The 67,092-nt window shown below is 45.9% G+C and overlaps 10 protein-coding genes across 13 annotated transcripts; 5 read left to right on the top strand and 5 right to left on the bottom strand.

Moving 5' to 3' along the window:
- Positions 1 to 8,018: 8,018 nt before the first annotated feature.
- LOC115769122 (N-alpha-acetyltransferase 16, NatA auxiliary subunit) lies at positions 8,019 to 13,144 on the bottom strand. 2 transcript variants are annotated; one of them, XM_030713827.1, is made up of 8 exons: positions 13,080 to 13,144; positions 12,883 to 13,004; positions 12,396 to 12,537; positions 11,419 to 11,907; positions 10,570 to 11,357; positions 9,791 to 10,218; positions 9,046 to 9,701; positions 8,019 to 8,975 (listed from the first exon to the last, which is right to left on the bottom strand). In XM_030713827.1, the coding sequence occupies exons 3-8, from the start codon at positions 12,450 to 12,452 to the stop codon at positions 8,691 to 8,693; spliced, it is 2,703 nt and encodes a 900-aa protein (XP_030569687.1). In that variant the 5' UTR covers positions 12,453 to 12,537; positions 12,883 to 13,004; positions 13,080 to 13,144; the 3' UTR covers positions 8,019 to 8,690. The 2 variants fall into 2 exon arrangements, with proteins under 2 accessions (XP_030569687.1, XP_030569688.1); XM_030713828.1 differs by lacking the exon at positions 13,080 to 13,144 and having other exon boundaries at positions 12,396 to 12,523; positions 12,883 to 12,997.
- Positions 13,145 to 13,282: 138 nt separating this feature from the next.
- On the top strand, positions 13,283 to 13,863 carry LOC115769124 (28S ribosomal protein S14, mitochondrial). Its single transcript, XM_030713829.1, has 2 exons — positions 13,283 to 13,362; positions 13,425 to 13,863. The coding sequence occupies exons 1-2, from the start codon at positions 13,300 to 13,302 to the stop codon at positions 13,746 to 13,748; spliced, it is 387 nt and encodes a 128-aa protein (XP_030569689.1). The 5' UTR covers positions 13,283 to 13,299; the 3' UTR covers positions 13,749 to 13,863.
- A 61-nt stretch (positions 13,864 to 13,924) lies between these two features.
- Positions 13,925 to 18,036, top strand: LOC115769121 (probable ATP-dependent RNA helicase DHX34). The gene is made up of 7 exons (XM_030713825.1): positions 13,925 to 14,485; positions 14,542 to 15,081; positions 15,149 to 15,519; positions 15,580 to 15,777; positions 15,840 to 16,768; positions 17,100 to 17,332; positions 17,399 to 18,036. Exons 1-7 carry the CDS (start codon positions 13,951 to 13,953, stop codon positions 18,022 to 18,024), a joined length of 3,432 nt encoding a protein of 1,143 aa, XP_030569685.1. The 5' UTR covers positions 13,925 to 13,950; the 3' UTR covers positions 18,025 to 18,036.
- A 3-nt stretch (positions 18,037 to 18,039) lies between these two features.
- LOC115769120 (5'-3' exoribonuclease 1) lies at positions 18,040 to 29,859 on the bottom strand. The gene is made up of 12 exons (XM_030713824.1): positions 29,547 to 29,859; positions 28,368 to 29,468; positions 26,837 to 27,145; positions 25,641 to 26,105; positions 25,305 to 25,573; positions 24,408 to 24,727; positions 23,278 to 24,171; positions 22,502 to 23,199; positions 21,407 to 22,039; positions 20,259 to 20,387; positions 19,703 to 19,768; positions 18,040 to 19,631 (listed from the first exon to the last, which is right to left on the bottom strand). Exons 1-12 carry the CDS (start codon positions 29,619 to 29,621, stop codon positions 19,560 to 19,562), a joined length of 5,031 nt encoding a protein of 1,676 aa, XP_030569684.1. The 5' UTR covers positions 29,622 to 29,859; the 3' UTR covers positions 18,040 to 19,559.
- A 405-nt stretch (positions 29,860 to 30,264) lies between these two features.
- LOC115769131 (NADH dehydrogenase [ubiquinone] iron-sulfur protein 4, mitochondrial) lies at positions 30,265 to 31,147 on the top strand. The gene is made up of 3 exons (XM_030713837.1): positions 30,265 to 30,418; positions 30,490 to 30,789; positions 30,861 to 31,147. Exons 1-3 carry the CDS (start codon positions 30,369 to 30,371, stop codon positions 31,039 to 31,041), a joined length of 531 nt encoding a protein of 176 aa, XP_030569697.1. The 5' UTR covers positions 30,265 to 30,368; the 3' UTR covers positions 31,042 to 31,147.
- LOC115769130 (arginine/serine-rich coiled-coil protein 2) lies at positions 31,127 to 31,958 on the bottom strand. Of its 2 annotated transcripts, none has more exons than XM_030713836.1 (2): positions 31,820 to 31,958; positions 31,127 to 31,758 (listed from the first exon to the last, which is right to left on the bottom strand). In XM_030713836.1, exons 1-2 carry the CDS (start codon positions 31,934 to 31,936, stop codon positions 31,144 to 31,146), a joined length of 732 nt encoding a protein of 243 aa, XP_030569696.1. In that variant the 5' UTR covers positions 31,937 to 31,958; the 3' UTR covers positions 31,127 to 31,143. The 2 variants fall into 2 exon arrangements, with proteins under 2 accessions (XP_030569696.1, XP_030569695.1); XM_030713835.1 differs by having other exon boundaries at positions 31,127 to 31,761.
- A 196-nt stretch (positions 31,959 to 32,154) lies between these two features.
- On the bottom strand, positions 32,155 to 32,551 carry LOC115769132 (protein kish). Its single transcript, XM_030713839.1, has 3 exons — positions 32,532 to 32,551; positions 32,359 to 32,468; positions 32,155 to 32,297 (listed from the first exon to the last, which is right to left on the bottom strand). Exons 1-3 carry the CDS (start codon positions 32,532 to 32,534, stop codon positions 32,192 to 32,194), a joined length of 219 nt encoding a protein of 72 aa, XP_030569699.1. The 5' UTR covers positions 32,535 to 32,551; the 3' UTR covers positions 32,155 to 32,191.
- Positions 32,552 to 33,481: 930 nt separating this feature from the next.
- On the top strand, positions 33,482 to 58,488 carry LOC115769126. Its single transcript, XM_030713832.1, has 6 exons — positions 33,482 to 33,607; positions 48,366 to 48,687; positions 48,765 to 48,841; positions 51,412 to 51,616; positions 52,771 to 53,222; positions 53,337 to 58,488. Exons 2-6 carry the CDS (start codon positions 48,503 to 48,505, stop codon positions 58,235 to 58,237), a joined length of 5,820 nt encoding a protein of 1,939 aa, XP_030569692.1. The 5' UTR covers positions 33,482 to 33,607; positions 48,366 to 48,502; the 3' UTR covers positions 58,238 to 58,488.
- Positions 37,397 to 47,578, top strand: LOC115769128 (6-phosphofructo-2-kinase/fructose-2,6-bisphosphatase 1). The gene is made up of 2 exons (XM_030713834.1): positions 37,397 to 37,888; positions 44,171 to 47,578. The coding sequence occupies exons 1-2, from the start codon at positions 37,792 to 37,794 to the stop codon at positions 46,255 to 46,257; spliced, it is 2,184 nt and encodes a 727-aa protein (XP_030569694.1). The 5' UTR covers positions 37,397 to 37,791; the 3' UTR covers positions 46,258 to 47,578.
- Positions 58,489 to 63,582: 5,094 nt separating the features above from the next.
- On the bottom strand, positions 63,583 to 66,143 carry LOC115769125 (probable isocitrate dehydrogenase [NAD] subunit alpha, mitochondrial). Of its 2 annotated transcripts, XM_030713830.1 has the most exons (6): positions 66,010 to 66,143; positions 65,594 to 65,674; positions 64,854 to 65,021; positions 64,253 to 64,647; positions 64,053 to 64,188; positions 63,583 to 63,996 (listed from the first exon to the last, which is right to left on the bottom strand). In XM_030713830.1, the coding sequence occupies exons 1-6, from the start codon at positions 66,034 to 66,036 to the stop codon at positions 63,658 to 63,660; spliced, it is 1,146 nt and encodes a 381-aa protein (XP_030569690.1). In that variant the 5' UTR covers positions 66,037 to 66,143; the 3' UTR covers positions 63,583 to 63,657. The 2 variants fall into 2 exon arrangements, with proteins under 2 accessions (XP_030569690.1, XP_030569691.1); XM_030713831.1 differs by lacking the exon at positions 65,594 to 65,674 and having other exon boundaries at positions 66,010 to 66,142.
- Between the last annotated feature and the right edge of the window lie 949 nt (positions 66,144 to 67,092).

The following is a 67,092-nucleotide window of genomic DNA, read 5'->3' on the forward strand; positions in this document are numbered from 1 at the left end:
TGTTGAAGCCAAAGCTATGGCTGTCAACTTTGACATAAGCCCAAGGGCTTCATTGCTTTCACATTGGAAACGGATGAGGAATCGTTTTTCAGAAACCGCATCTGAGACCAGCGCATTGTTTCTACTTGTTCCTAGTTTTTGTCCTTGATTCCGATTAGCTTGACATTATAGCAGAGCCAAAGATGCCCTTTGCCGGTTAGAGGGTATTCGTCCAATCAATTTGCGTCAACAAATTTGATTCACCAATAATCTCGACACTTGGCAAACTACTCGGATCAAGTCAGAAAACTTTTAATAGCTGGCCCCCGACGCGTTTAATCAAGTTTGAGAGTTTAATGGGTAACAGCTATTAGAGTAAACCCCATTCCCCCTTAACCACACCAGACCAAATCATACTCTAGCCCCGAACCTTGAGCCAGTCGCTCGATATGCCTCATTAGATGCAACTTAAAGGACAAAATGTAAAACTTATATTGAAATCAACTTTTCGACAAGCTTTGCCAGAATGTTACCGTTACCATATGATTCTGTGCAACTGTGTGTCTGTGTGTGTGTGTGTCTCTTTCTGTGTGTGTGTGTGTGCGAGTGGAAAGGTCGCACGCCTAAAAGCATGCTTCGTCCTTTATGACAACATGTTGCCCCAAAACTTTTACATTTCGCCTTAAAGACGCAAACTTTAAGCACAACACAAAGAAGCGCAATAGCAAAAATAATAGTCGGGCATGCCCGACTAGCAGATACCCCTTCTAGCTGACTTCTGTACAGCACCCATTCGATCTATAGGAATACATTCTTGACCAACTCGTTTATTAACAGCGCGATCTTTATGAAAGTTGTATGCCAAAGCGCAAGACTGTAACCGTGGAAAATCAAGGGATCAAGTGACTTAAGTATCTCTGAACTAGACGAGAACCACGCCTCTTTTAATCTGCGAACAATGCGTCACAATCGATATTGTCGAGAAATACCTATAACACATATTATATAATATGAAAAACATATGAGATATAATATTATATAATATATTAGACTATCTACTGAGATATAATAATATATTATATAATATAGGGATATCTGGGAAGAAAGGGCAAGGAACCGCCGCCTTTGGACTGCTGCCCGACTAGAGTATGCCCAGAACCTTCTTCTAGGAGGAGGAAGTCGAAAGATAATTGATTTCTACAAACTATTATAGAGGGTGACTCTAGCTATTGAAACCAAAGCGATTTGTTTAAGAAACAACATTTCGATATCGATATTTATCGATTGCTTGGAAACGGGGCAAGTTATCGATTATCGGTAAGAAACTCGACTCGGAATATAATTATTCCATGGAGTCGGAGATGCTTGCTTTGGCCCGTTACATACTTATGCACAGAAACAGTATACCCTTTATACTCACTCTCAGTGGGTACAGGGTATGCAAAAAAAAGCAGTGCTCAAAAATAACAAGAAAAAGCAGCAACACGCTGGCAGCACTGGCAGCAGCAGCAGCAGCAGATGATGATGGGCAACAAAGGCGAACTGAAAGAGAGCTCAAGTAGCAGCAGCAGCCGGAGGCTGGGGTGCTGGGGGGTTGGGCGGGCAGTGGGTGTGGCGCGTCGCAACTTTATCTACAAATTGGACAGTTTGACAGCTCAAAGACTTTTTCATAAACTAGCGTAACTTTTCGTGTTGCGCTCCCAAAATGAAAACGAACAACAACAACAACAACAACAACAGCTAGAACGAACGGCAGTAGCAAGAGTTGCCAGAGTTGCCAGAGTTTTTATAGTGCACATTTCATAGATTTACAACTTTATTGCGAAACATAACAACAACAACAACAACAACTGCAGTTGCTTCTGCAACAAGCAAATCTATTTGCCAGCATCGTCTGGCATTTTCGTGCAGCGCCAGTTGCCGCATTTAAGCTGCAAAACGGGTTCGAACCCAGCCAGTTCAAAGCTGAGCTTTCATGATAATACCCTGTAGAAAAAACAAAGGGTTAATTGTTTTCATGTCCAACGGACGAGTCTTGAGCGAAGATTTCTTTTTCAAGCCGTTCTAAATCGTGTCCCTCTATTAAGCGGCCACGCCTCTTGAGCAGGACAACCATTTACTCGACGCTCGCCGTCCGCCCAAAAGAGTTTTCACTGTAGTTTCCGGCACATCTGGCTGATCTAGTTTCTTTCAAATAAACGACAGAGTTTTCCATTAAGCGAAGCAAGCGAGCATCCTTTTTAATGGGTATCTTCTGGTCGGGCCGTGTAAGCTGGCGCACTTCGACTTGTTAATTAATATGCCTCGGAGAGGATGGCTTCATTTTTGCTTTGTGACATGGCGCCAACAATGTTTTTAATGCCATCCAGTCCGGGTCTCAGGTGGCGCGAACAGCTTTCAACCTAAAGCAAATATTGTCCGACCCCCGAGGAGGCAACAATGATAAAAATGTGCCACTGGCCAAGCAACATCTTAACTTTCATTGAATTTATTGCACTTTTAATTAAACTATTTGTTTTGCCAACGGAGATGAACAAAGATTCGAGCCAACTTCCAAATTCGATGAGCTATTTGCAAGATCAGCTTCGCAAGGTGAGGTGAGGCAGGACTTTGAACCAAAATAAATAAATAGGAATTACAAAAATAATTAACTAAATAATCGTAAAAAACGAGAACGAAAGAAAAGGCAAAAAGGGAGAAGAACAAAAAATATACATCAATAATAGAAATAATTATATATATTAATATCTAAAATATGACTAAATAAATATTTTAAAAGAAAAAACCATTTAAAAAAAAACAAATAATTAAATAGATATTACAAAAATTAATATAAAAAAAAGGGATAATAGAAATAACTAAATATATAAATATCTAAAAAATGACTAAAAAAATATTTGTAAGGAAAAAACTGTATAAGAATATATAAATATATATTAACAAAATAAATACTTAAGCAAAAATGGATTAAATAAAATTAATAATAAATTCAAAAATATTTAAATAGATATTCTAAAAATTAATATAATAAAATACAATACATAAATGCTGATAAAATAAACAATTAAATAATAAATGAGAAATATATTTTGAAAATGATAATATTAAGAAAATTTGACTGAATAATAAAATAAATAAATAAATAGCCTTGAATCAAGTTCCAAGCCATGCCCATATATAATTTGCTTTTTGTTCTTTTCATTTAGTTTCGTTTTAAAGAGTGAAATGCAGTCGAATGGCGCCGTCAATTAGGCAAAATTATGGAAAATTGCCGCACTGGCAGCTAAGTAGACAGAGGCTAAGTGCCAGCCAGGCTGGCTTGGCGGCGGGGTTGGAGGGGTAGCTGAACTGGCGGGGAGGGGGGTTGGGCTAGGCTGGGGCCGGGTTTGGGTCCAGTTGAACGAGCTGCTTCAACTTTGCTTGGTCGGTCAGACGGCCACTCATTGCACTTTATGCGTTAAAAATAAATTCTCAAGTGCTTTTGTGTGCCGGCGGGCGTCGACTTTGACTGCGACTGCGACGGCGACTGCGACTGCGACGTCAACGGCGGCCCCTTTTGGGTATGCAACACTTTTTTCCCTTGTAACTTCTCTGCTGCCAGCGCGTGTGTGGCTGTGGGTGTGAGTGTGTTTTGTGTGTTGAATGGCACTTGCATACATGCAGCTGCTCTTTGGCTTTTGACACACACACACACACACACACACACGCACACTCACTCGCATTAACACTTGTGTGTGCAGACGCGCCACTTGAGTTGTTGTTTAAAAATGATTAAAAGCTCGAAAGGCAAAAAAACAACCGCAAGCAGTACAAAACAAAAAAACGGCCGTGCCGCAACTCATCTCAATGATAAACGCGCTGCATACCCTGAATACCCATTCGTTTGGTTATTTTCAGAAAGCAACTGGCTTTTCTGTATCTTATGGATACGTCAGCATCTCACTGCATTTGTAAGTTTGAAATATTTTCTTATCTCACAGATACTTTTGATCTTACGGGCACATGTGAATGCTATTCTAGCTTGTAGATACTTTTGAGTGCCACTTTTACCTTAAATCTTGCACATCATTTTATTTCTCAGATACTTAAGTATCTCATAGATACGGCATATTTTTCAGATGCTTTTGTCTCTTAAAGATGCTTGTATATCACGCAAATAATTATTTATCTTACAGGCATAATTGTATCTTTCGGATACTATCAAAAGGTTTTTTATGCTACAGATACTTTTGGAACTTGATTGATTTGTATCTTATAGATACTTTCGTAACCAACGCTTGAGCTGCCCGCATATGCTCTGTGTTTGTTGCGAAAATTTTCAAGCGCTCAAAGCCGATAAAGCTTTGGCCGGAGACAGAGCTGGAGCCGGAGTCGGACTTGGAGCTGGAGAATGCAGCTAGTGGAAACTGACTCTGTCGCAGTCACCGCAGGCGAGTGGCACTTGCCGCTTGTCGCGCAGACAACCGACTATATAATTTACAAGCCATGCAGCAATTGCACCGTGATCTGAATATGATTTGCAACGTGTACTTCCCATACTTCACACTTGAACTACACATAAATAAAGGCATAAAAAAAGGCATATATATAGGCATAACTGTAATCATAAATATTGGAATAAATATAGGCACATATATAGGCATAAATATAGGCACATATATAGGCATAAATATAAGCATAAATATAGGCCCATATATAGGCATAAATATAAGCAGAAATATTAGATTGAATATAGATACATATATAGGCATAAATATAGCCCCATTATAGGCCCATATATGGGCATAAATGTAAGCAGAAATATAGGCATAAATATAGCCCCATTATAGGCACATATATAGGCATAAATATAGGCCCATATATAGGCTTAAATATAGGCATAAATGTAAGCAGAAATATAGCATAAATATATTCCCATATATAGGCATAAATATAAGCATAAATATAGGCATAAATATAGGCACATATATAGGCATAAATATATAGATAAATTTATATAAATATAAATACAGTTGCGTTTCTCATTTCGCATTTCGACCCATGCGAATGCATTGCGCACCACGGTGCGCATGCAGTTCCCCTCGAACATTCTCGCATTATATTTGGTATTTTTGTTTCATATTTTGGGCACGTGTGCGAATCGTTTAGTGTTTCATATATTTTAAATGCTTTTCTTGTGCAGCTGCTCCTTGTGCCACCCTCGACCTTAACCCCCTCCCCCTCCACCGTCACCCTGCGCAGGCTTTTAAATTTACATATATATTTAAATAAGCAGCAGGAACATTAAAGTCATTTACAATTAAAATCTAGGCTGCATAGTCAACAGATATGCGTGCTTTCTTACACAAGATATACATATATATGTATACAAGATCCTATCAAAATCGGACCAGCATATCATATATATGCCATAGGAACGATCGGTGCAAAGTTAAGTTCTTGATTAGGAAACTTTTTTTGCGTATCAAGATATATTGCCCAATTCTTGTCAAGATCGCACTACTATATATGGCTCTATGGAAAGAATAGGTCGAGAAATTAGTTTGTAGTTTATTTAATAGTGGTATTTAAATGCGGAGCACGGTTGAAGGAATGTTTTATGTTTAACGTGCGATTGGCTTAAATCTCAATTTCAAAGATCTTGAAGAGCATTTCTTTGAAATGTGCCACAGGCAAGATCGGGATAAACCCGCTTATTATCCCACATAGACATAGATCGAAGTTTCCCACTCTCATAACTCAAAACTGCAGCAAAAATATGTAAAAAATGCAAATTTGAAACTTAAACTCGTTGATAATATTGCGCAAATATGGGGTAATTGGGACTTGTGCTTCGAGGCACAAGATCATCCATCTCATTGTATAGATTCAACTCGCTCTTCGTTTGAGGGGAATACGCAAGCTTCCGGCGGCGGCAACAGGCTGCTGCAGACCAGCGCCCGATTGGCCAGACGCTCATCCTCCAGATCCAAAGCGCCGATGGCGGTGCCAAAGACATGCAGCTGCAGCGGCAGCGCTCTTCCCTGGCTCCATGGCTGCGAGCAGAGCTCGTGAATGCCGAACAGCAGCGATTTGCTCACCCGCGGACAATTCTCCAGATGAAGAACACGCAGCCGGCGGCAGGCGTGCACCGCCTGCAGCATAGCAGCATCCGTAATCGCATCGATGCCGCCCAGCTGATCCTTGAGCTGCGTTTGCCGCTCGCAAACGGGCACCAGATACTCGCCGAGCAGCCCAGTGCAACCGTTCAGTATGAGCGTCTCCAGGCACTTGGATAGCTAGCACATATGCGAGCCGGTTAGCTTCGGATTGTTGAACAAATCGAGCAGGCGCAGCTGGAGCAGATGGCTAATCGCCGGCAGGCTGACATTGCACAGGCAGGCACAGCTCGCGCAGCTGGAGCGTGCCCGCCAGCAGACGGCCCAGATTGTAGGACATTAGCTTGAACTTCATCAGACGCAACGTGTCCAGCTGGACGCAGTGCTTGCCCAGAAAACGGCACAAGCGTTGGCAATGACCAGACGGTATGATGCCCTCGATGCGCCTGATCGCGCCGCCGGCCAGCTGGAAGAAGTCGCGCATCTCCCAGCCGCTCAAAAAGGCGACGAAGACCTTAAACTGAATGCCCGCCAATTGCTCGAAGAGATTGCGAAATCTGCGATGGGTGCGCACCAGACGCAACTGATCCGTGGACAGCAGCTGCCGCATTATGCGCTCCAGGCAATAATCATCCAGATCGAGCAGGTGCATGCCATCAGTTGAGCTTGGCTAGTGCCCCGTCGATTCGTTCTCTTCATAGTCCCGGTTCGCTGTCGGCGCCCTGGACGAACACCTCGCTGCCATTGATCATGTGCATGCCGCGGCGCAGGACATTTGCCGGGCCAAGGCGGATGTGGTACAGCCACGCCCCAACGTATACTCATCGCTGAGCTCCAGTTCCAGGACCCGGCCGTGCCGCTCAAGAGGCTCCATCAAATCCTGGGGGTGGCTGTGCCAAAAGATATTATAGCAAGAGACCTTGTGGATGAGCACATGGTCCTCGGCATAGGCGAACGCATCCTTGTAGTAGTAATACAGCACATTATTGGCAAATAATCTCGATGGGGGCTGGCACATTATCTATTCCTGATTTGTCTTGTCTCACAGCCTCCTCTGTCCAAATTTCTGGTCGAACATGGGAATAATGGAAAAAATCAGACTGGCATAGGAAATTTGAGGGCCAATCCTCTCCGCAAGAAGTTGAAGATTCTACAATCCTTGATCCAGAACGTATGCATTTGCCGAAAACTGTGGAGCTGGCTTTGTGTTTGTGATTTTCACGCATTTTCCGATCTTGGCCGTAGTTTTCAATTCGCATATTCCTTTATTTCACGAACGATTTGAGATCGTTTGGACTTAGCTTGGATTCAACCGAATTCCAAACTATTTTTTAAGCTCTAGCGAGCCTTGAGCTCAGCTGAAAACAAATGTAGTCTGCAATTTCTCTTGGATAGAACGGGCGTTTATAATTTTGAACATAAACATGTTGAAAGTATATAACAAATTGAAAACCTGATTCACCAGCCAAATCCCTCAAGTCACGATGTCGATTCAAGCGATAATAATAATAAGACGACAAATGAGTTTTTGTTTGGCAAAATATTCTGTTTTCCCAAGATATTTTCAGCAAACTCTCGGCATTTTACAAGCTTCATCATGCTCACATATCTGCAAAAGGCAAATGTCTACAAGGGTATTAAAACTTCGGCGTGCCGAAGATATTCTTACTATCTTCTTTCACTTCTTCTGCTCTTTTTCTTTTCTTCTGGTTTTATACATATCGAGTTTTCGTTTCTTTTTTCTTTTTTAGTTACCGTTATTACATTAGTTGGATTCATTTTTGAATATATAATTATAAATTGTTATATGTATATACAATGTGCTCGTATTAATATATATATTTATATATATTTAAAAAAAAAAAAATGTAAAAAAAAAATTATAGGAAAAACGGGCAAAATATTTTTGTTTATAAAATGTAAAAAGTTCTATAACAGATTTGTTTAGTTGGTTTTTTTTTTCTCTCATTTCTTTTTTATTTAAGCTTTTGCGTTGCCTTCCTGCGTCTGCTTCTTTAACTATACATATATAAGTATGTATGTATGTGTGTGTATGTGTGTGTGTGTATGGGTGTGTGTGTGTGTATGGGTGTGTGTGTATGTGTGTGTGTGTATGTGTGTGTGTTTGTCGCTATCTCTGTCATATGCAGCATAATGCCGACTCTCTTGCACAAACAATTTCTACGCGGCATTTGTGTGTGTGTGTGTGTTTGTATGTGTGTGTATTTGTGTGTGTGTGTGTGTGTGTGTGTGTGTATGATTGATTTATTGCTTGATTGATTGATTGCCATAAAAAACCAAATGAAGCTTCTCAGAAGACACCCCCAAAAGGGAATCCGAACGATTCTACCAGCTCTGTTCTTGCATCTCTTTCTATTTCTCTTTCTCTCCTCTTCGCTTCGCTTGTTGTTGTTAATAGTAATTTATTTTATTGTTATTATTATTGTTGTTGTTGTTGTTGTTCTTGTTGAAGTTCTTTATAGAGCTAAGCATATTGCTATTCTTCTTCTTGTTGGTGTTGTAAGGTTTGTTGCAGTTGTTGTTGTTATTATTATTGTTGTTGTAGTTGTTGTTGTTGTTGTTGGTGTAGCAGTCTTTTATGCCTGATTGCTTCTAAGATGCTGCTGCTGCCGCTGCCGCTGCCGCAGCAACAGTCGACGCTGGCGGCGACGCCGACGTCTCATTCGAATCTAAATGATTCAGCTGCTGCTGCTCCTGTTCGGCGCGCAGCTTGGCTGCCTCCTTCTCCTGCAGCTGTGCCTCAAGCTCCTCGATATTGCGAAAGATGCGCGCATATTGGAAACGCTGCTGACACATCAGCTTATATTCATCCGCCTCCTTCTCGCTGTCGCCGAACACATCACCGTCCCGCAACGCCGTATAGATCTTGATCGCCTCCTGCAAGAGATATATATTATACACTTTATAATTATATTTATATATATCTATATATACTGAGGCGACGCACCTCCAGTCGCAGCTTGCTCAGGTTGAAGCTGGTGACGAGCTTAATGGCCGCATCCTTTTTGCTGGCATCCAGCTCGTAGAGACCGCGTGCGCCCTCGTATAAATGCAGTATGGAAGAAGCATGATGCTTGGCAATGAATTCATCGTTCAGTTGCTGGGGCGTCTTGGTGCCTATCAGTTCTTTGGTGGCCTTGTCCAGCACCTTTTGCACATGCACATTAAATGGCTGCTGCTTTTGGGCGATGGCCAGGGCTTTCATGAAGCGTATTATACAGCTATGTAGCACCGGATGCGCCGGATTTAAGGCACGGGCACGCCTTATCGATTGCAGCATTAACAATAGCTTATTCTTTCGATTGTAAACCTCGAAGGCCAGTAAATGCGTATCGATGCGCTCTTTGGCTAATTGCTGTAGCGGCTTTAGAAAATCAATTGCCTTCTCCAGCGGCTCATCGGTGCGCTCCAGTTTCTCCGGTATTAGCTCATCCAGCTGTGGGGCATCGGGATCGGTTTCCTGATTTGCCTGCTGTTTCGATTTCTGATGCTGTTCACGTTTCACCTGAGCCTGCGCCGCCTGTGCGCTCTCCAATTCGGCTTTCTTCTTGGCCTTGCGCTGTTTACTGCGCAGCTTCTTCAGCTCCGATGGCGGCAGGTTCTCTGCAAATTACATTATGGTTATCAATTTACACATATATATATATATAACATATTATTTGATTGCGCGTGTGTTCAGGACAACAACCCACCGATATCGATTTCCTCAATGGTCGTCTCCGATTTGAGAGGCTTGTCATATAGGCGTATGTAGACCTCAATGGCGCACTTGGCCGCCTTAAAGTAGAACGGATGACGGCGCAGCACATCCTCGAGACGCAACAGGCCCACGTAGGCGCGCAGCGTCATCTTGCGCATGCAATAGGTATGAAAATCGAACTGATCCTCAATGATCTCGGCAAAATGACGATCCACCTCGTGGCACTTTTTGAGCGCTTCGCCCCAACGGCCCATCCGTTGAAAGGCCATTGCGCATTCCGTTTGGAACCACATGCACTGCATCTCATTCAGATTGTCCATGGCCGAGACGCCCTCCCGGGTAAACTTGGCGCATATCTCCTCCGCCTCAATCACCATATTTGCGCGCAGCATGTACTTGGCGCACTTTGAGTTGATGTAGCTGCAAATAGATATGGCAAATATGCCGTATTACATTATATATATGGGGCAAAATTTCTATGCGAAGTCCAAGTTGAGTCCAAAGTTTTTGCTCATTTTCTTAAACATTTAAATTCGCAAACGTGGAAAATTTAAAGCTAGCTTCAACTCTCAACTAATATATTAAACTAATATACTAAAAAACTACGATTAAAGGAACCTTTGACACACATTGCACATCCATGCAGGAGGAAGAAAGTCCTTGGAAATAAGTTTGCAGTCGAAACTTGATCCTTGGAATCTTTCGACTCTCAGTTGCATGAAGTGTCAGTTTGTCAGTTTTATAGATGGGATATAGAATTTGTTGCCATACCGATCTGCCGTATCCATGCTTTGCGCCTCCTCGAGCCAAACGTAGGCCTCCACCGGATCGCCGGCATGCTTGAAAATACGTCCCTTCGTAATGAGCAGCTCGATGAGCGTTGGCGTATGATCAATGGCCACATTGATGTACTCGAGGGCCCGATCTGTGTCGCGCATATAATCATAATGCTGGGCCAGAAAGAGTGCGGTCCAGACAAGCGCCGAGGCCGGCTCGACGGGCACACCCGCGTCCGCATCCTCGCGTGAAAAATGGCCGGAACGCGTCAGATTCTCAAAATACTGCAGCGTCAAGGCCTCAATAATGGCCGCCTTCTCCGGTTCCTGATGCAGTGAACGCACATTGACAAACAGCGGCGGTATGCCCTTGCGCAGGCCACGTCGCAGATACTCATCGGCCACCTGGCGAAACTCATCGCCGCTGGCAATGTCTAGGGGCAGGCGACGCGGACAGAGGGCGCGCGGATATTTTGTCTGAAATTCACGATAAACGGCCACAATATCACTGGGCGCGGACACACGACGTGCGGCCATATACTGCTCATAGTAAAGCACATTCTCCGGATTGCGGCGTATCAGCGACTCAAAAATTGGTATCGCCTTCTCCTCCAGCTTCAGTTTAATATACAAATCGCCAAGCGTTTCGCGCACGGCCAGCTTATCGACAATCTGCGGCTCATACTTGTTCAGATGGTCGAGCGCCTGCTGTAGATGCATCGATTCGATGAGTATCTGATTCTGGTACAGGAGCAGCTCCGAATGGCGATAATCGTGGGCCTCCTAAAACCAAAAAAGGGCATGGTAATAAGCATAGGTGCTAGCTATAGGGGAATTGACTTACAATTGACGTCTGCGACTGGCTGAAGGTCTCCAGAATGTTGTTGGCCATCTCGTAGTCGCCCAGCAGGTGATAGCTCATGGCGAAACCAATCCAGGAAGCGTGCTGCGAGGGTCGCAACGTGAACAAATGATGGCGCGTCTCCTTGTAGCCCTCCAGATCGCGCATCTGGATTTGCAACAGCGACAGATCCTTTAATATCTGCAAATTGTCCTTCTCCCATTTGAGCGCATTGCGATAACACTTGATTGCCTCATCGTACTTTTTGTCGCTGCGCTGCAGCAGTCCGTAAACATGCCAACAGACATGGGAGCGCAGATCGTTGCGTAGCCCCAAGCGCACATACTTGTAGGCCTCCTCGCGGCGGCCGAGGCCGTTTAGCGTTAGGCCCTTCATGGCCAATGTTTCGCCATGTTCCGTGAACTTGGGATTTGAGAGTATCTGCTTGGCCAGTTTCAGGCCGTTTTTGTACTGCTTCATTTCGTAGCATTTCTATATATATATATATAATAATCAGACCAAAAAGCATTTATGTAAATAATCATTTAAGTGGTTGCAAGCGAACTAACGCCAGCTAATCAGCATTTAAAGCCCGCCCGCCGGCCTGCCGCACTCCGCCGCAGACAAACCAACTTTGAGGTTATGCGACGAGCGTAGCCAAAACAATGTTAAACAGCTGCAATTTCGCATCGGCAACACTGTTTGGTGTAAGCTGCTGCTGCCAAGCACTACATATTACCAATTCTAATTGGAATCATAACCAGAGTTGCTGTTGTTGTTGTTTTTCTGTAATGCCAAAAATAGGCGCAACGAAAAAGCACATGATAACTTGTATGTGTGTGTGCGTGCGTGCGTGCGTGTGTGTGTGTGTGCGCATATGACAGCAGCAGTTGGAAATGTAGCCGGCGATTTGGCCGTGTATATATGCGCATGGCTTAATACATATCTATATAAATACATATGTATATGTATTGGCTTACCAGTAATTTGCGGAAGAGTGCAGCCTCCTTGGGCGGCAGTGGATCGCTGGAAGGCATCTTCGACGTTTGCTGCTGCTGCTTCTTCTTCAGCTGCTACTTTTGCACCGGATTGAAAATGCTTCCGTTTGCTATTCGGGGGAATCTATTATTGTTGAAATGTAGTTACTACAGGCGTGTGTATATAATTTGTGGCCCAGGCACACGCACAAAAAAAAATAACACACACACACGGCGTTAAAAATATATATAATTTATATGGGTAAAATACACCGCGAGCACGAGCAAAATTTCGTCTTGACGGTGAGACAGCAAACATCAACGCAATATACACATGCAGCACGTGTGTGCGCATCGATTTGAATGGCAATTGAAACGATTCGATTTATTAAGTTGCACTAGTTATATTCGCCAACGCCGTGTTGAAGCCGCACGTGTGCAGCTGCGTGTGCGTGTGTCTGTTATGCCGACAAACAAGAAAAATACTTACATTTCAAATAGTCTTATAATCAGTATTGGGTTTTTATTGGTTTGTGTCAGTCTACATAGGCACAAGAATCACAGCTGTGCCACCCTCCAGAGGCAAGAAGAAGCAGCAATAGTGGGCCAGCACTTGTTATATAAAACGTTTGAATTATTACTTAAAATGAATGTAATGCGTTCGTATAGTACTGTCAGTCTACATACTTAAAGCATAAACGTTGCCACACACATTCTTTTGCTACATTCAATTCCAGACTACACTAAAATTCATATTAAATATGCTCACCCCAAACTGACATTCACACGATTACACGAAAATCAGCTGTCACGGCGATATATAGGTTGAAAAATATCGAAACATCGCTACATAAACTATCGATAAGAGCAACTTCTAAGCAACTTGGTGGTCAGCTTGGTCAAAAAAATGAACTCCTTGGCCAGGCTTGGAAGCTACGTTTGCCAAAGTGTGCAAATCGCCGGCTGCGGCGTAAGTCTTATATAAAATCATAGCAATTGCACATTACAGTTATAACAACGTTATCTCCGCAGTTGCAGCAAGTGCGCACAAAATATGCCGACTGGCGGATGATACGCGATGTCAAGCGGCGCAAATGCGTCAGCGAGCATGCCAAGGAGCGTTTGCGGGTAAATTCGCTGCGAAAGAACGATATACTGCCAATTGAGCTGCGCGAGGTTGCCGATGCCGAGATAGCCGCATTCCCCAGAGATTCCTCATTGGTGCGTGTGAGAGAACGTTGCGCACTTACGTCACGGCCGCGCGGCGTTGTCCACAAATATCGACTCAGCCGCATTGTGTGGCGCCATTTGGCGGACTACAATAAGCTGTCGGGTGTGCAGCGTGCCATGTGGTAGAATAAGTGTGTACTTTCATTTAGCCCTGTTAAAACCAATACAATAATAAACCAAGTGTAATTGAATAGGCTGGCACAGCTGATTCTCAAAAAATATCGTCTATCGATAACGATAACTCGTTTGTTTACCTCTACCGTTTGTTTACCAGCGCCTAGACAGTTTAGAAATGGGCAGCAAGGCGGACAGGAAGCGGCACAGTTCCATGCGCCAGCCAATCAATTTGGTGAACTTCAGTTTTTTGGAGCACAGGGCGACGCTCAGCGACCAGCTGCTTACCAAGAGCCGGCATCAGCTCAGTCTTGTGGAGAACGAATCGGATTTTTGGCAGTTTGTTAACAAATATGAGTCCATGCTGCGCCAACTGGGTCAGCCGGTGCTGCCGACGCTGATCAGCGAATCGGAGCATCTGCAGCCGCTGCCGTATCACAAAAGCAAGCATCTGGCGCTGCAGCTGGACGAACAGGCGCTGCGCCACGACACGAGAGCCGACAACGAGGAGCTGCAGGCGCAATTCCAGCAACTCGTGCTCATCTATCTAGATTTTAAGCAAAAGGAGAAATTCAATCGCATCAAAAAACTGCGCCAAGCCCAACGTGCGCTGCCCATTGCACGATTCAAGGAGGATCTGCGCAGCTCCCTCCAAGCGACACGTGTGCTCATCGTGGCCGGCGACACCGGCTGCGGCAAGTCCACGCAGGTGCCGCAATATCTGTACGAGTTCGGCTATCGCAGCATAGGCAAGTCCAGCCCCAAGTAATTGATACCATTTCATTTAATCCTCCAATTCCCACAGCCTGCACGCAGCCGCGACGCTTGGCCTGCGTGTCGCTATCGAAGCGCGTGGCCCACGAGCTGCTCGATGATTATGGCAACAAGGTGGGATTTCAGATACGCTTCGAGCGCAACCGGACACAGAATACGCACATCTTGTTCATCACGGAGGGCTTGCTGCTGCGCCAGCTGGCTGTCGCCGCCAACTTGGAGCAGTACGACGTGCTCATACTGGACGAGATACACGAACGCAATCTCTTTGGCGACTTTCTGTTGGGCGTCACCAAGTGTCTGCTGCGCGCCAAGCCGGAGCTGAAGCTGATACTCATGTCGGCGACCATCAATGTGGAGCTCTTCCATGGCTACTTCAAGGATGAGGGCGCACGACTGCTCCAAGTGCCCGGCCGTTTGTTTCCCATCAAGCTGCGCTATATGCCGCCGCCGGCGCTGGAGCTGAAGGCAGGCCAAGCGACGGCGGGCAGCAGCAAACGTTCGCAGAGCGCACGCCTCGATCCGGCGCCCTTTATCCAGGTGCTTAGCCTCATCGATCAACAGTATCCCAGTGCGTTGACCAGCAGCACAATAAATCACAAATAATCTCTTAAAAAGTATTTCCAAATCTCTTGCAGTTACGGAGCGCGGCGATGTGCTGATCTTTGTCAGCGGCGTCAACGAGATCGACAGCATTTGTGAGGCCATCCGAGAATATGCCAAGGAGCAGGCACAGTGGCTGGTCCTGCCGCTGCACAGCGGCTTGGCCCTCGCCGAGCAGGACAAGGTATTCGATTATGCGCCCGACGGCATGCGCAAGTGCATCGTCTCGACTAACATAGCGGAAACATCGCTAACTGTCGACGGCGTACGCTTCGTCATCGACTCCGGCAAGGTCAAGGAGATGAGCTACGATGCCAGCTGCAAGGGACAGCGTCTCAAGGAGTTCTGGGTCTCCAAATCATCCGCCGAGCAGCGCAAAGGGCGTGCCGGCCGCACGGGCCCCGGGGTGCGTTCCATCAATGCCATTAAGCATATCCTTGACTCACACAAGCTCTTCCATGTGCAGGTGTGCTTCAGGCTGTTCACGCAGCAGCAGTTCGATGCCTTCGAGCCGTATCCCATGCCGGAGATCTATCGTGTGCCGCTGGACACGATGCTGCTGCAGATGGTCTCGATGGGCCTGCCCGATGTGCGCGCCTTTCCCTTCATCGAACCGCCCGAAACGGAGCGCATCGAGCAGACCATTCTGGCGCTCAAGCAGCACGTAAGTCGGACACTCGAGCTACGAGCAAAACCCAAAGCTAGACACAAATCCTCTTATTGCAGTGCGCGCTCAGCGTTGATGAGAAGATAACCCCGCTGGGCAGCTCGCTGGCCAATTTGCCCGTGGAGCTGCCCATTGGCAAGATGCTGCTGATGGGCTGTGTCTTTCCGGAGGTCGAACAGCTGCTCACCCTGGCCGCCATGCTCAGCGTACAGAATCCATTGACCACGCGCGCCCACACGGATCAGCGCTGCGAACGTGAGCGCCAGCCGCTGGAGTCCGAGCAAGGGGATCTATTCACGCTGCTGCGCGCCTATCGCGAGTGGCTGCAGCTGAAGATGGCGCGCGAGAACACGCGCAAATGGTGTCATCGCCTGGGCATCGAGGAGCAGCGCTTCTACGAGGTCTGCAAGCTGCGCCAGCAATTCCAGCGCATACTCGAGAGCTGCCGCATGGCGCCGCCCAGTGACGCCGGCGCGCTCAATCGTACCGAGCGTGCCCGCCGCCATGGTGAGCTGCGTCAGCTGAAGGCGCTCAAGCGGCGCCAGCGCCTGGAGCAGCCGCGCCAGCGCAAGCTGCTCAAGCGCCAGCACGGCGCTGCGGATACGCAGCAGGAGGAGGACGATGATGCACCGGACACTGAAGATATGCGCGACGTTGACTTTCGGCTGCGTCACGATGGACGCCAATTGGCGTTGCTCGCTCGTTCCGCTCAGCTGGAGCGGCATCGGGATGTGTTGCTGCTCAAGCTGTTGCTTGTCAGCGGCTTCTATCCGCAGCTGGCCATTGCCGATGAGTTCAACTATTGCAAGGGCGGCGGCCAGCAGTTCTTTCACACGCAGCTCAAGCCGTTTCTCTCGCTCCATCCCAATGCGCATTTCGCAAAGTCCTATGAGCTGCTCAAGCTCAGCGACAGCGAACTCCATGCCAAGCCAGACTACTACACGCCCAAGCAGCCGCTTAGCGAGCGCCATCAGGTGCTCTGTTATCAGTGAGCACTCGACAATTGTATTCAACTAAAGCCCTGCATCGAGTCGAACGCATCGCATTTCGGATACTCAAACAATTATTTCGTTTGAATCGAAATTTATTCGTCTCGAGCTGTTTGATTTGCAGATAAAACATGCTTGTCGAGCTCGAACATGTTCTTGATTAAGTGCAAGTCGAACTCGAACATGTCGCCGACTCGAACACGACTTAGCTCGAGTCTGTCGGTTGTCGGTTAGCTCGAATGAGTATCCGAGTTTGATGCTGATGAATTCGCCGATGCAGGGCTGCATGTTGAATACACCAGCTTATGGCCAAGTTGTTGATCCTTGCAGGTCCCTGCTGGAGACGGCCAAGCCATATTTAATGAACTGCATACGGCTGCCGGCGGCGCAGACGCTGCTGCTCTTTGGCTATGCCATCGATACCAATTGGGGCATCTCGCGCATCGTTTGCGACGGCTGGCTGGCCCTGGACTTTCCTCAGCCGGGCAGCGGACTGCTGCTGCTCAGTCGCGCCATCGAGCTGAGACGACGCTGGAGCAGCCGGCTCTATGACAAGCTAAATGGTGCGTATGCCCTCGTCCTCTCAGTCTCTCAAGTGTTGCTCAACATCCTTTTAACTCATCCCGCAGAGCTCAACAGCAACGAGAAGGCAACGTCGTGTGCCCCGCCAAAAGCCGCTGGCCATGATCACGACGACACGCTCTGGTCGGATCTTCTCGACTTCATGGGTCTGGATGTGGTCTATGGCATTAAGCGATTGCTGCCTGCCGATCAGAAGACACTTTATACCCGCTGCCCGCCGCCGGCGCGTATGATGCTGCTGCCAGCGAATCCCTTTGTCCAGGACTATCCGTTAAGCGTGAACAGCGAGAAGGGCGGCCTCAACATATCCGAGCATGTCGTCTATGGCTGTCTGGCGGAGCTGCCCTGGACGCTGGCCATGGAGACGGCGCTGCAGACGCAGCTCTGGCGCTGTGCCCACTGTGATTTCCAGCTGGAGCAGTTCGATGTGCCCGATCAGCTGTTGCATCGCCTGCAGTGCAAGGCACAGTCCGATGGCAAGCGACGACAACGACGCCAAACGTCACCCGATCCGAAGGCAATAGTTCCAGCAAGCAGCAGCAGCAGCAGAAGCAATGGCTGCGACTATCACTGCGAGTCCTGTGGCCGCCATCTGAGGCTCTCCCAGATCGATATACTGCGTCATCGACGTACCTGTGTCAAGCACAAGGAGCTTCCAACAAAAGCAATTTAAGCTACAATTTGGTTGTTAAATATAAGCAATAAGCATGCCCAATAGAATAGGCCATCAGTGTACGCCTCAGCTTAGACATAAACCCGCACTGCACTTATGCAAATTACAGTGCAAGCCCACAAATGTGGCACGCTTCGCTTCCGTATTTGTTGCTCATTTGCGGAGAATTGAACATAATTTTTTTTGGCGATTTAACAATTATTATAAGCCATATTTGAAATGCAATCAAATAGAACACAACTGCGCAACACAAAGCAATAGTTATTGTGACTAGGAATTATTTAATTAATAATTAATTAATTAATATTTAGACGTTTAACATTCGCGCCCTCGCTTTGTCTTCCTGACGCACTTTTTGATATATATATATGGTACTATCTACGATCCAATATATAATTGCAAATTTATGTAATATGCATAACAAAATGAATAAATTGTATTTTATACCCAAAGCTAACAACTGTCTGGAATAACTTCGGTGCTTAGAGTCCGATCTGCTTTGCTCTTAAAAATGAGTTCGTTTCGTTTCGGTGGAAATGGGGAAAAGGTTTACAAATGTGAAACATTCTCAATTTGTGTATACTCTAGACATGAACATGACAGACAACAAATTTGGCGTATGAAATAGGCAATAAAATTGAATTCATAAATGCAAATTTTATTTCCAGAGATATTTTCACTTTTCCTGCTTCTTGATACTTTGATGGATTTCTTTTCGTTCTTCGTGCTTTTCTTTAAGATTTCTTCTTATCTCTCTCTCCTTATGTATTTATCGCTCGATCTCTTTTCGTTTCATGAGAGAGTTTGCCTTTATTATTAACATATATTTATCATATACTTGTCTTTTAAGAAAATATTATTAAAACTCGGCAACTTTTGTTTTTCTTGAAGAAACATCACGATATCTAACTGTCTCTCTCTCTCTCTAGCTTCGTCTATTTTTGGGGGATTTTCTTCTTACATTTTTATTGCATTCATAACAAACTTGTTTTTCATGATTAAGTTTTGTTAAATTTTTTTGCTTGTTTCACATTTCATGTTCAATTGTATTCTTAATGTGTGTGTGTGTGTGTGTGGTTTATGCTTAAGAGTCTAAAGAATTAAAAAGTTATATACACAAGTAGTATATAAATAAGCCTAGCATATATGTATACACATATATATATATAAACATTTATATACATATGCATATATATATATATTAGTATACAGTTAGCGCTCTATATAGTACTTATGTCTATTTATATCTACGCCTAGAACAGTCTAGAAATCGGTAGTAGATGCCGCCCTCCATATGCGGAACAGATACAAAATGATAAAGTAATATCGGTAGAGAATAATAATAAAAATAATTGTCTAAAAGCAATTTCAGAGTTTCCCTCAAAACGCGGGCGCAAATATGAATAGGCGAATAAATGTGCGAATGGAATGAATAGAATCGTAAAAGAAAAACAAACAAAAAAAAAAAAAACAAACAACAAAACGAAATAAAAATGTTCGATCGTAGATTCTTCATTTAGTCTTTCTAGTTCCATTTAGGGCATGATGTACTCCAAGTCGAATTTGGCGCCGATGCGCGGCACTCGCGGCTTCCTGGTCACCTTTGGCTGTGCGAGAGCGAGAGAAGAATTGTCAATTAGGCTGGGCTGATCAAAGGAATTGGATTCATTGGGCTTACCTTGATAACAGCCGCTTCCTCAGTTTTGACAGCGGCAACGCTTGTGCTGGCCTCTGAATCTGGGGGCTAAAAGCGAGAGAGAGAGACAAAGAGAGTGTGAGAATTATGTTTAAAAAAAACTTCACCTTTTCCACACATAGCTTTTTACATAGATATTTTCAGTCGAACGAGAGAAAAACAGAGAGCGCATTTTCTTCAAATTCACTTACACTTTTTTCACCCATTTCCCACTTAGAATGCATTTTCCACAAACGGTTTCAAATCGATCGGTTGAACAATAAAATATAGGTTTTCCACACTCTTTTCAAGCTGAATGTGAATCAAATTGATAAAACTCGGAGTCTAGCACAATAAAGCTGCACACAGCCTTTTTTCACCAATCTTCCACTCTTGTGGGTGGATTACGTGTTATGCTCACGTACATCATAAAAGGTAGCTACTGTACAGAGCTTAAGCTGCCCAGTTCGAAGGTTTCGGGCCTGTACTTTGATCACCAATCAGTCAGTCAATCAGTCAGTCAGTCAATCAATCAGCACAATATGGAAGAGTTATTTACCGTTATCTTAAGCGTTCTCATTAGCTCAGAGCTAGCCTCATCTCCTGCATTTTGTGCCGTCGCTGAGCCGCTCGCCTCCTGGGGTTGGACTTCGTTGGCAGCGCTGCTGTTGCCCGTTTCCAGTTTTTCCTGGTAAAGAGAACAGAAATTAGTTCACACATTTAAGCATTCCCCCAATAAAATCAAGATTCAATGTTTGTCAATCAGTCAGTTAGTCAATCAGCCAGTCAGTCAGCTAGTCAATCATGCAGACAGTCAGTGTGACATCGGTCAATCAGTTAATAAATGAGCTCATGAGTGTGTTGATTGATTGACGCAAGCCAGTTGGCTAGTCAATCATCAGTCAGTTAGCTAGTCAATCATTTAGTCAATCAATAAGTTTTCCAAATTAATAATGGCTTGACGTATACCTGTCAATCAGTTAGTCAGCTACTCAATTATTTAGTCAGTTATTTAGTCAATCAATCAGTCAGTTTATCAGTCAGCCAATTAGTCAATCCGTTAATGAGTGTGTTAATTGATTGACTGGCTAGCAGCCGGTCAATCCGTCAGCCAACTTGTCAATCATTTAGTCAGTTCGCTAGTCAATCAATTAGTCAGTTATTTCGTCAATCGATCAGTCAGTAACTTAATGTGAGTGTTGATTGATTGACGCATACCAGTCAGTCAGTCGGTCAGCCAGTCAATCAGTCAGCCAACTAGTCAATCATTTAGACATTCAATCGTTCAGTCAAACAATCAGTCGGTTACTTAATGAGTGTGTTGATTGATTGACGCACACCAGTCAGTCCGACGGTTAGCTAGTCAATCAGCCAGTCTGCCCATCAGTTCGCCAATCAGTCTGTCAGGGAATCAGATAGTCAATCAGGCTAGTCACTCTGTCAATTGAGTTGAGCAGTCAATCAGTCAGTCAGCTAGTCAATGAGTCAGCCAACTAGTTAACCATTTACACAGTCAATCATGAGAATCAGACAGTCAATCAGTTAGTAAATAGGTTAGTCAGTGTGTCGACTAGGTTGAGCAGTCAATCAGTCAGTAGGTCAATCAGTCAGTAGGTCAATCAGTCAGTAGGTCAATCAGTCAGTAGGTCAATCAATCAGACTAAATACGACTAAATATCTAACTAAATGGCTGCTCATAAATTTTACCATTTGCTGGGCGTTACGCTGCGACTTCTTGGGACGATAGGCCTGGATGGGCACAAAGTCCTGGATCGATGTGTACGAGCGACGCGGATTGGTATTGCCGTAGTAGTTGCCATCGGACGGCCGATTGTTGCTGCTGCTGCTATTGTTGTTGTTGTTGTTGTTGTTGTTGTTGCTGTTGCTGTTGTTGTTGTAATTGTTGTTATTATTGATGGGATAATAGTTGCTCGAGCTGCTGTTGTAGAGCTGATAGCTATTGTTGTAGCCGCCGCTGAGACTCGACGGCATAAACGTGGCAGCCTGTAGCAGCTGAGGCGTTAGCCTAATCGGGCGCACAGTTGTCGCTGAGGCAAGTTGTTGTTGTTGTTGTTGCTGTTGTTGCTGCTGTTGTTGCTGTTGCTGCATCTGGTGCTGTGCCTGTGGACGTTGCAGCAACTGTCTCATAAGGCTCTCAGCTGATGATGCCTGCTGTGCTGCTGCTGGCGCTTCTGGAAACTCGTCGACATTCGGCTGCCTGCTGCTGCTCAGCAGCGGTCTCTGATCCCATTGCTGCTTGGAGATCAGCAGCTCCGATTGCAGCTTCGCCTGCTGCTGCTGTGCCTCGCGCTGCCAGAAGAGCGGCGGCTGCGGCAATTTCTGCAAAATACAAAAATAACGAGCATTAGTTTAAACGAAACGAACTTTTCCGATATGTCCATGCCACTCATACAAAGAACATAATACTCAAACGAACTATTGCTATGGCAACTATATAATATGATGCTTCGATCCGGCGTATTTCAATACAAAGACGCAACACTCATTCGGATAACTTTGAGACTTGGAGACACGACAGACTGAGATATATACAGAGAGAGAGAGAGAGAGACAGTTCCTAATTATGCCCATTAAAAATGAATAAAAGGGGCATAATGTATTTATGATAATGTATGTAACATGCAGAAGTAAGCATCTCCGACTCCATAGTCTCCATATATTCTCGAACGGCATCAACAGCCAAGTCTCGCAATCTATAAGAGCTAGAGACTTGTAAATTTGGAATGTAGCTGCGCGTAGTTTTATGTGTACATTTAGAAGAATTTGTTGGCAAGCGCTTACAGGCATTTGACTGGGCAGCGGCGCTTGGGGCAGCTGCTGCGACGTGGACGGAACGTTGGCCAACGACTGCGATTGTGATTGTAGCTGAAAATGCGACTGCGACGGCAGATTCGTTGGGAATGCTGCTGACATTTGCTGTGACGTCGACGGCTGCAACGACGACGACGACGACGGCGGCGGCTTCAGGCCCAGCAGTAGCTTGAGCGCCTGCGTTTGATCATGCGGCGTCGCTGGCGCGGCGGCCTGGTTACGCTGGACATGTTCCAGCTGCTTGACTGGCGCCTGGCCCGGCGGCGTTGAACGTGCACCTGCCGCCGCCGCCGCCGACGACGACGTTGACGACGACAGCGGCGCCTGCGTGGACATTGTGCGCCAGTTTTGCACCACCGGCGACTCCTTCTTGGCGACGGCCATCGACGAGCGTGCCGCCGCGCCAGATGTGGACGGCTGTGTGCCGGCAGCAGAGCCTGGCGACGCATCGCTGGCGCCGGGCAAATAGAACTCATCGGCAATGTGCGTATTCATGGTGATCGCATTATATTTGCTGCTGGCGGCAGTGATAAAACGACCGCCGGGCTGCTGCTGTTCGCGCCAATCCCGACGCATTGCATCCGTGCGCGCCTTCAGCTGATACGACGGCGGCTGCTGAGCAGCGGGCACCGCTTGCGCCGGCGGCGGCTGCTGCTTCTCGTTGGCGTCTACAAAGAGTAGAGACAGAGAGAGAGAGAGAGTTGCAGAGGATTAAGGATTAAATTGTGAGCAGGACTCGCACTCACCGCTCGCATTAATGATGACCAGCGCGCTCTCGGGCACCTTGTAGACACGCTCGTCGGCAATGCCATGGATGTCGCCGCAGTTGGCCACACACCTGTCGAAGAGCAGCTCACAGAAGGTCTCCACGGAGTTGAGACACTCGAGGCGCACCGGATTCGGATCGCTAACGGGATGTATGCCAATTACCGTGCCGGTTATGCCCACGGGCACCATGTAAATGGTGCGTACGACAACGACACGATCGAAGAGACGCACTGCACCGGGCGTCCTGTAGACATCGGGCAGCGTTACGTTCGGTTTGATCAACAAATGTGGCTTCACCTGCAGCTTGACGTTCTTGACCGGCAGCAGACGCAGCTCATCGGCAGCGGCCAGGAGCAGCTCAACGGTCTCCTTGCAGACAGTACGCGAACCGCACGTAATGCGATCCACTTTCATGTGCGGCTGCTGGCGCACCCAATTGGCAACATCCTCGATATGATGCTGACCGATGGCGTCCGGAAAGATGTCCTCCTCGTAGATAAACTCGCCGCGATCGCTGCTGCTGCTGAAGTAGTCCACAATCGCCGGATAGCGATCACAATAGCTGTTCATTAGGTCAATGGCCAGGCTCGAGTAGAACCATTGATTGTTCAGGCGGCGACAGTAGCCGGCCCGTTCCTCGTTCAGGCGCGGATACTTCAGCTGCAGTCCAATATTGTGCTTGGACACGTTCTCCATGCGTTCACGTCGCGGTCCCAGTACTACCCAAACGGTGCCCGTCAGCCGGCCCAGACACTTGCTGGTTATATCCAATTCGCGGCACACCTTATACGAGTTCATGTAGTCCCGATCCCGCTGCTCCTGCAGCTGGCGTGCGGCCAACAGCTGCGGCTCCGGCCCGACGCGCAAATTAACTGCAAAGGAAAGAACAAGATATAGTTAGATCAGGCTCAGCTTACGAGAAATGCCAGAGCAGAAGTAGCCGGGTCTAGGGTCTAGAGAGACGAACGGACGGACGGAGTCAGGCAGACGCCTGGAGCTTCGTCCTGCTGCCTCTTTAGACATGCTCAATAAATGCAGAGGGCATAGACATGATGGGAATTCGGAATAGGGGCGGCTATTTTCTGCAGTCCAAGTCCGGAGCACATACCCTGTACACGGCCACAGCTGTAGACAAGCATGGGATCCAGTACGGTGCCCTCGCTGCCCGCGTAGGGTTCGCCGATAAAGAAAACGGTGCTGCCGACGGGAAATAGCTGTTCGATTTTCCGGAACTGCACATGCAAATTGTCGCGCACTGTGATGTCGGAGACAACGCCCTGTGCCGGATATGGGGTGACCGAGCTGTTCCACGAATCCTGCATAAATATGCTGCCACGCTGTCCAAATTCCACAGAGCTGCCGGCATAGGTGCGTATATAGACGAGCACATAGTAGTTGGCAAACTTGATGCCCATGCGGCTGGTAAAGCTGCGCAAATAAAAACAAACATTAGATATGGAAATTATGTGTTTAAGAGCCCTGCATCGGATCGCTTAACTCATTTGCAATAATAGAGGATACTCAATCAATTAAACCAAATTAACGACAGATTTGAAGCTTCGAACAAAGCACGAATCAAATGAACGTTGGATCAAACTCGAAGGTGTTCGTACAAACGAAGTTCGAGCTGTTCGAGTCAGCAACATGTTCGAGCTCAACCTGTACGAGTCAGCAACATGTTCGAGCTACACTTGCACGAAATGAAGAACACGTTCGAGCTCGACTTGTACGAAATTAGGAACATGTTCGAGCTTGACCTGGGCGAAATCTAGAACACGTTCGAGTTCGACCAGAACGTAATCAAGAACATGTTCGAGCTCGTATTGTACGAAATCAAGAACATGTTCAAGCTCGACTTGCATAAGTTCGAGCTAAACGGACCTTATTTGTTTGATTAAAGCGATTTGTCTTTCGAGTGGTTCGACTGAATTGTTGAAATAACCGAAAAGTCGTTCGCTTCGTTCGATGCAAGGCTCATTTATAAATCGATGGCTCGATACTCAACTGTTCCTCGAGCGCTTTGCAGTCGGATTCGAAATATCGCGATTCGTTCGCACGCACGCCGTCCTTGTCGACGATTTGATCGCGTGTCGCCACGCTCTCCACCTTGGCCTTGATCAGATGCGGCCAGCCGATGTGCACCACCTGCCCGAGATACTGCGAAGCCACCGAAGTGAGCGTGTCCTGCTGTTGTCGCCGCTTCGGCAGCAACACCATGCTCTGATTGCGGCTCGCCTGCTCGAACACCTTGACCCGATCGTAGCGCAGATCAAACTGAAAGCGAGAAAGATGCAAATGTTAGCTAGCCAAAATCTTCTCTATAAGATTACGCTTTACTCACATTAAACTCCAAGTGCTTCATGGTCGGAAAGCCGGGAAAGAAGACGTGACGCGCTGCATTCGGCAGCTCCACGCACACAGTGCGCGGCGTATTGATCGCAATCTCGTGCGCCCAGCGCGCCAACTCCGTGCAGAAGACGTGCTGCAGCGATTTGAGCGGCGCCAGCGCCTTCATCGGTCCCTGCGACTGGGCACTGTAATCGTATTGGAACATCGGCCCGTGGCGATTCCTATCGCGCTCCTCGCTGTTGAGCAGCGGCTCACACGCAGACATGGCCCTCAGCAGGCGATCCTCCTCGATGAAGGGTATCAGCACAACTGCCTCCCAGTCGTGCTTTTTGCCATTCAGATCGCTCTCGAATTCCGTCGGATAGAACTCGGCCAGCGGACTGTTCGGGTTGAGCATCAGATCGTGATATGCCGCCGGCAATAGGCTCACGCTTGCCGCTGGCAGCACCGCAAGCAGCTGTAAATCGGTTCAACAATCAGAATTTATATATATATATATATTACGTAATCCGCCTGGCTAAACAAATGGAGAGGCATCTGTCGGGAGGCAACATTTCAAGTGTATATTTTGCACATCCTGACTGATACCAAAAAACCGATAAGTATCGATCTATCGATAACAGCTGCTTCTGATTCGCTTCAAAATCGATTAGTATCGATTTCTTTTTCATATATTTGGGCATTCTATCAAATTTATAAACGCGTCTTAAGTTGATTTTCTTTTAAAGATTGCGCGCAATTTCTTTTAGATCGATAAATATCGATTTTCAAAACATTATCTGTAAATCAATATAGTTTGATTTTCAAACACTTCCTCTGAAAATCGATAAATATCGATTTTTATACACTTCCCTTGCCTTGAAATCGATCAAAATTGATATGCATACATTTCCCTTGACGTGAAATCGATAAATATTGATTATCATTACCCCACCCTTGCCTAAAAATCGATAAATATCGAATATCGATAGTTCAAAATGGTTTTCCTAGATTGGGTAACTATGTGAGACAGACTAACGTGCGATTCAATTGCAGCATTACCCGAAAAATCGATTAATATCGAAATCGCAAGTCAGATGGAATGGAGAGTCTAAGCCTGATTTCGCTCGCCACGAATAAGCCATAAAACGTGGTAGTTATTCGGATATGAATGAATCTTCTGGACGGATTTCGATAGATTATATTTACCTGCTGGAAGGGCAAAAATGGTTTGCCCAGCTTAAAATTGATGCGAATGTCCTTGATGTTGGTCAGATCGCTGATGAAGGGCGCATAGTGATAGGGATAATACCAATCCCAGGACTGAACGCCGCGATAATAATAGTCGAGCACCCACTGCATCGCGGTCACATAATGATAGCCCAGCTCGCCAATCAGATCGCTGTGCATCTCGTTCTTGAACTTGTTCCGATAATAGTTACGCTTGTAGTTCTGGAATTCGGAACGCAATGACGTTTGCTCGTCCCCAAAATCCTCATCGCTGTCGCCCTCATAAAGCTGCGGGAGAAGTGACAAAGAAATGAAGAAGTTAAGAGTTAAATAAAGAAATATACATAAACCCAAATAAGTCTCTTATATTGGGAAAGATAGATTTCAAGTAATTGTTCTGTGAGAAGCAAAGTAACTTTCATGCAACCGTTTTCCGCCCATTTACCACTGTTGCGGGTGAAATTGCCCAAATCGATTTAGATCCATGGAAACTTTGACCCCCATTTCCACCAAGGAGGCATGGATATTCAACGCTCGAACAAAATTCTTTGAAAATGAGTTTGAGCCCGATCGAATGTTAAACAAAGAAGTTTCATACAAATGTTTTTCACGTTTTTTCCACACATGCGGGTGGAATTCATTACACAAGGTAACAAGAGTGCAAATTTCAGCTACCTAGCTATGAAGGTTTGCGCTGTGCATTGATCATCAATCAGTCAGTCAGTCAATCAGTCAATCAGTCCGTCAGTCAGTCAATCATATAAGAACTTGCCTATTGCTTAAATTTGATTAGAATATCGTGAAAAAAATTAAGTTTTTAATTAAAGAATTTAATTTTCGTTTGAAAACTTTCATAAGATATTGTAGTCTGATATGATATATATGTATGTACATATATGATATATAGTTGCCCGATCGGCTCGACTTTAGCATGCATACATATTTACTGCCTGGAGCAAGAAGAAGAAACGAAGAAGACAGTTATCAGCTGTTTTGTTGATACTGTTCAGGAATACATATATACATATATATAATGGGGTTTACTCTGCGACAATTTAAGATCCAGTTAAGCGCATCATTTGTGCTGCCAAACAGTTATATTTTATGTATGCATGTACATACATATGTATGCATGTATGTATGCATGCATGTGAGGCGCATATTAAAAGTGGAAGCAAAAGCAACAAATGTAGTGCGTGCTCTATCGCACGCATTGGCTAGATGTGCGACTGAAATGCTAAAAATTGCGAAAGATCTGATTACGAGAGAAACACACACGCACGCATGCATGCACACGCATACATGGACACGCATGCGAACTTGCAGTAAATGAAAGCTCGACGCAAATGAAATTCAATAAAAGAGCTTGCAAAGCTCGCTCTCTCGCTCTCGCTCTCCCTTTTTCTTTTTGTTGTTTTTTTTGCTTGCGGTAAATGAGCAGCTGGTTTGAGGTGATGCGCTTAGTTTAAGATTTAAGCAAAGGAATATTACTTAGAATAGAAAGAATTACCTTCATGCTATTGTCAATGAGTGCGGCCAGATCGTCGCTATAGCCATCGAAGCTGCCGTTCTTGAGCTCGGCAACATCCACATCGAACGCCTCCGTTTTGGCGTTCATGTACTTGAGATCGTCGCTGTGCTCCTCGAACAGCTGCAGCTCCACCTCGCTGAGGGCATGCATGAACTGCTCCAAACGTTCCAGATTCAGTTTGCCGTGCTCATTGATATTGCCGCCCAGCTGGCGATAGATCCGTATATAAGTCTTGTAGAGCAACGGCAGGGCATTCGACGAGATATGCAGGCAGGGCAGATGCGGTATAAAATCGTTGCCCACCATAAAGCCCATCAGTACCCAGTCGTCGATTAGCTGGGCCACGTCCAGTTTTTGTTCGGGCGTCGACAGCTGATGGAACTCCAGCTCCAGATATTCGCGCAACAAGCCCAGATGCAGCAAAAAGAAGCGCGTCTCCTCGACGGAGGTGCGTTTCACATTGCGTCCAAATTTCACCTCCTCGCGCAACACCACAAAATGCAGCTCGTGCGTGCACAGGCCCAGGATGATCAGATCCGCGTCCAGGCCGTAGAGGCAGTGACGCGTATTGGGATCAAAATTGGGCTGCGCCTTCATATAGCGTATATAGTCCATGATCTTGTGCTCGCCCTCGCCGGGCGTCTCCTGGCCGCTGAGTATGATGCGGCACTTTTGCCACAACGGATCCGTTGAGATTTTGGTGCGCAGAAAGCAGCGCAGGCCCAGCTGCAGCCGGGCCATAAACTCGGTGCCGGGCGTTATGCAATTGCTATCGAAGCGTTCGTGTTCCCGCCGTTCGCCGCGCTGCAGCGCCTTCGCCTCGAGCATCTCGGCCTCGCGGGCGGAACGGAAGCGCCGGCTGCGCTGTTGATTCATTTTGGCACGTGGCGCGACACCGTCAACGGCCAGAAAGAACAGTTTCTGTGGCTTGATCAGATAGAAAAGTTTATCGATATAGTTGTAAATGTCCTGGAATATTTGCGGCTCCTCCAGGTGAAAGTGTATATTGTTGTCATCCGGATGCGAACAGTTGTGCACAATGCCATTCATGTCCAGGTACAGATTGTCGAATTCCGGTATCTGCCAACAATCAAATATTTCTCTCTAATTTTGAAGGAACTAGACCCCCCCCCCCCCATTTCCCTCCCCCATACTTACGCTATGCTCACGCGCCAATTCGCTGAGACACGGATACCGTTCGCTGATATAACGAAAAAACTTTGGTACACCCATGGTGCTGCGTCCTTTGGGGTTGGTTTTTGTTGGCTTGAAGCGGTTATTTATATCCTTGCCACGTCTGTTTCGCAACAACAATGACAACAATTGTCTGCTGCTTGGTTCTGGCTGCTGCTGCTGCTGCTGCGGCTGCTGCTTCTGTTGCTGCTGCGGCTGCTGCTCTTTCGCACAGAAAATTTCGACTTGTTTGTATGCAGCGTGACTGCAGTCTGTATGCGCCTAAATTCCCATAATTCAATTACTAACTAAATACCAACTAAATACTGTTTCCACGAAAAATACCTAATGTTATGTTAAAAATTATTACGCCAAACAGCTGTTTGTCGTTCAGTGCTAGTGATGTGCGAGTGATAGTGACATATATATCAAGCAGCCAGATATTTGTATATATCTATGCATTGATATTGGGCGGCTTATACAAATTTATAACAGATTATGGATTATTACCAGCTGCTCTGCACGTCCGGAGCTCTAAATTCTAGACCGCAAATGAAGCGCTTGCATGCAGCAGTCAGCTAAAAGTAACATGAAAGACACTCGATGAAAAACATGCCTTATCGATGTTTTTTATATCGATATATCTATGCTTATCTCACATCAAGTCTCATAGCACTCAGCTAGGTGTCAGCGTAGCACGTGAACAGCTGTCAACAACAAAAAAATACTCATTTTTTTGTGAACGCTTCTGTTCGAAAATTTTTACGTAATTTCTATTGTGATTGTTTTAAACAGAAACAAGCGAAAATGTCGCTAATCCGTCAGGTGTTGTGCCGCACAGCGCCCACAATGCAGCTGTAAGTGCCTTGACCATGCCCACATGCCATCACGTCAGCCGTCCATCAATTTGTGCTTCCTCCATTTGCAGCACCGCTCGTCGCTGGGCATCCGCACAGGATGTGGCGCCCATTGATCCGAACACGGCGCTGGCACGCCCCGAGGAGTTGGAGCAGCGCAACAAGCTGAGCGGCAAGATAACGGTGCCCGTTGACGTCAATCTCGGACCCATATCGGGCGTGCCCGCCGAGCAGCTGAAGGAGCGCCGCGTCCGCATCCATATACCGCCCAAGAATGCCATGCAGAGCGGCACAGACAACGTGAACACCTGGCTAATTGAGTTCGACAATCGCGAACGCTGGGAGAACCCGCTCATGGGCTGGGCCTCCACGTAAGCACCGAAAGCTGTCGCCCCGCCCCAAAATGTGTAGCTAATCCCCCACTTGTGTCTCTCTTCCGCAGCGGCGATCCATTGTCCAATTTGAATGTGCAGTTTGGCACCAAGGAGGAGGCCATCACCTATTGCGAGCGCAACGGCTGGAGCTGGTACGTGGACGGCGAGCTGAAGCCCAAGAAGGAGCGCGTCAAGAACTACGGCATCAACTTCTCCTGGAACAAGCGCACGCGCGTCTCCACCAAGTGAATGGCAGGCGTCGCCGTCGCCTCCAAATGGCAGCAGAAAATTGCGTCTTCTATATAATTTAATTGCCTTTTTTTTCGCTTACATTAAAACTAAAGCCCAAACTTAATTGTATTGTGTGCGCCTGTGGCTGCGCGGGGAGCGGCTGCGGGAGCGCTTGGCATGCTTCCGTTTGCCCTTGTGCCGATGCCTGCTGCGACTGCGACTGCGCTGCTTCGGTCGCTCGGAGCGTCTGCTGCCCGAAGAGCATCCTCTGCGCTCACGACTGCGACTGCGTCGCCTGTGCTTTAGCTCAAAGCGGCTGTGCCTTGCCTCGCCGGCAATCGCTGGCAGCAACTGTTGCTGGAGCGCCTGCATCTGCAGCTCGACCAGCTGATGCATCTCCTCGTGCAGCGTGGGCTTGCTCTTGCGATGCCGTCGCTGTTTGCGATGCGCTCGCCTGGTCTCGGCCACCAGCTGGGCAAAGTTGGCGTTCTGCTCGACGCTGGCACGCTGGCGTGGCGTGCGGCTGAGCACATGTTCATAGATGAGCAGCTTCTGGGCTGCGCTAAAGTTGGCCTGCAGATCGTCAAAGGTGTTGGCCTTGAGCCGCGTCGCCTGCGGCAACAATTGCTGCAGCTGTGCCGTGGTCAGCTGTACGCTGTGCTCTGCTGGCGCTGAGCAGCTGGGCGGCAGCTCAGCCTCCACAGGCAGGCTGTCTGTTGTGGGTATCGGGCGATGCTGCTGCTTGTGAAGATGTTAAGCGACAATTGGGGGGCAGAGTTTATGAATTGAGACTTGCCTGTAGCACGCCCTGCTCTGTCCAGTGCAGACGCTGCAGCAGCTGCTGGAGCTGCGCCCTGCTGCTGGCCACATATTGACGCAGTTCGTCCTGGGCAGCGGCCTTCTCGCAGCACATATCAAATGCATTCGTCCTGTGTGACCGGCCGGCTGGAATTGAGTGCGTTTTGTTTAGCGTAGCAGGGTCACACTTGAAAATACCAAACGGCGACGTAAACGAAAAATGCCGTAAAGAAAAGAAATGCCAAAAACAAATGCAGCTTGCAAAATGGTTTGAGTTGTGTAAAAGCTTAGAAAACGTAAGAAAAAAAAGTTACACCAACTGCTCTTAAAACTACTTGATGCCATTCAATCCATGCATCCACCATTTATTTTAGCTCCAAAAGAGCACAGTAAAAGCCATTATCAGGCAGGCGGCACCAACCCACGGCGATTTGCGTTCCCCAATGCGCGCCAGCTTCCAGAATGTGCCCAGTACTCTGCAGTGCATTAAGAATATTTAAAATTGTAATCAATATATATGTAGAATGACCCGCTTACCCCGTCTTGTTGCGATCAATGATGCTGGGAAAGAGCGAGCGCAAATAGGCGCAGGTGCATATCAGCAGCAGAATGACTGACAATAAGCTTTGGAAATTGAATAATGCACTCTGAAATTCAATAATGGTTTGTCAACTACTTTTTGGTGCTAATTGCATTAATTGAATTATTACCATCTTGTTGTGTCGCTTGACTGTTGGCAAAGAAAAATAAATAAATAAATAACAAATTAAACTGTGACGTGCCGTGCTGAGTGTGGCCGAGCTTGCGATGTTTTAATATCGAAACGGCGGCCGAAATATCGCGATACGTTATCGTTGCAGCACGCAACTCTAAGCTGGCCGGCACGACCAGTGGGTAACATATCGATGGCCGTTAAATATATATCGTTCAAATGCATGTCTAATCTATCGATATTTTTAGTCATCCCTACCTCGATGTCTCTAATACGCTGCGGGATTTTTTTTTTGCTCTATTACTATTTTTTGTCGTAATTGTAATTTGATCGTCGAATTGCAAAACCTCTTTGATTTGCCGTCGAGGGTTCTTCAGCGAGAGCCCCATGAACGGCACGGGTTCAACAACGATCAAATTGAAAGTATCCGCCAATTGCGTCAAATAAGAAAAAAAGAAAAAAAAAACTTTTTACTTTCTTGTGTATGCGTGTGTGTGTGTGTCGCAGTGTGCTGCACATAGCGCAGCATTCGGTTGAACTTTAAATACAAATACAATATCGAATAAAACATAGAATTGTCCAACACGCAAGTACAGTTTAAAAAAAAAAATTAATTTTCAGATGAATTCGTAGTCCTTGGGCTCGTTCATCTGACGAGACGAGTTACCAATTCGTGTTTGTGCCTCGCATTGCAATTCTTAATGCAGAGCAAGTCGCGCGCTCGTTGAAAAGTAAAAAAAAAAAGTACTTGCTACATTTTTTTTTCGTACGTCTTCGTATATGAAATCGGTAATATCACACATATGTATATGTTGTTTGTTGTATATGTGTGTATGCGTGTAAGTGTGCGCTCCGCGTTGCGTTTTTTTTGTTGAGAATTCTAGCCGCTGAAGCGCTCCCGTGTGTTTGTGTGCGTCTGTGCGAGCGAGCGAGCAGAAAGGCAATACCGACATCAACCACAACAACAACAACAACAGCAACAACAGCAACAACCAAACTCTACATACACAGTCGCAGCTCACACACTCTTGTCATGTTGACACTCTTGCGGATTCGGCCTGCACTTGCATAGCGGTAAGTGCTTAATACAAAAATATGCTCATCAAATAAAGAAAGAGAGAGATAGAGAGAAGGAGAGAGAGTGTTGCAGCGAGTAGATTTTAAGCAAGTTCGAATTTAAGTTAGGGCACACTTCAACGTTTTTCAAAGGAATCAAATTGTATATATAAATATATATCTGTACATATGTATCTACATGTATATGTACGAAACGTAACATGGGCATGCACACACACATGTGTGTGTGTGTGTATTGTCGTCGTCGCCAGTGCCTGCGCCTATGTGTTGGTGACAGCGGCGCGCGCTGTTAAGTTTCGCCTTTTTTTTACAGCACAATAACCGTCATATAATTAGGTGCATTTGGTTTGGCAAAGCAGTGTCAACAATGTGCCCCATTCAAACGTAACAGCTAAATACTGAATTTAGAGAAATTCTAACAATTTTCAAATGCACATATAAGCACATATACGTATATGTGTTGCTATATACATAATTTTAAACGCTTCTAGGGTTGCGTTCACGCTTGTGCCGATTGTTGTTGTTTTTTTAGTCTCTGAAAAAAAAAAAAAGCAGCGGCACTTCTTGCTGCTGCTGCTGCTGTTACTTCTGCTTGTTCTTCTTCTTCGTTGTCGTCGAGTTGTGTTCAGTCGATATCTTCTCATCGCAGACATTCACCAAAAAGTGTTGGCCAAAGCAGCAGCAGAGCAGAGCAGCAGCAGGCAAAGAGAGCGCGCAATAATAATAATAAATGAAAAAGAAAAACGTCTTCATATCAAATAATATCAAATAATCAACAAATTATTGAAAAAACAACAGTAAGCAAGTAATTAAATATTTTTGTTAAGTGCGCAACAACAAAAGTGTTTGCATAAAAAAAAAAAAAGTTAAAGGCAGAGCCAGGCAATTTTTGTCTCTCGGCAACTGCGTGGCTGCTGCGCCTGTGTGTGTGTGTGTACGTGAGAGCAGCGAGAGCGAGAGAGCGCGCCACATAAAGTTTTTGACACTCGGCAGCAACCAGCAGCAACAAGCTTTTTCGCAACGCTGTGTACGAAAGAAGGAAAGAATAGGTAAGAGATGCATTCGTTTATTTTGCTATGTTTTCTGTGAAACACACACACACACACGCACACACACACACTCATACTAGCTCATTGGCAATGCATGCTTCTTTGTAGTGAAGTTGAAAAAAAAGGAATAAATAAATCAGAAACAATTGCTAATTGCCGCCGCTTTTTATTTTGGTTTTTGCACACTTGCTTTTTGCTACATTTTCCATATTCATATTTATCGTAGCGTTTGTTTTGCGTTCGTGCTTCGTTATCGGCTGCGCTTTGGCTTTTTGCACCTATCCGTTAGCTACTTGCACGCTTTTAACTTGTTTTAATTCATTCATATTAAACAAAAGTTGGCTTTTAATTCATGCAGATGTATGTGCGTGTGGGTGTGTGTTTGTGTATATATTTTACGCAACTTTTTTTTTGACATTTCATTTTGCGCGTATGTTCTTTTTGCACATACGTGGTCGTGCATACATATTCAGCTCTCTTGCGCTCTTTCTTCACTCACACACACACACACACACACACTCCCACACGCACACATACACATTGCCGTTTGCAGCGAGAGCTTTGGCCAGTGTTGCATTTGGGCGCGCGCTGCTTTTAGTGCTTTTTCCGTTCAAACGCTCGATTTTAACATTTAACATGTTCGAAGCGCTTTTGAAGTTTTTTTTTTTTTTTTTTGAAATTTGTTTTGTTTTAGCGCGTAAACCCGTTTTGTTTATTGTTTTAAGCAACAATATATGCCAAATGTAGTAGAAATTTGTAAACCGGTACCAGGGGGTACTTGATGATTGCCAGTTTCTGGTTACGTTGAAACAATTATTTCATTTCGTTTCGTTTGGATGGCATTAATACGTACATACAGTGTAATAAATATCAATATAAACACAAGTTTTCTTCTAATTACACAAATACATGCACATGCATGAATGCAATCGTGTCTGCGCGCGCGTGTGTGTGTGTGCGCGCCTTGCACTTGAAATGTGTGGAAAATTTCTAATCAATTTGCAACGCTAAATGCAGCAAGATAATATTGTGAGGGGGGGTCATAAAACAAAACTGTTGTAAATAGATTTAGTTAATCGCAAAACCAATTACAAGACTTAACAATCAACTGCGCGCACACACACTCACACACATACAGGAGCACAAACAAAGATTTTCTTATCGATTTCAATTGGCCGCCGCTGATGACGTCAAAAGCCATCGCGCAGATTCTGTTGAAAATATAATAAAACAACAGCAACAACAACAGCGGCAGCAAAATGTTACTAGTAAAGTGCTGCCCAGCAGCGGGCAGAACATGTCAGGCATTTACATTAACATACACACTAGGCGCAGACGAGAGATGGCGTCGCGAATGAGTGCGAGCTGCAGCAAGCCGCGATTACAGCTATATATTTCATTCATCTGCTACGTTTTTCGCTTTATGCCTGCACAAAAATTTGTCAAGGCCACAGTTGCTGCTGCTTTGTCTATCACACGCCGATTTTGCCCTTTTGTCGTTTCTTGTATGCACGCATACACACACACATACACAATTCGTGCATAATGCATATTGCTTGCAGTTATGCTTGAAAGAGCGAAAGAGAGGAAGAGCTAAAGCCTGGTTCTATGTTGCTGCTACTCGTGCACGCACAAATACATACGCATACACACGCCCACACGCAAGCACACCCACACACACACACACGCAGTATTTGCATTTTTCATTAGATTGTTGCGCACCATTTTTTCCCGCTACTTTCCCCTCTCCGTGTCTGGTGTTTAATAATTTTTCATTATCGATTTGCGTAATAATTTGGCAAACAAATAAAATAGAAGTAAAAAAAAAACTTTAGCCGCGCACAGTGGTTAAAGCATTGTAAAAATGCAACCAAAAAAAAAAAGAAGGAAATATATATATGTATGTATGTGTATGTATGTGTGTAACATTCTTTGGTTTTACGTTTCGCTGTTCCTGTTCCCCCCTCCCATTGCTGATATTTCGACGAACAACGTTAAAGAAAGCAAAAATCTTAACTAAATAAATAAATGAGCAGCAACAAATTGTTGTTGTTGTTGTTGTTTTTGCCCTCTCTGGTAGAATTTGCTAATTAAATTAGAAAATACAAAATATTCTTAATGCCTAATATATGTACATATATATATGTCGTATGTGTGTATATAAATGTGTTTGTATGTATTGCAAGTGCAATTGGCATTGTTTTTGGTTTTTTTGTTTTTTCTTGTCATGGGACACACGTTGCGCGAAATTCTTATCTCAGCTATAACGGTAACGACGCTGCGCTGTTTGCCTGCTACCGTTAATAATCCACGCATTAACAATGTTTTTGACAGCGCAGTCAGCGGCTCGGCTCAGTGCTGCGCCCCGCTAGCTTGTGTCTCACGTCAAATCTAGCTGTTTTCGCTTTCTCGTATAAGCACTTAAGTTTTAGATATATGTATAAGAGTTATACAAATCATATTTATGTAAGTATTATATATTTATATTTGAATTCGGCGAGTCCGAATTAAAGTGCTTAAGCTTTTGTAGAGGGAGGGTTAACAAAAATAGCTATTTTTTCTAGCTAGCTTTTCAGCGTATTGTGGCTGGGGCCGAGCAAAGAGCACAGCTCTGTTGTTGCTGCTGCTTGATAGCGACGACGCGTCGCTCGCGCCGGGCAGCGATCGCTCGCGTGCCGTTTTCGCTGCTTTTTGCTTTTGCTTTTGCTCATTCTTATTTTGACAAGCGACGTGTGCGGAACGCATTACGCGCGGTGTTCATCTGATCAAATTTCGTCGTTTACCTTTTCGTGCGTAGCGCGGATCGGCCCAGACTCTAGCACGGACACCACACACACAACCGCATACAATCATACATACCCACACACACACGCACACAGATGCGATCTAACTGTGTCTTTATGTGAACGAGTGTTCCTGTGTGTGTTTATCTGTTAATACTTTTATAATTTTTTTTTTCTCTTTTGTTTGCGTGTCTATGTTTGTGTGAGAGACATTTGGTGGTAAAACGTTAACAATTGTAGTAAAAAAAAAAAAGAAAAACAAACAAACAAAAAGGAAGTTCAAGCCGCAGCAGCAGCGCAGCAACTAAAGTGCGCTGCACGCGCGCTGCAGGCAGCAGCAGCAGCAGAAATGGCTCAGTGTTGTGAGACGACAACAACAACGGCAACAATGTCCTCACGATTTGGCAGCACTGCCAGACAGTCGACGCTGGCGTCCGCATTGCTATGTATGTATTATAAAGCACCCTGTATTTAACACACTAAACTCACGCACACACATACACACACATGCTCATGCACCCGCGCCTCTACACTCATGAACTTGCACTTGGGCTTCATTCTTCTTCTTCGTCTTGTTGTTGTTGTTGTTGCCTGTGGTCAATAATTCTGCTGGCGTTGCGCTCTCTTTGAGTCTTCTTCTTTATCGAGTGTCTGCCCTTCGTGTGACGTGACACACATTTTGTCTCTCAGTCGCGTGTTTTGGCACTTGGCATAAAGTTTAATGACTTTTTTTTATATACCTATGTTTCATTAACGTTAACTTAGTCAATTATTTTCTGTTTTTTTTTTTTGTCGTCTGCTTATTTACACGCAACAAACTCTGCCGTTATGCACATGGATTTATGTGTGTATGTATGTGTGTGTGTGTGGTATTGGTCACACTGTTGCTGCGCGCTTTTATTTTATGGGCAGACCACATTCTAATGCAGCGCTTGTGGTTGTTGTTGTTGTTGTTGTTGCCTTTTAAGCTATTTGTCATCATCATGTTTGACTTCATTATCATCATTCGTAATTTGTAATTATCAAAACAAAACAGCAGACAGCAACAGATATCTGTTTGTATTTTGTTTTCAGTTTTGTTGTTTTGTTTTTTTTCGAATATATTAGAATATTTGCGCTATTTTTGTGAATTTCCGCCTTCAGACTTGTTTTGTGTTCTTGCCGCTCTGTTTTTGTTAGTTCTAACAGTTTGATGAGATTTTCTGTAGAAAGACGAGACCTTTTGCACACACACACACATGCACACATTTTATACTTTCTTTAAAATTTGCGAATTTCTGTTCAACCGGAATTGTTTGAACAAAAATTGCACAGAAAATCAAATGCGAATGCTTTTGGCCTTGAGCATTTTTATTTTTATTTTTATTTATTTTCTTTAATTTTTAATTTTAATTCAGTTGATTTGCTTAAGTTTAGCTGCAGTTTTGTAAGCAATGTGCAAAATTCTAATTGGAATGCGCTTTACAGTTACATCGCGTGCTTCTCTCTCTCTTTGCGTGTGTGTGTGTGTGCTTTCTATTAAAATTCGGCATGTCGGTCATTGCCTCTGCTTCTTGCGCCAATTTTATTTATTTGCTTATTTTTTGGTGAAAGTTGAACCCCCAAAGCAGAGCCCACACGTGTGCGCCTGCTGCTGTTCTACGCTCTGCACAAAAGAGATCACAGCGAGAGAGAGCAGAGGAGCACAAGAGAGTGAGTGAGAGAGAGAGGGGAGGGGGGTGGGGGCTCTCTTAAGCTAAGCTCAGCTTTTGCGGCACTTTTGATGATGCATTGACGTTCGGCTTGAGGAATGTTGCCAGACACACAGACACACACACACAGACAGACACAGACACAAAGACAAGCAGACAGAGACGGGAACACAGTTAGAGACAAACGATGACATTGTTGTTGTTTGTTGTTATAAAACACTTGGCACGTTTATGGCAAGAGCTTTAAGCCCTTAAACAGTGCAACAACATGATCGAAACCGAAAGTAACGTATGACAATGCGATTAAACGCTTAAATAAATAAATAAATGTGCAGTTATGTATCTACATATATATATGCATGCATGTGTGTATGCATGCATGCATGCGCATGTACGCAAACGAGAGAGAGAGAGAGTGTAGAGAGAGACATTGGAATTGCCAATGTCAAGGTTGCATTTGTGCATATTTATGGCTGGAAGCAAAATGCAACAACAGGTTCAAGAGGAAGAGCGTGATGCGTGCGGCACAGTGGTCTCTCGCTAATGCGAAAGCCGCTCGAAATTTTGAAATGTGTGAAAAGCTTTAGCTGATATCGATTTTTCTTAAAATCCTCAAAGTTCCTCTTAACAATTGCGTCTTGAAGACTTTGGCTTATCTAATGTCTAATCTACCCCCCTCCCCCTCCCCCTGACAGTTAGTTATTCGGATTAGATTGGCGTTAAAATATGTAAATATATGCCACAATAAAACGTATTTTATTTAATAGAATGAGGCAAGTTTCTCAATATTCATTACAAAACAATTGAGCGATAGCTGAGTTTATTAAACTACAGTGTTGCAAAATGATAAAAAAAAATAATAATAATGATGTATTGCTAAAGATCGCTAAGTAACGGTTTTTTTATTGATGAAACTTTCTCAATAATTGTGAATAATTCACACCGCTAGACGGAAAACGGGTGAATCGAGTTCAAGAGCAGTAGAAAGATGTTGGACAAATTTAAGGAGCCGGGCAAAGCCGGGTACTACCTGCTGCTAATATATATATATATATATATATATATAACACAATGTATTTTAGTTGAATTTTAATTGCATTGTTTTGTTGTATTTTATATTTGTATATTTGTCTTATCAGACGGCAGACATGGTTCTTTTGGCTGGCCATTCATGTCGACGATAACTCTGCCGCACACACACACACACACACACACACACATATACATGTGTGTGTATTCAAATATATGTATATTATTGCTATATTCATTTTGATAAGCGCGAGAACAAAGCGATTAGCACATGGAAAAGCGGCAGCTGGTTAATTGTTCCGTTGTCTTCTTCTTCTTCTTGTTGTTAGATTTATGATAATGGCAAATCGGACGAAAGCGTGGGGGTGGGGGGTTGGGGTGGGGTTAATGAGCCGTTGCTTAAATGCTTATCAGTCGCTGTCCGGAAATAATCGCATATCAAATACTTTAAATACTTTGTAATTAACGAGTCGATAAATGCGACTCGACATAAACCGTAATAAAAACAAAAACAAAAAGTGAAAGAACAAGCAACACTGATTGTGAAAGGTGTGTGCTGCGGTCACACTGGCCACGCGCTCGGCGAGTGCATGCGCCCAGAGATAACGGTGATAAGCGCGCGCGCAATGCGTGCAAGCGAGATGGCAAATAGTGGTAAATCTCTTGAAACAAAAAAAAAAAATAAAATAAAAGCTCTACAGCAATAATCGGTATTCCAATTGGATTGTGACCTTCCAGTTGCACAAAAAAGCTCACGCCACAAGGAATTGTGGACTTTGCCTTCCAATGCTGCCAATGCTGCCAATAGCTGCTGCCGCTGCCGCCGCCGCCGCCGCCGCCGCTGCTGCTGCTTTTGGCTGATAGCGCGCATCCACCTTGTTTTCACTGCTCTCCTGCCCTCTTTCCACTTCCATTTCGCCTATCGCCGCGGGTCAAGATCGTTTTTATGACGCATTTGCGCTATCCCCATAATCTATATATATATTTATATATATATATATACAGAGCTGATATGCAAAGTGGCGTTTTGTTCAATTGCACTTGGAATCAGTTAAGAAAGTGGGCGATGCGCTTGCCCACAAACCACACGCCATCCATAACCCCTTACCCCCTACCCCCCTCCCACAATGCGCGCTCCTGCCAAGCATTTGGCCTGTTGCGCAAACACAGGCAATTGTGAACTAGTTCACACAGACACACACACACACTCGCTCACTCATTCACTCACACATGTGTATATGCAAATGCATTTGCTGCCGCTGCATAAGCTCTGCCTCTGTCGCTGCCGTCGCCGACGTCAATCAGTTGCCGTTGCCAATCAAAAAATCAAAGCGCAAAATCGCGCCATTCGATTTTTTTGTTCTTCTTTTTTTTTTTTGCGTAGTTTTGAAAACAGTTTTTTATTGCCTCTTTTTATGTTTCTATTTTCACATTGCTTTGCGATTTTTTTTGTTTTGGCTTTTAATTTTTATTTGTTGACCTCTGCTGCCGGCACAGTTTACAGTTACAACTGCGCTGCCGACTGCGTCGCAGCGCCAATTTGGTACGCTCGGGTTTTTGCGTTTAGTGCACAATTTTTAGTATTGGCGCATTGAGCGTTGTGTCTGCTTCACGCTGTTTTTTTTTTCTTTTTATTTCTTCCCTTCTTCGTTTCGTTTCACTTTTTTTTTGTCTCTTTCGTTTTTCCTTTTATAATTCTGGCCGCGCGCGCGCTCGCAGCTCGACAACTCTAAACTTGGCTCAGGTAATTGCATCTGCACACACACACACACATGCATACACACATACATACACACTCACACACACATACGTCAAGAAGCATGCACACATACACGCATACAGCGCAACTTGAGCTTTTGATTGGCTGACAGGCTGTTCGATAAGTAGTTGTCTTCGATTGCCATTTTTTTTTTTTTTTAATTTTATTTTTATTATTTTTATTTATTGTTGTTGCCGTTGCACATTGAAGCCATGCATAGTTGCAAGTTGATTTCGAATTGGTTTAATGAGCCATAACAATTAATTGTCGCATTAAAAGTAGGCAGCCGCGCCCACAGATGCATTCTGTAAATAATTATAAATCACATCAATCGCAATATTCAATGCAAATTAATTCTTCTGCTTAATAAATAACTGAGACAAAATCAAAAATTGTTTCCGCACACTAAGGTGCACTGTGGCCAGTGTTGCCAACTTGTCAAAACACACAATTTCGACTATGTTTAGAGATAAACAGTTGGTTAAAAAGCGGAGCTGGCAACACTGGCTGCAGCTACTTGAAACAGCTGATCAAAAAACGTGCATGCGCTTGCATGCTTGTGCGTCCGTGTGTGTGTGTGTGCGCATGCATGCATAAGACGCCGTCTGCTGCTAAGGTTTGGCCTGTCTGGCTGCACTGACCTTGACAGCGCTCTTGCTGCTGCTGCTGCTGTTAAGTTAATTGACAAAAGTCCATCGGCATTTGTGGCCTGTCTCTTTATCTCGCACTCCCACACGCACTCACACTCACACATATGTATGTGCATGTGTGCATTGGACATTTCTTGAGCTGCTGCGATTATGCACAGCTGATAAATAGCTGTATAAATTACAGTTGCCGCCAGACTGAAGCAGCGAGTAAATAGATATACATACATATGTATGTATGTATGTATGAATGTGCATAACATAACATTAGATCATTAACAGCATGCGCCGCGTCTCTGCTTCGTTTCTGTTACATATTGCGGTTGTTTGTTATATTGCCTTGCATAAGCGCGCACATTAACAACAACAATTTCTTTGCTCGTGCTGCATGCGCCGCAGTTTTGTGCTGCGAAATAAATTTCAAATTTAGTTTTTATCTTTCTTTCATTTATGTTCTTTTGGTAGATTTCAATTGCAAATGCCAACAACAACAACAGCAACAGCAGCAGCAATTATTTTGCAGCATTTGAAATCCAGCACGAAGCAGACAACTTTTGCGTTCGTTAATCGATCTTTAATTGCGACCAGGGCTGAACTATCGATAACAACTCATTAAACCGCAGCAGGCACACTTGACACACACATACACGCACACGTACGCACGCACGCACGCACGAATCCCTCGCATACGACTTGTCTTTGCCTTTTCTTTTCTTTTCTCTTCTTACCCTTTTCGTTTCTACACTTTTGTGTTAAGCAACAGCTGTTGTTCTTTATATGTGTGTATGTATAGTTTTTTTTTTGTTGTTGTTGTTGCCTCTTCTGCTGCTTCTTTGGCTGGCAACGCGCAGCGTTCGCCCACGCATCGCGCACGTTCTTCATTTTGCTTGTCTCCTCGTTTCACATTTTAAGTTTGTTGCTTTTGTGGCTCGGTTCGGTCGTTCGTCAAGTGCAAAAAGAAGTCAAATACACACACACACACACATACGTATATACAATGTTGTATATGTAAACACGCGTATGTACATGTATGTATGTATGTATGTAGTTATCTAGTTTCGCTTTAAAACTACTTTTTTTTGGCCAGTTTTTATTTCTTTATACTTTTGTTTTTTCCTTTTACTCATTTCTTTTAACTGGTTTTCATTTTTTGGTATTATATTTTATTTACCTATTTTTGTGTTTTTTTGTTTTTTTTTTTTGTTGGTTTTGCTTTGCATACAATTCGCACGCCCATTCACACACACACACGCATACACACACACACGCACATATTTATGAATAATAATGTTGGGCTGCTTTGTGTGGAACACACAACAACAACAACAACAACTTCATGCAATCCATCAGCAACAACAACAACAAGCACAATTCCATTTCAAACAACAACACAAACAATTAAAACAAATACTCGCCTAATTTCATGTCTCACGCCACAACAACAACAACAACAACAACTGTTAACTGTAGCAGCGCCTGCGACAACAACAACAGCAACAGCAACAACAGCATCTCAGCAGCAACAGCTGCAGTGCAACAACAACAACAACAACAACAACAACAACAGCAGCATCAATTCAAAACATTTCAATTACATTGCAGCTAGTTTGGCTCCAACCGATGAGGACAACCCATCCGAGCTACCTTCCACAACAACAACAGCAGCAACAACAGCAGCAGCAGCAGCAGCAACAGAAGCTATAACAACAACAGTTGCTGCCAAATTGTTGCCGACGCTTTATCAAAAATTGACGCCTGCTAAACAAGCATCCGCCCAAAACTTGGCCAAAGACAATAACAATACCAATACGATAACCTCTAAATACGCCAACGCATCTGATTCGAATTCCATATCCAATTCCATAACCGATTCCATATCCAATTCCAGTTCACAGTGCAACTGTTGCTGCTGTGCTGATAGTTTGCGAATCTCTGGCGATTTGTTGCAACAACAGCTGGAGCAGCAACACGCCGCAGTTGCCGCCGCATCCGTTGTATTGGCCAAACAGGTGGTACGCTCCGTGACAGCCAGCAGCATCATGGATATGCCCTATAACACCTCGCCGTCGCTACGCGTACGGACCACCTCGCTCAATCAGCTTAAGAAGACAGCCGATCTGGCCATCGAGAATGAGCTGCATGTCTGTCCATCAATAATGTCCGATGAGCTGCGCAAATTGTTGCCGCCCACATCGGAAACGGTTATGACCAAACCATTTCCGATACGCGGTGAACGCACCATAGCCGATTGCACAACACCGCATGTGATTGCCATGGTGGGTCTGCCGGCCAGGGGCAAGACATTTATATCAAAGAAACTGGCACGTTATCTTAACTGGATTGGTATTGCGACGCGTGTCTTCAATTTGGGTGAATATCGTCGGCATGCAACAACCGCATACAAATCTCACGAATTCTTTCGTGCCGACAACGAGGAGGCCATGGCCATACGGAATCGTTGCGCCAACCAGGCACTGCACGATGCCTGCGAATGGCTATTGAGCGGATTAGGCAGCATTGCCGTATTCGATGCGACCAATTCGACGCACGATCGTCGCCAATTGATCTATGATATTGTTGTTAAACAGCATGGCTTTCGTTTGTTCTTTGTGGAATCGATATGCGATGATCCGCAAATAATTGAACAGAATATACTGGAGGTGAAGGTTAGCTCGCCGGACTATATCAATATGAATACAGAGCTGGTTGTACGCGATTTTCTGCAACGCATCGAACACTATGAGGAACGCTATCAGCCAATTGATGAGATTGCCGAATCCCATCTGAGCTTCATGAAGGTCTACAATGCCGGCAAAAAGGTGGTCGTCTACAATAACGAGGGTCATGTGGAATCGCGCATCGTATACTATCTGATGAATATACATATAACGCCGCGCACCATTTATCTGACACGTCACGGCGAATCTGAGCACAATTTGAGCGGCCTAATTGGCGGCGATTCCAATTTGAGTGCACGTGGTCATCAGTATGCACGGGCCTTGTCCTCGTTTATAGACCAGCAACAGATTGATGGCTTGCGCGTATGGACATCGTGGATGAAGCGTGCCATACAAACGGTGGCGGATGTTAAGGCGCCGCAGGAACGCTGGAAGGCGCTCAACGAAATCGATGCCGGACACTGTGAGGAGATGACCTATGAACAGATCAAGGAACGCTTTCCCGAGGAGTTTAAGGCGCGCGATGTTAACAAGTTTGCGTATCGTTATCCGCGCGGCGAAAGCTATGAGGATCTGGTGGCCAGACTCGAGCCCGTCATTATGGAACTAGAGCGGCAGGGCAATGTGCTGGTCGTATCACATCAGGCCGTATTGCGTTGCCTGTTCGCCTACTTTCTGGACAAGTCAGCCGATGAGCTGCCGTATCTGTATGTGCCGCTGCATACGGTTATTAAACTGACGCCCGTCGCCTATGGCTGCAAGGTGGAGCACATTAAGCTGCCCATCGATGCGGTCGATACGCATCGACCGAAACCAAAGATACCCGGCGATGTTACCCAACCGGGCATGGATGGTCTCAGCGGTGAGCTGGTCGCGCCCGATGGTGTCGGCAAGGTGCTCATCGTGGGCGATGATGTGGCAACGGCAACGGCAGCCTCCTCCTCCTCCTCCAACACCAACACCAACGGCAACGGCAATGGCAACGGCGGCGCTCGTCTTGATACCCAATGACATTGCCTGCGGCCCATCCACAAGCCAACCAAATCCAAGACATTGTAAAAGCCAACAACCCCAACCCAAACGAAACCTAACGAACCCAAAGTCCGATCAACCCACTAAAAATAGCAAACATATAGCACTCAGCATACACAGCGCTGGCGTTGTAATGTTAACAGCAGGCTTAACAGTCGCTGTTAGCACAGCACTTACATTAACAGAGACAGTTTACGTACGGCATTATGTATTGTGGCCGGCCATTAGAACCAACTGTTGCTTACAGTTATTGGCTGTTCAAATTCAATGTTATGCTAACAGGTGTTTTAACAGTTGCAGATAACATACAATAATTATGCGCTTAGCAACAGCAACAGCTTAAATGTCTGCTAAATGGCTTTGTACTTTGTGCTGTTAACATTTTTAACAGTAACTTAATAATCGACAGCAGCAAATATTATTAACATTACCCAAACACACACGCACGCGCACACACACACTTTAACAGCAACTGCAGCTGCTGTAGCTTGTAATGTTATTCCGTATCATTTAACAGTGTACTTACATGAACACGAAACAAAAGATCTTTACAGTCTGCTAACAGTCATTGTTTGAATGTTAACTGTTACAGTAAACGGTGCTGTACTTTACATAATGTTAACGCGCTCTCTTTAAGAGCTGCTGTTAGCAATAACAGTCGCTGACTTTTTTTATGCTCTTTGTCTCTGTCTCTCTCACTCTGTTAGTTTTATGCCGTTTGCCTTTAGATTTTATAACTTTTTGTTTTCAACTCGAGATTTTTTTTAAAGTTCATTTTTGAAATGTTATTTGTGCTAAATTGTGATTGGAATGACGCTGTTATATTGATGTACTTTACACAAAACTTAAGAGACACAAGAACTTAAACATAAACCGTAGCCTAGTGTGTAAGACGATATATATTTTTTTAAAACATTTACTTTTTGTGAACATTTACTCAGATTTTTACCACTATATTCATTGTTTGTCCTTTTTTTTTCTCTCTCTCTGTCTCTGTCTCTCTGCTAGCAATGTAAGCGCGCAGCAATTAGAACTGAGAGGTTTGCTTTAAAATCAGATATATATATATATATTTATGCAATTAAATACAATTATAAATGCGTATATTTATGTACGAGCGAAATAAATGATGAGCGTTTTACTTGAAACGTTAGCCAACACTTGATTGTAACTGTACTTGTCGTAAGTTTTTTCGATTTCGATTCCGTGTCTTTTGTCTTTTGTCAAGTTTGGATGCAACATTTTTTAAATTCATTTAGAATTTATTGCGTTTACAAAATATAAACTCTAAAAATAAACTCTATAAATCTATAAATATATATATACACAACTATACAAATACATTGAAATATATATCAAAATATTGTAATGACATTATATAAAGAATTACTCATTAATAAAACAAAACAACAAAAAAATTAATAAATTAATTAAAGCCAGCATAAACCTGACAAATATTGCTTTTTGTTACCAACTTTTAGTTGGGTTGAGATTTAGGGGAAGTAAGCGCAACTTATGATTCGATTCATATTTGAGATTTGGTATCCGTATTTTACATAATTAACATTTAGACTTCACTTTTATTGAGTTTTTACATGATCTGTTAGCTGTTAGGAAGACAACAGTTCGATTTTAGCATAAGTATTCATGTTACGTTAACAGCTGTTAATTTTCGTATAAATGTTAGTGAGTCAATTGAGGTCTATGTTAACAGTTCTGTAAATGGAAGAACACCTGTTAACGAGTTAGCTGCTATTAACAGCAGCATAGCATATGTTAAATGAATAGTTTGAGGTTTACGTTAACAGTTCTGTAAAGGGAAGAACAGCTGTTAACGAATCACCTGTTAACAGCAGCATAGCATATGTTAATTGAATAGTTTGAGGTTTACCTTAACAGTTCTGTATATGAAAGAACAACTGTTAACGATTTAACTGCTATTAACAGCAGCATAGCATATGTTAATTGAATAGTTTGAGGTTTATGTTAACAGTTCTGTAAATGGAAGAACAGCTGTTAACGAATCAGGTTAGAGTTCTGCACTGAAATGCGTTTTTTAAGCCAAACTCTCGTATGTGCTTTTGCAGCTGCCGATGCCCGATGTAACCACTGGACAAGTATTAGACTAAGGACTAGGAGCAGACGACGCGGACAAAGCCCCGACAACGACTTGGACTACGAGCTCTAAGCAGCAGCCGCAGCAGCACTCTTGCTTTGCAGCAAGATGCCGCGCTTTCGGAACGATGAGCTGGTAGAGACCAGGTACAAGGATGGCGACATTGTTTGGGTTAAGATACACAATTCGGAGATTTGGTGGCCCGGCGAGGTGACCTCCTCGCAGGACTTTCGTTTCGTCAACAGCTCGCGACGTCCATTCGCAGTCGTCGAGTTCTTCAATGAGCGAACCTTGTAAGTGTGCGCTTTCCCAGCCTAAAATCAAAACTCTTAATAAACCATTCTCTTTCCTGACCTGCCTCCGCGAACAGCGAACAGGTGAACACGGCAAAGCTGATTTATCCATTTCAATGCGAACACAAATCGGAGTTCATCAAAATGGGCACAAGTGAGTAGCACATTATATTATTTACATTACACTAACAGAGCCAGAGTATTAAAGCTTAAACTTTAACGGCATTCATATATATATATATATGTATTTGTATAAAAGATATATCTGTCATGACTGACCAAGCAAACGGAAGAGCTAGCTAGTTTGTGCTATGGAGATGGTTTTTCGAAATTCCACCTGCAGTTGCGGAAAAGTCGTGGAAATGATTACACGCAGCTTTCTTTGCCCAACGATGGGCCTCAAGTTCATTTTCACAGATCTTTGTTCGAAAATCCTTTTGAGCGTTTCACACTTTTCGGGAATTTCACGCCGTGAGTTTCACTTTCACTTTTCGGGAATTTCACGCCGTCAGTTTCACTTTCACTTTTCGGGAATTTCACGCTTTCTTGTCGGAAATGGGGCTAAAAGTTCATGAAAGCACATTAACGAAATTCTCATGACGTTTCACATCATGGAAGAGCCAACACTTTTGGGTAGATAATGGGGGTTAAGTCCTCCACAAGAGTTGAATGGAAATTTGGCTTGTCGATTCTGGAATTTTCACGCGCCACAGTGAAATATTGGCGGAAAGAGCGAAAGTTAGCCAAGGCTTTTTAAATGTATAGAGAAAATGTTTGGCCTTTAATAGAGAAACGGAATGAAATTACAATATAATAATATGCTCAACTTCTCACGAGAAAATGTCCCGGGAAATTCGGGTTTCGGGTTAATAAATTTGTGTATTATTTATCAGCTGTTGGACGGGATTCATATATTAGACCGAAATATGCACATGTCCTGCTGCTGCTCCTCCTCCTGCTGCTGCTGCTCCTGCTGCCGCTACTCGATCTCCTCGAACTCGAGCAGGCCCAGAGGCTGCTCCTGATTGACAGCGGCCGACTCCTGTGTCGATGTCTGCTGCTCGCCGCCAAAGTGGCTCGCCTCCAGTTCAAGGTGAACATCCTCGTTGTCCGCATCTCCGGTTACGGCAGGTTTGAGCTTCCATCCGTTCGGCTCCTTCTGCTTGGCGCCGCCCGCTGTGCTGCTGCTGCTGCTGCTGCTGCTGCTCAGCCAGCGATGTCCACAGTAGATTAATACGCCAGTTGCCAAACCGCCGACAATGATGGGTCCGCTGTGGCGACTGCCCAGCGCCTGCTGCAGCGGCGGCTTTACATTGTCAAAGATCGCCTGCAGGCGCAGCTGTGAGATGGCGCCCGCCGCGCTGATTATGTTCGTCAGAAAGCTGCCGGTGTCCACGACGCCGCCGCCGCCGACTCCACCGCCGCCGGCGCCGCCTCCACCAGCGGCCGCGCCTGCTCCGCTGCCAGCGGCGCCGCACCAAACGGAACGCATGTCCTGGCAGCAGCTCATCCACACGGACACGGATTCGGGCTCAGATTCGGACAATTCTCTAATTGCTCCACTCTTCGGGTTTGCTTCATTCACTTCGAACCGCGTTTATCCAGCTGCCTTACCCTTCCCTTTTCTTCTTCTTCCACTTTGCGGATGTAAATTCACATTAGGATTCCACTCTTTTTGTTCTTCCACCTACGGGGTTTTGTATTTCCGAGCTCAGACTTCACTTTCCGTGTTGTTGCGCAATTCTCTTCGTTCCTCCTTTCACCTTTATTCCGGCTTTCGTTTTCGGGTTTCACTGCTTTCCGTTTTCCACTTCGACTTGCGTTTTCAGATTCGCGTTCTTTCCTCTGTTCGCATGCGTATCTCTCTTCCTTTCTTGATCCACTTTTCGCTTAGTTTCGGCTTCTCGTGCAGGGATTCAAGTTTGTCTTCTTCTCTCCTTCATCCACGTTGTTTGGCAAAAAAAAATATATATATAAAAAAGACGTACGAAATATTTCAAGTCCAAATACAAAAAAATACCAATTTAATATATATACAAATATATATATATATATATATTTTTTTTTTTTTTGAGGAGCTCGTATGCTCGATATGAACACCACGAGATATAAAATAAATATGAGCTCTCTAGCAATCCAAACCGTCCGGGCAAGTGTTTCAACCCCATGACATTCGTCAACCGGGCAACTAGATTTGGCAGCCGAGACAACAAGAATGTCGTAAAAGGTTGCTTCGATTACTTCGTGAGATCCCACTCGAGATCTCTTGAAGAGTTGTCTCTAAGATAGTATGCCTTTCCTTTTACAATTTTCATTGCCAGCGAATAAAAGAAAGAAGTACGAACGGTAAAAAGAAGGTCTTCAGTTATATGCCTTTAACTAGATCTAAAATCCAGCTCATGAAGTACCGAGAGGTTAACAGAAACTCTTCAGTCTTCGCATTCCCAAGAGTTTCTTTAACTAGATCTAAAATTCAGCTAGCAAATAGAGAAGATATTTAAAATTACTATTCTCAAGCATTCGCTTAATCTGTTTTCCTTATTATACTTATCTCAATATTTTTGTATCGATTAAAATGCTCGCGATTTCTAGTTCAATTCGTAGAGATCCTTGTAGAAAGTTTCGCACAGCAGCTCGGCGCTCGGTACAGTGTATCTGCCAGTCGGGGAGCACTTTATTGATTTGAAAAACGAATAGAATCTAATTTGTATTGGTTGCTTACAGGAAAATCCGTGGCCCCGGACATGAGGGACAAGTTCAACGAGGATGTCAAGTACGCCGAGAATCGTTGGGCGGCCAACAATGAGGCAGCCGAAGCTGCCGCTCGGCCCGAAAGCCTGATCAAAGCGCTGCTCTCGAGCAGCAGCAGCAGCAACAGCCTCTTCAACATCAACAACAACAACAACAACAACAACAACAGCAGCAACAGCAACTGCAGCAGCAGCAACGGCAACGGCAACAGCAACAACTGCAGCCATCTCCACAACAACTGCAACAACAACATCAACAACAACTGCAGCAACTGCAACTGCAACTGCAATTGCAACTGCAACCGGACAATCAGCACAGTAAATGTGGCAACAAGTCCGGCAACAGTTGGGCCAACGACATCCCTACGAAATGTGAGTCTGGGCAGAGTTTGAACTATATGCTAAATAGCTTAGAATGGAAGACTTTAGACGAGGCAGCCAAGACTCCAGACTGCAGAATACCCTGTAGTGCTTGTTGTGATCATCAGAGAGAAGATGGGAGAAGAAGTTAGTTGAACTGAAAATTTAAGCAATCAAGTTGTCAAATTAGCCTAATTCCACTGTTCACATTTCTCACATTTCGTTTTGCGAATGTCACACATTTGTCGAATGTGAAAAATGTGGGCTGACAAATAATTCTTGGTAAAGGTGTAAAATTAGATGATATAGCCCCATTCCACTGTCCACATTTCTTACATTTTTTGGCGAATGTCACATTGTCGAATGTGAAAAATGTGGCCTGTTCGTTTTGGCATTCCGAAAACACATTTTTTATTTTTGTTATAGTCTAATTCCACTGTGCACATTTCTTACATTTCGTTTTGCGAATTTTTCATATTTTTGTCGAATGTGAACAATGTGGCCTACGTACGTTTTCCCAACACATTCTTTTTTTTATAGCCTAATTCCACTGTTCACATTTCTTACATTTATTTTTTTTTTTTTTGGCGAATATCACATTTTCGTCGAATGTGAAAAATGTGGCCTGTCAGAAAACACTTTTTTTTTGTTATAGCCTAATTCCACTGTACACATTTCTTACATTTCGTTTTGTGAATGTCACAAAGTAATATCAACAATTGTTGGCAAGGCCGGGCAATAGCCGTACTCTCATAGTGAAGTTAAAGGAGGTTAGGAGGAGGAGAAGAAGAAGCGCAGTCGTATAGAAGGCAGCTAGTTGGAGGATATCCTCCAGCCAGGTCAGAGTACTTGTCCATGCAAGAGATTCCAGATATTCCTTCAATCAGGCTGCTTCAATATGTGAACAATCGCTGGGCTTGTGGGCATTTCGCTGGGTTTGCCTTGATTGAAGAGCATGTAATTGCATTTTGCAGGACTCGACGATACGGATCATGGACATTGGAGCGCCGGCTGCTGCCTATGCGCGTCCGGAGGGACGCAACGATCAGCGATACGAGTGCAATCTGTGCGACTTTCACACGAGCAGCATGAACGTGCTGCTCATCCATCGTCGCACCCACCTGGAGCTCAGCAGATATGGAGGTGGAGGAGTAGCTGGCGTAGGAGTAGGCGGAGGTGGATGCAGCACAAGCAGCTGCAGCATCTACAGCAGCAGCAGCGGAGTCGGCGGCGCCAATGTGCGTCAGCTGCTGCAGCAGCGGGCGACGAGACGGGCCAATACATCGGCCAGCCGGGACACGTACTCCTCGTCGCTGTGGCGCTGCCAATCCCGGCACGTGTCCATTGTGGTCGATGCGCCGCTCACGGACGAGGAACAGCGCCAGGTGGCGAGCATAGCGCAGCTAACCTTGGCCAGCATTGAGCGTGTGGTCAAGTCGCCGACGCAAGAGCTGGACAGGGATCGCGAGCGAGAGCGGGCGCGTGCACGAGCACGCCTGCCCAGGGCGACAAGGGAACGGGAACGGGAGCGGGAGCGAGAACGGGAGCGGGAGCGTCGACGTGAACACGAACGCGACCTGCAGACACTTAGCAGCGAGTGCTCCGTCGCGCTGCAGCTGCAGCGTCGCAGCACCCAGCTGATGAGCGCACGGGATCCGCGACGCAGACGCTGCCATCAGCTGCGCGCCACGATGCCGGCGCCGCCGATGCTGCCGCCGACGCCGCCAACGCCGCCGGCCAAAGTGCGTCGCCTGACGCGCTCCATTAGCCGCCAGCAGGAGCGCAGTCCCAGCTTGTCCCATTCGCAAGCAGGCGAAGCAGGAGGCGTAGCGGCTGCAGCAGGAGGAGCAGCGGCAGCTCAATCGTTGCCATTTGCGCAGCCGGCGGCCATGTCTGGCTTGGTGTCGCCGCAAACGCCGCCGGCGCCGAGCAAGCGCAAGACTCTGACGCTGATGACGCCCAGCCCGACGCCCGTGCCGGCCAAGGGCAACAAGTCGAAGCTCAAGGCCAAAACCCAGCCCAATTACACATCGACGCCCATCGTGGTCAAGCGCGGACGCAAGCGTCTGCGCGCCGAGACGGAGCAGGAGCAGCAGCAGGAGACGATCCAGGCCGTGGAGCAGCAGCCGGAGACGAAGCTGGAACCGGAACGGGAACTTGAAACGGAAAATCAAGCGGAAAGTCAACCGGAACGGGATACCGTCAAGGGCGTTGCGGCCGCATCGCGTGAGCTGCAGCGTCGGCTGCTCGCCGAGTGGGGCGACTACGAGCAGGAGGAGCTGCCCGAGGTGCTCAACAAGCAGCAGACCAATGGACAGCCCCCCGAGGCGCTGCACAAGAAGCAGCTGCATCACAAGCTAATGCTACCACGCGCCCAGCCCCAGCCTCAGCCTCAGCCCCAGCCCCAACCTCAGCCGAAGTCAACGACGGCGGCGGCGGAGGACTTTGCCGAGGAGGAGAGCTTGGAGCCCGGCCCGTCCGGCAAGACGCAGCTGCCGCCGGGCAGCACCTCATCGAAACGCATACGCAACATACCAAAGAAGGATCGGCGCGACGTGGTGCTGCAGGAGTTCGACATGGGCGCGCCCGAGGAGCCCATCATAATACAGGACAGCGACGCCAGCTCCAACGAGAGCGTCGTCTTCGTCGACTCCGCGGAGCCTCAGCAGCAGCGTCTGTCCAAGGCAAATACACAGGCCCAGGCCCAGGCGCAGCAGATCAAGGCTGGCTCCTCCTGTTTTGACTTTGCCGAGGAGGATGATGAGGAGCATGCTGCACTGCAGCCAGCCGCCCTGCCGGCGGATGGTCAAAATGGCTTGAGCTACAGGCGACGCACAAAGCCCGCCCCATCGACGACGACGCTAACCAATGGCGAGGAGAAGCAGCGGGAACGGGAACGAGAACGGCAGCAGTCAATTGCCGAGCCGGAGCTGCAGCTGGCGGAGAACTTCAAGGGCTTCAACGAGCCGGAACAGCAGCTGGAGGCGGCGACGGCCGCGCCCGTTGCCGAGGCCGCCGAGCTGGATGCGGCTGATGTGGATCAGGAGCAGGAGCAGGAGCAGGAGCAGCTCAGTCTGCCCATCAAGGAGCGACAGAAGCGCATATTTAAGTCGCGCAACAAATCCCAGCAGGCGGCGGCACAGCGCGACGAGGCGCTCGATACGGAGGAGACGCCAGCGCCAGCGCCCGCGCCCGAGGAGAAGCCCTCGACGACGACCTCGGCAGCGACAGCGGCAGCGACGGCGGCAGCGACAGCGGCGGCAATGGCGGCATCTGCCTTCATGGAGCACCTGCTGCCGCTGCACACGGAGCTGACGCTGCCGCCTCTCGATCCCAGGCTGGCCAATGGAGGCGCCGCTGGCGGCGTCGCCGATCCGAGGACTGAGCAACGACGTCGCAAGTCCAAGGCCAAGGCCAAGAAGAAGAAGAACAATAACAACAATGTCAACGTCAACGTCAGCGGCGAGGGCGCAGCAGGGGGCGTGGCGCCCGTTACCAAAAAGAAGAAGAAGAAGAAGAGCGACGTGCCGGGGGAGGAGAAGACCAAGTCGAAAACCAAAAAGAAAAACAAATCGAGCAGCAAAAAAACGCAAACCTTCCCCAAGGTAAAGCCACAACCCGCACTGGAGCCAAAACAGGAGCCGGAACCGCAACCGGAACAGGAGCCCGAACCGGAACCAGAACCGGAGCTGAGCACAGCGCAAACCCTGTGCCAATATCAAGCTCAATACCCAGTCCAAGCGCCGATTCCAGCCCATGCCCACCAGCATGGCCACGCCCACAGCCACGCCCATTACTCCGGCGGCGGGCTGTTCTCGGGAGCTGCGTCGGCAGCGGGCGGCAGCAGCGCAGCGCTGCTGCACCTGAGCACGAACACGAACAGCAACCACAGCAACACGAGCTCCTTCCAGCAGCAGGCGCACAGCAATAGCAACAGCAACAGCAGCTCCATAACGTCCAACATGGCCGTCATTTCGGCGGAGGAGGCGCGCGAGCTGCAGCGTTCGGCACCAGCGCTGGCCGAGGAGTCGACGACGGCGACAGAATCGAGCGCTGTGCTCATACTGGAGGACATACTGTTGCCCAATCTCTACGAGCTGCCGGTGGGCGCCAGCTCCGACAATAGCAACAGCAGCGCCAGCTTTGCCAGCAGTCGGAGTCAGCTGCGACGGCAGCCGGCGAGGCACAGGCCAGACAAGGAGCAGCAGCAGGAAGCCGAGGAGGAGGCGGACGAGGAGACGGAGGCGGAGACGGAGGAGCAGCAGCAACAGGAGCAACAGGAACGGGAACGGCAGCGAGAAGAGGAGCTGGAACGTGAACGGCAACGGGAGCGTGAAGAGGAACTGGAACTGGAACGGGAACGGGAAGAGTATGAGCATTTGCGCACATTAGAGGACTCGCCGCCGGCCACCTCCTCGTCCAGCTGGGCGAACAGCAATCCCTCGACGCCGCCAACAGGCCTGCGCTTCGAGGGAAAACTGAAGAAGCGCGAACGCGAGATGCTACGCAAATACGAGGCGGACATGACCAGCGGACGCAGCGCCGAGATCTGTCGCATTGCCCGACAGCGTTGGGCGCGCGCCCGTAGCCTGCACAAGCCCAACTCGGACGAGCGCCAGCTGCTGCTGCGCCTGGAGCAGCTGCCGCTCCGAGCGCTGCTGCGCTGGGGCAAGCGTGCCGTCAGCGAGCAGCCGACGGCGGAGACGCTGCCGGCGGCGGCAACTGTTGTTGTGCGCCCCAAATCCTGCCTGGCGCTGGCCATGCTCCAGGACGAGACGGTGGTCGCCAGAGCCAGGCGCCAGCTGGAGCAGCTGCGCGAGCAGCAGCAGCTGTTGAAGAGGCGACGCACGAGCCCCAATCCCGAGTCGCGACGGCGACGCAGCCGCCCGGAGCCGGAGCCAGAGTCGGAGCAGCAGCAGCAGCAGCAGCCTGGCGAGGAGCAGCCGGAGGCGGCGACATCGGGACCATCATCACCTCCGGTCCAGCCGGAGCTGGGTGGGGAGCACAAGGAGCCGGGCCAGCAACAGGATTCCAATACAGATCCGCGCATCTGCGCCGTGATGACGCATCCGATACCCGGCTACAATAACACCTTCATGCTCTGCTCCTTGACGAACAACAACAATTTTACGCCCTTGAACAACGAGGCGCTGTACCTGGACAGCGAGAATCATTTGGTGCCCGTGCCGCTGGAGGCGTTGACCGAATCGCCGCGTCTGCCCGACGGACATCCCTTGTCGGCGGTCTTTCTGCTGGAGGGCGAGGCCATGGCGCAGGTGGTCCAGCCGGAGCAGCAACAGCAGCAGGCGGCGGCGGCGGCATCGTCACGACAATTGGCGCTCAGCGCTGGCCAGGAGCAGGAGGTGCCCGCCGCGGCGGCCGCCATGCTGGGCATGATGACGCCCCTCAGCCAGGTGGCCGAGACCATGCCCCGGGGCGAGCGTGATGCCGATGCAGACCACCCGGCCGAGGAGGAGGGGGAGGACGAAGATGAAGACGACAACGACGACAACGACTACGACGACGACGACGACGACGATGAGGATGAGAATGAGAATGAGGAGAATGAGGAGAATGAGGATGTGGCTGGAGCTGGGGCTGGGCATGATCAGCCGGAGGCGACTGTGGCCCCGCCGCCGTCGTCGCACGATGAGATCTATCAGCTGCAGTCGAATGTGCTGCAGCTGAGCGTCAATGGCCACCAGCTGGAGCTGACCACCGAGGTGCTGATGAACATAGCCGAGCAGCAGGATGATATTGTCATCGAGATCGATGGCGGCGGCCAGGCCATGCTCCATGCCAGCGACATACTGCAGGCGGCCAAGAACTATCTGCAGGAGCGCGATCTACAGCTGGTCAATCTCGAGGATATGGCCCTCGATGCGGATGAGCAACAGGTGACGTCGGCACAGGTGCCGCCGGCGCAGCCAAATGATCTGCTGGCCGCGGCGCTTGCCGGCAGCGATGTGGTCGACGCCGGCGTCGGACTTCTGCACATCGATACGCGACAGCAGGCAACGGGCGCGGGCGCGGGCGTGGGCGTGGCTGTGGGCATGGCCACGGATGATGTGGTCGGTTTCATGGCGCACGCACTGCCCCTGGCCGGAGCAACGACGCACCTGACGCCGCCGATAACGGCGCGCACGAACGAGACGAACGCGCTGCTGGATCAGACGCCCATCATGTCGACGCTGGAGAATCCGAGCGGCGGGCTGCAGCTGCATCGGCGCGTCTCGCCGCTGCTCGAGGGCAATCTTGAGGATAGTCTGGCCGTGATCGGTGTGACCAGCCATGGCAATGGCAGCGGTGTGCCCACATCTCTCGAGCTGCCCATCACGGTCACCAATCCGGCTATTGCGCCGCGTCCCGCCGTCTCCTCCAATGTTGCCGCCGCCAACGCCGCCGCCGCCGATCTGGCCAAGTTTGTGCCGTTCCAGTAGAGGATCGGGTGGGCCGGGGGGGCAGGGTTGCCCGGAGCAGCAGGAACTCCAACTGGATGCTAGCTTTCGAAATTTGCAACAGGATTCTTTATTTTTGTTTGCTTAATCTAAGAAAATGCTGACAACCCTGTTCGTGCTCTCTCTCCCTCCCACTCTCTCTCTCTCTCTCTCACTCTTTGGCGCTCTCTCGCTCAGCCCAAAATGTTGCTTAGGAAATTCACGTGCAAAGTTTTTTTTTTTTTTTAATTGTTTTTTTTCTATTTTTTTTTTTTTAATTTTCCTTTTACATTGGAAATGTAAAAGAAAATAAATTAGTTTAAGTTTAGGCTAAGATAAAAAAAAGAAAGGAAAGAGAAAGAGCAGGAGCAGGAGCGAAAGAAAGCAACAAAACAAAAGGAAGCTAGAAATTAAGAATTGAGAGAAAAAAATTATATATATAAATGTTTTATTTGAATAAGAATATATATAATCCCCAAATGTGTATTAAGAGAATATAAATAAATGTGTGTGTGTGCGTTTAAATAAAATAAGAAATATATATATTTATACAGACAATGTAAGAGTGAGGCAGAGAGAGAGCGAGAGAGAGAGAGCGCGACCAATATTTTAATTTTTATGTTCTGCACCAAAGCAACTGAAAGGAGTTAAATAACATTATATATATACATATATATATATATATATAAAAAGAAAAAATATATATATATATGACAAGCATAAATACTATACCACAATAATTATAATAATAATAATATCTATGTGTATCTAGACTTTAGAAAAAAAAAAAAAAGAAAAACTAAAAAAATGAGAACATGAAAAACTAAACAATTTTTTTTTTTGTAAAAAATAAGTAAATGTCCTAAGAATTGCAGCAAAAAATGCAACAAAAAAAAAAAACAAAAAAGAACACATTAAAATGAAAATTAAATGTTTAAACAAATTCGAGAGTTGTCAAAACCATCTTTGGGCGCATTTTCAGGGTCCCGAATTTAGATAAGGCTGATCAGCCTTGAGCTGGAATTGATCCCAAGTGGAACCGATGCGAAAGAGGCTTTGAACTGGTTCAGTGGAATCGCACTCACAAAACGAACTAATCATAAACCTAAAAGGGAACAAATATATTTTTTTAGTTCATTTAAGAGGAACACAAGAGTATGAAGCGCGAACTGTGAACCGAACCAATCAATTTATATGTTTAATGAAAAGAACAAGTTCACGAAACGCGAAGCGAACCAATCAATTAATATGTTTACTTAACAGAACAAGTTCACGAACCGCGAACAGTGAACCGAACCTTCAATTTATATGTTTACTTAAAAGAACAAGTTCACGAACCGCGAACTATGAACCGAACCAATCAATTAATATGTTTACTCAAAAGAACAAGTTCACGAACCGCGAACCGAACCAATCAATTTATATATTTGTTGAAAAGAACAAGTTCACGAACCGCGAACCGTGAACCGAACCAGCCAACGGCCAAGTAATTAACTTAATATATTTATTTCAAAGAAAAAGTTCGCGAACCGAACCGAACGGCTTCAGCTTCACTTTTCTAAATATTTCACACATTTGTTTTCAATTTAAATTGTATTCGATTTCTTATCGACTGCTCGCAAGTTATCGATAAATAGTTATCGATATCGTGCCCGAGCTCTGAAACTCAAAACGCGCTGGCGCAAATGCTAACGGTTAACGGTTCGAGCGTGTGCCAGTTCCACGCGTTCCGGCAATGGATTTATCGTTTTTGAATTTCGGGCAATACGAAACGTCATAGTTGGAGATGATTTTCATGAGGTGGCAACAGCAAACAATCAAATTGTGCTTTGACAGTTCGCTTGAACGTAAAAAAAAAAAAACAAAAAAACAAAAAGAAAATAACACAAGGAATTCCAACTCGCCGGAAGAACCGAAACCAGGTACGAATCTGGAGAATTGGTTTGGGCAAATTCAGGAGCGAAGCGAACTTTTCAAAAAAAAAAGACCGTTAGCAAAGCAAAACGCCGCGAAGTGAGGTTAAGGAAGAAAAACAAAAACTTGTTGAACGCTTCGGAAATATTCAGAAGGAAGCGCCCAACCAAAGGTGATCCGTGGAGGAGCCCAAATAGAAACAATACACAAACAGAGAGAGAGAGAGAGAGAGAGGAGAGAGAGGGAGCGAGGGAGAGAGAGAGTGAGCGAGGGAGAGGGGGAGAGATGTCATCGGAATTAACGCCCCTGGATGCGGAGGACAATGCCGCCGTCGATATGCTGCTGGAGATTGGCGACGTGAACAGCTGGGACATTAGCTGGGATCTGGATACGGATATAATGGATGTGCTGGATGTTGTCGACGATGCCGAGCACGATGAGCATTCAAATGCTGAACGGGCGGAGCAGGAGCAGGAGGTGGTGGAGGGGGAGGGGGAGGAGGTGGTGCTGCAGGAGTACACGCTGGTCGATGAGACGAACATCGATTGGCTAGCCGGATCCGAGCAGGATCTGATAGAGCATATACCGCAATCGGCCATTATGGAGGAGTCCTACATCAATATCGAGGTGGAGCTGGCCGAGCTGGACGGCGCCGATGAGACGGACGACGGTGAGCTGATCGAGCCGCAGCTGCTGCATCTGCCCGTGCATGTGGGCATCGCATCCGCCTGGAGCGTGGTGGCGCCGCTGACCACCAGCTCAACGGTGGAGGTGTTGCGTTTGTGCTTCGCCCGGATCGCCGGCAACGAGTATCGCATCTATGATGCGCTGGACAATGTCGGCTATCAGCCGACGGCGGGTCCGCCGCTGCTGATCAGCGAGATTAGTCCCAAGGAGGGCCTGCTCGACGGCCTCCAGCTGCTAGAGGGCTATGTGCACATCTTTCCCTATACCGAGCTGCCGGAGCATGTCAAGCAAATGATCCAGGACGAGACGGGCGCCGATGTTGCCGAGCTGCTCAACAATTCCGATTGCCTGTTCGGCATCGATATCGTTCCCGATGCCGAATGGGACATCATGTGCGTCGGCCGGCGCGAGCGTGTCGCCATGGAGTTTCGGTCGCAGACCGTGCCGCCCGACGAGAAGCACAGCGGCATCAATATCTTTGGTGAGGCCACGCGCGTCTCGCTGACCATCTCGAATACGGAAATTGTGCTGAAGAACGAGGCCATCCTGGAGATGTCCCATCAGCCCGAAATCAACATATTCTTCTACGCCAACAGCAACAACATCTACGTGCTCAATGGACGCACCCTCTTCGAGAACACGGAGCTGGGCAAGCACGTGCTGCCCATCAATAATATCGATCTGATACCGATCTCACCGCCTCACACTGTCTCCGTCTCCTGGGAGACCAAGGAGTATTAGGACCTGGACTGGACCTGGATCCGATCCGATCCGATCCGATCCGATGCCCCGTCAATTATAGTACAAATATATTGTTGCCTAAATAGTGCATTAATAGCTTAAATATACTCTTAACAAATCTTATTCTAGCTGTTTTTAGGTTAGGTTTTTTTTATACAGTAAGCATTCGCTAAGATGTTCCCAAATCCCGCAGACAATACTCATTTGTGCTGGTGACTTTCAAACAGAATGAAAATTAAATAAGAATCAAAAACTTGTAAATGTTTAATTCAACTGATTGATCGACTGATTGAGCTGTTTTTAGGTTAGGTTTCCTTACACAGTGAGCACTCGCATTGCCAAATCTCGCAAACAATACTCAAATGACTCTTTAATAAAATGATAATTAAATAAGAATCAGAGACTTGTGAATTTATTTGATATCTACATAAAAGTTTTTAATTCAACTGATTGATTGATTGACTGATTGATGGGCCTTTATGGACCTTTCGAAATTTTAACCACATTCAATGTGCATCCAATATTATATTTAGCTTTAATTCTCGTCCGATTAGCTTTAAACCAATATTCAGAGCTCAACATTACAAAAAGTTGAATACGTCTTTCACCGACTGCTGAATTCACCGCCTTGAACGGAAATTGGGTGGAAAACTGCAATGTGAATTCTCGTGAAATCAGCTTGAAGCTCTCATTTTCAAAGCTCAACTATATAAAATGTTGTATGTATAATTCACCGACTGCTGAATTCACCGCCTTGAACGGAAATTGGGTGGAAAACATTACAAGTTTCGTAAGAGTTAAAAAAAAGTCTCTATAAAAAAGCATTTTAAACGGGCAAAAGTTACTCGCCATGCAAAATGGGCATCTACCAAATATGGTTAGATATAGCCAATATATATATATAATATATATGTATATATAATTTCCGCTTTTTCCGCTAGAAAGTTCGATTCATTCTAATTCATAAACTATAATTTCCTTTGAATTGAAATTTCTGGCAGTTTCACTTGCCGAGTGCTCACTGTACTCACATACACATTTCAATTCGGATTACATAATGAATGTATTTATGTTTAAGTCTGAAGCATGTTTCTTTTGAATGTATTTTTTTATTAAGTTTTCAACAAATTGCATGACATTTGCCTAATTGCAATTACGGTACGCTTAATTATCATCAAATAACAATTGCAATTGAATTGAAATCTTCAATATGCTATTTTTCATTCTTTTTGTTGTAATTCGTACGCTGCATAGTTTCAATTATAATAATTATTACAATATTATTATGATTTTTCTTTGTTTGTTTGTTTTTTGTTATGCACTCAACTTTCGGCTTGACTTTGATTCTAATAAATGTTGTGTGTGTGTGTGTGTGTGTGTAATTTGTTAAGCACTTTTTGTTCCTTACAATTTGTTTAGCTACACATCTTTAAACATAACACAAGAGGCACAAGAATAGGAGATTTAAAGAGAAGAACAAAAAAAAAATGCTAAGAACAATAAATAATAATTAATTACAATTACTTTTCTGGCATATATGTATTATATATATATTATTAATCATAATAGAACAATAGTAATTATTGCTTATTATGATTTAAAATTTGTTTTTTGTTTTTTTTCTGGATGGCGACAAATAAATACTTGACTGTACGCTTACGACCAAGTCAAATTCTTGAGCTAACAAAATTTCTAACATGCAATGCTTTTTTTTTGTTTTTGTTTTTTTGGAGGGGGTGGGTAGAGGAGGGGCGGGGGGGGCGGTTATCTCAGCGAATTCAATTGATTCGATCATAATTGTTGTATTCGAACATAAAAATACTTTTTGGGGGTGCTTAACTCTCATTCTCAAAAATATGAATTAACTAAAATGAAAATTAGAAAACTGTCGGCTAAGTTTTGTGAGTGTTCTTGTTTGTTGTTGTAGTTGTTGTTGTTGTTGTTGTAGTTGTTGCTATTTGGTTTGAGTAGCGAGTGTCTTGTTGCATCTGCGTCTCTTCCTGTTGTTGTTGTTGTTGTTGTTGCTTCTGTTAAAACACTCTGAACGACTGCGTCGGCGTGTGCTGGCTGCTGGGCCAAATTTATAGCTTGGAGCAGATCTCGTTTGTGAACTCGGAACACTTGGCCTTGCCGCCAAGATCACCAGTTAGATATTTGCCTTCCGCGATGACGGCAAAGGCGGCTGCCTCAATTTTATCGGCATACGAATTGAGCTCCATGTGGCGCAGCATCATCACCGCCGAGAGCAGCAGTGCTGTGGGATTGGCCAGATCCTTGCCGGCGATATCGGGCGCTGTGCCGTGCACAGACTCGAACAGAGCACCATTCAGACCCATGTTGCCCGATGGCGTCAGGCCCAGACCGCCGACCAGACCGGCGCACATATCAGACAGAATATCACCATACAGATTGGGCATGACCTGTCGGAAGTTTCGGGTTATATTGGCATTGAGCACAGGTGCGTTCGAGAACTTACCAGCACATCGTATTTGCCGGGATTCTGGACCATGTTCAGGCACACCGTGTCCAAGTAGCGCTCCTCGAACTGAATTTCGGGATACTTTTGCGCCGTTTCGCGCACACAACGCAGGAACAGGCCGTCCGACATGCGCCTGCAAAAGATTATGGATTAGTTGTTGTTTGCTCTGGGCCAAGGCTGTTAGCTCGCCAGCTTACATAATGTTCGCCTTGTGCACGACGGTCACCTTCTTGCGATTGTTGTTTTTGGCATATTGGAAGGCGTATTCGGCCACACGCCTGGAGGCATCCTCGGTGATTAGCTTGATGCTCTGGACAACGCCATCGACAATCTCGTGCTCGATGCCAGAATACTCGCCCTCGGTGTTCTCGCGAATGGTGACCACATCGACATCATCGTAGAGCGTCTTGTAGCCAACCAGACTGCGGCAGGGACGCACATTGGCGTACAGATTGAACTCCTTGCGCAATGCCAGGTTCAGTGAGCGATGGCCCTTGCCCACGGGCGTCATTAGTGGACCCTTGAGGCCAATCTTGTTGGTGTTAACCGAATCGATGGCCGCCTGGGGAATGCCGAATTTGCCATCGGGACCCTGTGTACAAAGCGTTTGAAAATTTTTAAATTCATATTTAAAATTTGCATGGCGTTGCCACCTGGGTTAGCAATTAACAACGTTTCGATAAGACTTTTTTTTTACTGCTCGCTGGCAACGCTCACTTATTGATAAGCGTTGCCAGCGTTTTTTGTGCGCCTTGATTTGAAAAAAAAAAAAAACGGAAAACTCTGGAAAATACTTACACGGACGGGCGTCACATCGACAGCCTCCCATTCGATGGGCACTTTGGCGGCAGTGAAAATCTTTTGCACAGCAGCAGAGATCTCTGGACCAATGCCATCGCCGGGTATAAGCGTTACCTTTCTGACGCCGGACGCATAGCCGCGGCTGGCAGCGGGCGTTGTGTTGATCTGCAAGCAATTTCAAGAATTTAATCAACTTAGATTTAATCATAACAGACAACACACACAACAATAACAAACAGCAATAAAAAAACATATATGCAAATTGAGCAATTATCAGGTTGCCAGATCTCTGGTTACATAAGCGACATCATCTCGCGCATGCAAACGGCACAGACGGCGGCGGCGCTGCAACCGTGCGTTGAGGTTAGAGCACACATCTGGCAAGGCGGGCAGCAGGCAGGCGGCAGAGTGTTGCCATCGCTTTTTATGCAACCCGTGCGAAATGGGAAGTGATAAGCAAAAGAATTAATTTACGATGGAGACGCTTCCAAAAACAAAGAATATCTGATCAGCAATTGCTGTTGTTGCTTAGCACCTTTGGCAAGATAGGCGCACAAGGCAAAAACCCCCCGGCCCATCCGGCCGTCGGCCACCATTGAACACTCGTGTTATGTAAAAGAAGCTTTTGGTTCTAATTTTCTTTTTGTCTGTCTTTTGCTGTGTATTCTTATAGTCGCAATGGCGGGCAGCCATTTCTCCTGCGGGCAGCTGGGCTATTGTTTTTAAAGTGCACGCACCTTGGCTTTAAATGTTGCTCCGGCCAAGGCCGTTGACTCTGGCGCCGCATCACGCGCAGCCTGAAAACCCAATTGCTTGAGCTGCAAATTTTTTTTTTTCGTTTTTCGTTTTTGCGTAATGTTATTGTTTGCACGTTGATTGGTTGATTGGTTGGTTGGTTGGTTGGAGGGTTCGTTGCGGGTGGTTTTGATTGAAAAACAAAATCAGAATGTTAGTTTTAGCTGTATTATTAGTTTTTTTTTTCGCCCCCCCGTTAGAAGGCCGCACGTAATCAGAAATGGGCAAATGTTGCTTGCGGCGCGGGGGAGGAGGCGGTGTTGCGAAAGGGTTGGCAATCGCGGCACACAATGTTTGCTTGTGCTTAACTGGCAAGCTGTTAATAATATTGTTATACTAATATCCTTTGTATTCTTACAATTCTCTGTATAAATCTAGCAGCCATTGCGTTGCGTTTGGATATTTGCACTCGGTTATTTCACGTATAGAAAAAAATTCGACCACTCGCACGTCTGAGACTTTACTTTGCGCCCGCTGTATCGCCACCTAGCGGAAAACTGGCGAATGTAGAGCAGGACCGATACGCACGTTATGGTTATCGAGCATGCTGTAAGAGTTGCCACATCCAATAAAATGTCACATGTTCAGAATTATAAAAATGTTTCGGTTTTCTAAAACAAAGAGTTTTCTTTGTTAAATAGCTACATAATAGCTAAATAGCTCAATGCTCATAAATTATTATTATTAAAATATATATTTAAAGTAAAAATAAACACTAATTTATTTTTCAAATGTGCATCATATTGGCATATTATGGCAACAATTACACAAACAAATTCAGTGCTACATTAGTTTTAAGTTACAAGCAAATAAGGTTTCATGGCACAATTTAAAGGTTTACAGCAGGAAAATTGTTAACATATTCAAAAATAGTTGTAAATTAGTTGTTTGATCGCTACATGTTGCATTGGCATCGCCAAGCAAGCAAATCGATACCGCTGCAAAAAAAAATATCGATAATATCTTTTGCAACGTTGCGTGTTACAGCCACAGTTTAAATTAATTTCGGCTCTTGCGTAGATTTTAAGCCATATTACATATAATATCTATGTAAATTAATACACGGTGTTCAAATAGAACGCTACAATATTTGTAGGCACCGTTGTGATTAAAATTTCTGTGCTCTACCACATCGCATATCTACAAAATTACCGACCAACGAGAGACAAAGCTACGCTACGGTCGTAACTGGCAAAGTGCACTGTGAACGGCCAATGCAGAATTGTCATACGCGAGTTTTTTTTCGCGTTCAGTTTAGGTTTTAGTTACCTGCGCGCAACAACCCCGTCGCCTTAGCCGTTGTGCTTGCGTCCTGCGTTTCCAAATCGAAACTCGACAATTATTGCAAACGCCGCGACCAAATGTATGCACTGCATGCTCACCGATTCTGCTGCGCGTTGTAATTTGCCATCAAATCGTGTAAATACATAAGCGAAAGCAG

Source organism: Drosophila novamexicana, unplaced genomic scaffold, assembly GCF_003285875.2.
Source record: "Drosophila novamexicana strain 15010-1031.04,08,12 unplaced genomic scaffold, DnovRS2.1 tig00002352-arrow-arrow-pilon, whole genome shotgun sequence".
Lineage (NCBI taxonomy): Eukaryota > Metazoa > Arthropoda > Insecta > Diptera > Drosophilidae > Drosophila > Drosophila novamexicana.

What these genes read in the sequence shown, in the direction of transcription:
- LOC115769122 (XM_030713827.1), bottom strand. Translation starts at nt 12,452, where the DNA reads ATGCCTTCCAGCGATCCACTGCCGCCCAAGGAGGCTGCACTCTTCCGC. An exon ending in GCCAGTCGCAGACGTCAATT is followed by an intron (nt 11,358 to 11,418) that starts GTAAGTCAATTC and finishes TTTTGGTTTTAG; the next exon opens with GAGGCCCACGATTATCGCCA. An exon ending in TGAGCAAGCTGCGACTGGAG is followed by an intron (nt 8,976 to 9,045) that starts GTGCGTCGCCTC and finishes TATCTCTTGCAG; the next exon opens with GAGGCGATCAAGATCTATAC.
- LOC115769124 (XM_030713829.1), top strand. Translation starts at nt 13,300, where the DNA reads ATGAACTCCTTGGCCAGGCTTGGAAGCTACGTTTGCCAAAGTGTGCAA. An exon ending in TGCAAATCGCCGGCTGCGGC is followed by an intron (nt 13,363 to 13,424) that starts GTAAGTCTTATA and finishes TTATCTCCGCAG; the next exon opens with TTGCAGCAAGTGCGCACAAA.
- LOC115769121 (XM_030713825.1), top strand. Translation starts at nt 13,951, where the DNA reads ATGCGCCAGCCAATCAATTTGGTGAACTTCAGTTTTTTGGAGCACAGG. An exon ending in TTCTGGCGCTCAAGCAGCAC is followed by an intron (nt 15,778 to 15,839) that starts GTAAGTCGGACA and finishes CTCTTATTGCAG; the next exon opens with TGCGCGCTCAGCGTTGATGA. An exon ending in CATCAGGTGCTCTGTTATCA is followed by an intron (nt 16,769 to 17,099) that starts GTGAGCACTCGA and finishes TGATCCTTGCAG; the next exon opens with GTCCCTGCTGGAGACGGCCA.
- LOC115769120 (XM_030713824.1), bottom strand. Translation starts at nt 29,621, where the DNA reads ATGGGTGTACCAAAGTTTTTTCGTTATATCAGCGAACGGTATCCGTGT. An exon ending in GGTCATCATTAATGCGAGCG is followed by an intron (nt 23,200 to 23,277) that starts GTGAGTGCGAGT and finishes TACTCTTTGTAG; the next exon opens with ACGCCAACGAGAAGCAGCAG. An exon ending in TGAGAACGCTTAAGATAACG is followed by an intron (nt 19,769 to 20,258) that starts GTAAATAACTCT and finishes TCTCGCTTTTAG; the next exon opens with CCCCCAGATTCAGAGGCCAG.
- LOC115769131 (XM_030713837.1), top strand. Translation starts at nt 30,369, where the DNA reads ATGTCGCTAATCCGTCAGGTGTTGTGCCGCACAGCGCCCACAATGCAG. An exon ending in ACAGCGCCCACAATGCAGCT is followed by an intron (nt 30,419 to 30,489) that starts GTAAGTGCCTTG and finishes CTCCATTTGCAG; the next exon opens with CACCGCTCGTCGCTGGGCAT. An exon ending in CTCATGGGCTGGGCCTCCAC is followed by an intron (nt 30,790 to 30,860) that starts GTAAGCACCGAA and finishes TCTCTTCCGCAG; the next exon opens with CGGCGATCCATTGTCCAATT.
- LOC115769130 (XM_030713835.1), bottom strand. Translation starts at nt 31,936, where the DNA reads ATGTGCTGCGAGAAGGCCGCTGCCCAGGACGAACTGCGTCAATATGTG. An exon ending in CAGAGCAGGGCGTGCTACAG is followed by an intron (nt 31,762 to 31,819) that starts GCAAGTCTCAAT and finishes CTTCACAAGCAG; the next exon opens with CAGCATCGCCCGATACCCAC.
- LOC115769132 (XM_030713839.1), bottom strand. An exon ending in ATTGATCGCAACAAGACGGG is followed by an intron (nt 32,298 to 32,358) that starts GTAAGCGGGTCA and finishes AATGCACTGCAG; the next exon opens with AGTACTGGGCACATTCTGGA.
- LOC115769128 (XM_030713834.1), top strand. Translation starts at nt 37,792, where the DNA reads ATGGCTCAGTGTTGTGAGACGACAACAACAACGGCAACAATGTCCTCA. An exon ending in GCTGGCGTCCGCATTGCTAT is followed by an intron (nt 37,889 to 44,170) that starts GTATGTATTATA and finishes ATTACATTGCAG; the next exon opens with CTAGTTTGGCTCCAACCGAT.
- LOC115769126 (XM_030713832.1), top strand. Translation starts at nt 48,503, where the DNA reads ATGCCGCGCTTTCGGAACGATGAGCTGGTAGAGACCAGGTACAAGGAT. An exon ending in GTTCATCAAAATGGGCACAA is followed by an intron (nt 48,842 to 51,411) that starts GTGAGTAGCACA and finishes GGTTGCTTACAG; the next exon opens with GAAAATCCGTGGCCCCGGAC. An exon ending in AACAACAACAGCAGCAACAG is followed by an intron (nt 51,617 to 52,770) that starts CAACTGCAGCAG and finishes TTGCATTTTGCA; the next exon opens with GGACTCGACGATACGGATCA.
- LOC115769125 (XM_030713830.1), bottom strand. Translation starts at nt 66,036, where the DNA reads ATGGCTGCTAGATTTATACAGAGAATT. An exon ending in CTAGATTTATACAGAGAATT is followed by an intron (nt 65,675 to 66,009) that starts GTAAGAATACAA and finishes AAAAATTTGCAG; the next exon opens with CTCAAGCAATTGGGTTTTCA. An exon ending in TCGATGTGACGCCCGTCCGT is followed by an intron (nt 64,648 to 64,853) that starts GTAAGTATTTTC and finishes CTTTGTACACAG; the next exon opens with GGTCCCGATGGCAAATTCGG.